General features: G+C 34.7%; 5 protein-coding genes and 1 pseudogene across 10 annotated transcripts; 2 read left to right on the top strand and 4 right to left on the bottom strand.

Annotated features, from left to right (window-relative positions):
* Positions 1–11,285: 11,285 nt before the first annotated feature.
* LOC147401020 (pescadillo-like protein) lies at positions 11,286–19,697 on the top strand. Its single transcript, XM_086442116.1, has 13 exons — positions 11,286–11,493; positions 11,608–11,693; positions 11,848–12,096; positions 13,738–13,863; positions 13,995–14,079; positions 14,187–14,297; positions 14,730–14,823; positions 14,978–15,243; positions 15,590–15,697; positions 16,709–16,830; positions 17,488–17,707; positions 18,579–18,800; positions 19,430–19,697. Exons 1-13 carry the CDS (start codon positions 11,470–11,472, stop codon positions 19,511–19,513), a joined length of 1,797 nt encoding a protein of 598 aa, XP_086298242.1. The 5' UTR covers positions 11,286–11,469; the 3' UTR covers positions 19,514–19,697.
* A 246-nt stretch (positions 19,698–19,943) lies between these two features.
* LOC147401019 (uncharacterized) lies at positions 19,944–24,538 on the bottom strand. 5 transcript variants are annotated; one of them, XM_086442118.1, is made up of 7 exons: positions 24,430–24,538; positions 23,088–23,498; positions 22,250–22,477; positions 21,847–22,020; positions 21,565–21,671; positions 21,107–21,447; positions 19,944–20,939 (listed from the first exon to the last, which is right to left on the bottom strand). In XM_086442118.1, exons 2-7 carry the CDS (start codon positions 23,322–23,324, stop codon positions 20,473–20,475), a joined length of 1,554 nt encoding a protein of 517 aa, XP_086298244.1. In that variant the 5' UTR covers positions 23,325–23,498; positions 24,430–24,538; the 3' UTR covers positions 19,944–20,472. The 5 variants fall into 5 exon arrangements, with proteins under 5 accessions (XP_086298244.1, XP_086298245.1, XP_086298247.1 ...); XM_086442119.1 differs by having other exon boundaries at positions 24,426–24,445; XM_086442121.1 differs by lacking the exons at positions 23,088–23,498; positions 24,430–24,538 and having other exon boundaries at positions 19,944–20,642; positions 20,721–20,939; positions 22,250–23,057.
* Positions 24,539–29,430: 4,892 nt separating this feature from the next.
* Positions 29,431–34,963, top strand: LOC147401018 (glutamate--glyoxylate aminotransferase 2-like; annotated as a pseudogene). The gene is made up of 12 exons (XR_015178295.1): positions 29,431–30,296; positions 30,947–31,012; positions 31,228–31,345; positions 31,501–31,582; positions 31,693–31,802; positions 31,918–32,079; positions 32,361–32,525; positions 32,622–32,753; positions 33,621–33,685; positions 33,951–34,042; positions 34,165–34,321; positions 34,675–34,963. The product of XR_015178295.1 is annotated as a glutamate--glyoxylate aminotransferase 2-like (transcript).
* A 483-nt stretch (positions 34,964–35,446) lies between these two features.
* On the bottom strand, positions 35,447–37,738 carry LOC147401017 (S-adenosyl-L-methionine-dependent methyltransferases superfamily protein). The gene is made up of 2 exons (XM_086442115.1): positions 36,674–37,738; positions 35,447–36,002 (listed from the first exon to the last, which is right to left on the bottom strand). The coding sequence occupies exons 1-2, from the start codon at positions 37,587–37,589 to the stop codon at positions 35,938–35,940; spliced, it is 981 nt and encodes a 326-aa protein (XP_086298241.1). The 5' UTR covers positions 37,590–37,738; the 3' UTR covers positions 35,447–35,937.
* A 1,386-nt stretch (positions 37,739–39,124) lies between these two features.
* Positions 39,125–55,419, bottom strand: LOC147401016 (A-kinase anchor-like protein). Its single transcript, XM_086441643.1, has 33 exons — positions 55,014–55,419; positions 54,636–54,730; positions 53,571–54,527; positions 53,049–53,412; positions 52,691–52,932; positions 52,381–52,545; positions 51,327–52,277; positions 50,396–51,232; positions 50,126–50,284; positions 49,686–49,850; positions 49,386–49,550; positions 49,004–49,168; positions 48,696–48,917; positions 48,429–48,593; positions 47,989–48,153; positions 47,730–47,894; positions 47,370–47,534; positions 47,089–47,220; positions 46,814–46,945; positions 46,546–46,695; positions 45,510–46,445; positions 44,533–44,823; positions 44,389–44,457; positions 43,725–44,315; positions 43,323–43,589; positions 42,971–43,216; positions 42,640–42,867; positions 41,990–42,496; positions 41,557–41,898; positions 41,180–41,458; positions 40,845–41,072; positions 40,195–40,698; positions 39,125–40,099 (listed from the first exon to the last, which is right to left on the bottom strand). The coding sequence occupies exons 1-33, from the start codon at positions 55,417–55,419 to the stop codon at positions 39,389–39,391; spliced, it is 11,166 nt and encodes a 3,721-aa protein (XP_086297769.1). The 3' UTR covers positions 39,125–39,388.
* On the bottom strand, positions 55,271–59,280 carry LOC147401015 (uncharacterized). Its single transcript, XM_086442114.1, has 3 exons — positions 59,138–59,280; positions 55,562–56,928; positions 55,271–55,410 (listed from the first exon to the last, which is right to left on the bottom strand). Exons 1-2 carry the CDS (start codon positions 59,177–59,179, stop codon positions 55,585–55,587), a joined length of 1,386 nt encoding a protein of 461 aa, XP_086298240.1. The 5' UTR covers positions 59,180–59,280; the 3' UTR covers positions 55,271–55,410; positions 55,562–55,584.
* Positions 59,281–70,845: the final 11,565 nt, after the last annotated feature.

The following is a 70,845-nucleotide window of genomic DNA, read 5'->3' as shown; positions in this document are numbered from 1 at the left end:
TTTGCTTTTATATTAATGATTCTTTGCTTTTAAAAAAAAGACATGGAATAGTTTTCTATTGATTTAATGACTTACCACCATTATTTTTTCTTAGAAGCAAATTCTAACTTTTCCAAATACCAAGGGGAGCACTCTTTGGGTGCACTTCCTAATTAAGTTAGAGTTGGACGAATTAACAAGAAAGAATCAACGTGATTGTTGATATATATAGGTCCAACAAGGGATGGCCAGACATTCCTAGATGGGCAAAAGTATTAAAGATACAAAGTAAGTTTAACTAATAAATAAAGTATTAGAGATCTGATGCATTATAACAGAGTGTACATTATGTTTAGTATTCATATTCATTTTATAAAGAATGGCGTCAGGTTTCGGCTCAATTTATAGTTTATGTCGTAGGCTACATGAATAACAACCATTATTTAACAACTTTATAGGGAGTTTTACAAAAATGACTGGGTATTTTGTAAAAAATTATTGAATCAGCTGGCACATGATCATTTTCATAAGAATAAGCTTGGGTTAGAACCATAGATTCTTTCCTCAGAATACACAATTGCACATATTTACAATTGTGTATCCCAAGGGAAAAATCTAAGGTTCTAGCCCATGCCACATCAGGGCATGTGTTAGCAGGAGCGTCAAAAAAGCACCACTCTTTTCAAAAATATAAAAGAACATGGTTGATTCAATCAATAGTTGTTTTAATAATTTCTACATTTTCATAAGTGAACTCTTTCCTTATTTGACTAGATCCAAGATTTTTTAAATGGATGGCTACTGAATTTCCACATAACTTGCAAACCTAAAAATGAAATTTAATGGTGAAAAATAAGTAGGTGTTTGGATAGGACTCCTTGACTACTTCTGACTCTTGCGGGGAGCTAGAAGTCGCTTGGCTACTGTTTGGATAATGAACTCCTCTCAAGAGTTACTCCGCACAAGAACAATATTTGCTCCTTAAGAAGAAGTCTGAAAATACTATTTTTCAAATAGATCTTGTGGGAAGTCAATTTACACGGTAAATATACTGTAGATTTTCAAAAATGCCCTTGACCTTTTAATATTTTTCTATGAGGATATCCCTCGTATTTCGATTTGTGCTTCACAAACTCTCAAATCTTACTTTCTTCTTTTTGCTTTCAATGTTCCATCAACGACTATCTAAATAATTGAATATTCGCTTAGCGAATATGCTTAGAATCGGATACAAATTATAGAGACCCAGAGACCTGAAACTTACAAGTTTTTGGGGGATTTGATACTCTTAAGTTCTTGAAGAAGATGTTTGAGTGTGAGTGTTTTTATTAGAACAAACTCTTTGATCCTTTTTCAGCCGAGCCAATGTCTTTTTCGCTATCATCTTCACTCCCACAATGGCCAGAAGGTATAAATTTAAAAAGAAAAGTTACGTTTTTTGATTATTTTTTAAGTCTATTTTGAAATTTTCTATTTATGAGTGTTTCTAGGTCTTTTTGATCATGTTTCCTTTGCAATTTGTAAGAAATGTGCTAATGGGTTTTTTCCTTTTTTTCAAATTTTTTATGGGTAGATGGGGGTTTTTAAATTGATTATTTTTTGTCGATATTTTTGCAATCTTGGAAAAAATAACCTAAAAGTGAAAATGGACTGTGGGTTTGGATCAATTTTTTGTGGCCCTTATTTATTTCTATATGATTGATGGATAAATGGGTGTTTTTGAATAATTGAGTTCTTAAAATCTCTTAAATTGTTTGCTTTTGTGGTGTAGTTTTTCAATTTGGTGCGATGATGTCATGTGTTGAGCTCATACAATTACTTATTTGGAGAATTAATCAAGCTGCAAATCCCCCCCTAAGGTAATGTACACTGTAAATATAGCTCGTCGGTCCATTAAAGATGGCCTTTGATCAGAAATTTATCTTGTCCAATACATGGATTTTTCAGATCATTATACTTTATATTTTCTATTTTGATCAAATTTAAGCTCTCACAACAAAAAGTGGAAATGGTTCCAAGAGGAGTGGATCATTGCATCATATATTCTTCTAAAAGGCCACCAAAGGGCAAGAGACTTGATGCTATATGTTTCATCACCATCACCATTATCATAAATTCATAATGGTGATTTATGTATTTTGATTTTTCATGTATTTGACTTTAAATATTTACGTTTTGTTATAAATCTTTAAATGTAGTTTTGATAGGTGACAACATCCAATTTTTAAGAGAGTTGTTGTCATTTTTATTATTATTTAAATTTTTATTATACTTGAATTTGAATACAATTATATTAATATTTATAGTTAAAATGTCAAAAACAGTATAGATTGAAGACATATTATGACACTAACAAACAAAAAACAGTAACAAGTAGAATATAAGGGTATTTTAGTCTTTTTTTAGAAATCATGAGAAATCAGTATGGTTCCCAAACAAATTTTCAACACAAAAGTACTTTTGTTAGTACTTCACAGAGTTGATTCCCAAGCATCCTTTCAACACAGAAATATTTCTCTAGTTCCTTTAGGGAGTACTTTAGCTCTTGCTCTTTGGCGGAGTACTTCTGCTTTTGTATCCAAACATGCCCTAACTTTTTATTTTATTTTATTCAAAAATCATTGAATTTCATCCTCCACAACGTCGAAGCATCATATCATGTTTTTGGATGCCAAGAGGAGGGACTCTTAGTAAGAGTGAAATCCTTAGTAACTTAGTACTTCCATGGGACTCATTTCATAAATGTTCTAATTTTTTTTGATAAAAAATAAATGTTTTCAAAGAAATAAATGCCATTTATTATTTACAAATAGTAATGATTATTTATCATTACTATATAAGTCGAAATTAAACTAAAATATATTTAATATTATATCCATTGGTAGGCTACCTTTATACTTCATTATGTCATTCTCTCATTTAAATGTTTGTATCATCATATTTAAAATGTTTCCAATAAGAATAATGATGAATGCACATGGTTGGGTACGCGGGTGATGTGGCAAGGGCACAAAATAACACATGTTTTCCTGTGTATCCAGATGAAAAAGATCTATGGTTCTGTGCCCTTGACACATCAGCCGCATGCATTCATCATGACTCTTCCAATAAATCCATTTGTAGCACACTTGTATTGATTGTAGATTGCAAGTACAATGCCTTCGGCATACTCATGGGTACTGCTGCCATTTCTACTGTGATATTTATCAAGTAATAATATTAATTCATATAAGAATGCTTCTGGTTGAGTCTAATGAATTTTAAAATTAATAAAATCAAACAAATGGAAAATAAGTTGAATATATCATTTTCATAAGAAAAATTGCTTAAGCAACCCATAATCACCTTTATCAAAGCCTTGTACGTCCCGACAATTTGGGATCACTAAGACAAATTATTATATATTATTATTTGAGTAATGATTTTCTAACTACCCTATGTGGCATACTCAAAATACTCTCCTGAAATGGCATGTCTTAGAACCATAGATTTTTTTACTTCTCGAGATACACAACAACACATATTTATGGGGACATGCAGATGTGCATCCCAAGGTATAAAATCTATGGTTCTAGCTCATGCCGTGTTAGGAGAGTATTTTGAGTATGCCATGTGTGGGAGTCATATTATCACGCCTCTTATCCTTTTAATAAGCAAGTGAGACTAGTAATTAGAATGTGAAGGTGGATTTTGAACCTAGCTAGGTCGTCGTAACTTAGCGAACTAACACCTTACTTTGACTAAGGAAATGACGAAGCCACCCCTGTCATGCCTAAAGAGAGATAATTGGGTGAAAAGAAGTTTCAATTAAATTTAAATGTTAACAAAGAAATTAAATTTATTCAAGGGACGTTTGAAAAACAACTAATTGTGATGAAGGGGGCAAATCTAACTTTCCAGATAAGAAGGTGAGTTTGGTAGAATTATAGCTTAATAAAAAAAAGAGCGAAAAATATTATTTGGATATTAAAGGACACATGCTATGAAGGAATTGTTAGGGTAAAGACTCCTCAAAATTGTGAGTTCCTATTAATGCATATTTTGTTATTATTAGTTAAGAGAATTTCAAAAGATCAAAGTATTGCTTTATTGTATATTATTACACATAAATTATTTCAAATACTTTAATAGAGCTATCCAAAACTGTTTATATATTTTAAATAATACTTATTTAATGGGAATTTCTATCAACAATACTCAGCAACTCTCATTATAATAGTAATATATACATAAATTATTATTGCATATTAAAATAAAACTAGTTCATGTGCTTTTTCTTTTTTTGAGTCGTCATAATCTGATGCCCCCATCAAAGAATCATAGATCATTTGCATGGGGATACATAAGAAAAGGTTTATGGTTCTATGAATCTTGAGGCAAATGATTTACAGTTCTGTGATTGGGCATATGTTGGGGGGGCAGGGGGTAAACTTGGGGTAAAATATTCATTTTCTCTTATAAAATACTTGATAATGAATTTCATTTTGGATCAAATAAACATTACACCTTACAAATATAATACCAATACCCATATCTATGATTACACATCTCCTTCGCATACTAGGTAGCTTTCAGCTACTAAGACATTCTTTATGAGTGCTTTTATTTTTCTTTATTTCAGCCTCTCAGCTAAAGTGACTACCATCCCTGCATGTCTGCCGAAATACTATACACATTCAACGTGGGCGAGATTGCTGTGGGTAGTCCAGAAAATTAGAATTAACAGATGAAGCTGATTAAGATGAAGGAAGTTTGGGGTAAAATATTCATTTTCTCTTATGAAATACTTGATAATGAATTTCATTTTTGGATCAAATAAACAATACACCTTACAAATTTAATAGCTATACCCATATCTATGATTACATATCTCCTTCACATACTAGGTAGCGATTACATATCTCCTTCACATACTAGGTAGCTTTCAGCTACTAAGACGTTCTTTATGAGTGCTTTTATTTTTCTTTATTAATTTCAGCCTCTCAGCTAACGGGACTATCATCCCTGCACGCCTGTTGAAATACTTTACACATTCAGCGTGGGTGAGATTGTTGTGGGTAGTCCAGAAAATTAGAATTGACAGATGAAGCTGATTAAGATAAAGGAATTTTGGCCTCAATGATTAGAGATGTGCTATTGGAAGATCTTACCTTCGGACTTCCATTAAAATCTTATTTTGATAAGTCATACATTGAAACACCCACCAGGGGTAGTTGAGATGGCAAGATTGATTGGTTTGCTCCCCAAGTCATGACTTCGAATTTTTATATTTCCCTTCACAAAAATATGATTATTTATATTTTATACACATGTCAGGTAGGATTATACGTGCAACCTGCCAAAGAAAAAAAACAAACAAACATAGAGACAACAAAATACTAACGCATTTGATCATTAGATTTAGGAAAATACTTCCCTCCTATCCTCCATCAAATGAAGATTGATCTACTTGAAATGTGAGGACATTCCCAAGTGATCAAATGGAACTCTAGGGAATAAATATGTACTAATCCCTTGGAAACCTATGTTTTTCCCCTCATTCGTTTGTTACATGTTGAATTAAAATTCATTTGATTTGATCAGTCCATGTTAATTATGATTCAAATCACTATCACAAAATTCAGTTAATTTATGTAACAAATCAGAGAACTTCAAATAGAAGACTAGTTGATTAAATTAGCAAAGAATTCCCAATTAATCAACACCCTTATCTGCAAGATTCTAACTTCTTCAACATTTTTATAATCGCCCCTACTGCCACCACCCCCACCCCTCCTACCACCACCCCCACCCCTCCTACCACCAAAAATAAATAAATAAATCGATATTTTCCCAAACCTTTTCTAGAGTTATCAGAACTAAACCAAACCAAACCAACACCTCCCAAATCTGAATTTGCATGGTTACAATAATCCTAATTGAGTTTTAGAGTTGAAGATGTATAGTAAAAATGTTATTCTCATGAAACTTAGGATGCCGTAAATCTACACTGCAGGAAATTAAGGGCATGTTTGGATACCAGGAGCAGAACTACTCTTCCAAAGAACAGGAATTGAAGTACTCTATGGAGGAGCTGGAAAAGTAATTCTGTGCAGAAAGGGCGTTTGGCAATCAACTCTGTGAAGTACTGGCAGAAGTACTTTTGTGCTGGAAGTCTGTTTGGGAACCATACTGACTTCTCATGACTTCTAGAAAAAAGACCAGAATACCCTTATATTATACTAGTTACTGTTTTTTATCTTTTAGTGTCATAATATGCCTTCAAGCTATACTGTTTTTGACATTTTAATTATAAATATTAATATAATATAATATAATATTTTAATATTAAATATTAATATAATATGTTTAAATCTATTATACTCAAAATTTTAAAAAAAAAATTGACAGACTGTCTTTTAGTGTCATAATATGCCTTCAAACTATACTGTTTTTGACATTTTAACTATAAATATTAATATAATATAATATAATAAATATTAATATAATATAATATAATATTTTAAATATTAAATATTAATAAAATATTTTAAATATTAAATATTAATATAATGTGTTTAAATCTATTATACTCAAAATTTAAAAAAAAAATTGACTGACTGTCTTTTAGTGTCATAATATGCCTTCAAACTATACTGTTTTTGACATTTTAACTATAAATATTAATATAATATAATATAATATTTTAAATATTAAATATTAATATAATGTGTTTAAATCCATTATACTTAAAATTTAAAAAAAAAATTGACTGACTGTCTTTTAGTGTCATAATATGCCTTCAAACTATATTGTTTTTGACATTTTAACTATAAATATTAATATAATATTTTAAATATTAAATATTAATATAATGTGTTTAAATCCATTATACTCAAAATAAAAAATAAAAAATAATATTAATAAATGTTTCTTTCATTTGATTTAAGGGCAAATGAATTAGGAATACTTTCATAGAAAATTAATAAAGTTAAGAGTATTTTGGTAAAACGAACCATTAAATTTTGACTCCCCGCAAGATGAGTTTTAAGAAATAGGTTTTCTCGACTTCTTCACAAAGAGTAATTTCTTGCTCTTGCGCGGAGTAACTCTTCGAAGGAGTTGTTTATCCAAACGTATCCAAACGACTTCTAACTCCCCGCAAGAGTCAGAAGTAGCCAAGTAGTCTTATCCAAACGCCTACTAATTTTCTTGAAACAACAATTATGTCCACATAGTAGATGAATAATGCGGCAAGAGCCAAGCATATTTGTGATTTTGTTCATATAGTTTAAATGTGTAAGAGGTTCATATTTAAAGACTCATTATCATTTCAACTTTCAAGAATATTTAATAAGCTGTATTATTCTTATTTGCTTTCAACATATATATATACCTCACTTGCTTGCATGGTAAAAAAAAAAAAAAAATCTAGATGCTAATAGCCATTAGAAACCTTAGGAAAAGGGTTTATTTTAATGAACAAGAAAAAATGTGAACTTGGGGGAATCCTAAAACCCTAAACAGTTGGGATGCCAAAAGAAAAACTATTCATGTACGATATTGGACTCATATGGTAGTATCATGAGAATTCCTTTACTTGTGGTTGATAATATCTTATTTAATAAATACAAACTTATAAAAAAAAATCTTATTTAAGACAAATAATATATAGGTCATCAATGTGAAAGTGAGGCTTTGCTCGGGCATAGACCCGTACCTCAGTTAGTTTCACACCTTGCAAAACTACTTTAAGGTCGTGCGTTCAAGTCCAATTTGTTTACCCATAAAAAAAAAAGGTGAGGCTTGTGGGTCTGAAGGCGTTAAGGACTTAATCTTTGGGATCTTTTAGGGTTTGCATGCAAGTGAAAGATTGTGAAAAACAATTTAAATTTCATTGGCTATCTAATTGATGCAAGATTCTAATGCATAAAAAAATATTATCAGATTCATGAAAGTGATATTCTTTATATTACCAAAGCTTCCCCCTTAGCCAGTGCTTGCCACCACCACCACTGCCGCTTCCATGAACTTGAGTCTGCTTATCGTCCCAACCCTTCTCATCTTATGTGCATTGCAAGCAATGGCAATGGCAGCCATGAACCCGCTTGATTGGAAACATCTTTATTTCAACTTCTACAAGCATACATGTCCTCAAGCAAAGGAAATTGTGTCTAAGGTTGTCACCAATGCCATTCCCATGCATGTAAATATGGGCAATGCTGCTGGCCTTATTCGGTTGCATTTTCATGACTGTTTTGTAAACATAAGTGCACTTTCCGTCTTCAATTTACAAGATTAGTGTTACATTTCCGCAACTCAAAAGCACTAATAATTTGATGCATTTTAAACCAGAAAACAAATCTTTATCTCTTCTGTAAAATAAGTTAAAAATGCTTGAGATTAGTTGGTTAGGATCATGATCGATAATGCATTAATGGTTAGGGCTCTCAATGGACCGATCCAGCCCAATAAAAATGTCACTGTCCCACTGTGGCCCACATGAATTTGGGCCCATTTGCATGCTGGGCTGGCATGCAAATTTCAGGACATCTATCCCAATAGAGGTGCTCATGTTATCTTCAAGAAAAAGAAAGAATCGTGATAATCTGACTACCCCACGTGGCAAACTCAATCAACTATCCTGATGTGACAAGTTCGGGAACTGTAGATCTGTGCTCCTTGGGATACATGGCTGCACTTCCCCATAAAAATGTGTATCTTGAGGGAAATGTGTGTCCCAAGGAGTGCAAATCTACATTCCTGAACTTGTCACATCAGGTAGTTGATTGAGTTTGCCATGTGGGATTTTCAGATTATCACGACTCAAAAAGAAATCATTAAAACTAATTACTAAGCCGTTTGATCTTATTTGAGTTCTTGACTAGTGATTGATGTTGAATGACAAAGGGAGTGGTTTTTACTGATAGACACTCCGACGCGTGCCACGTCAAGCATAGCAATGGTCAACACAAGCTATTGACCCAGGTGACCTCCCCTCACCCTTCTACTCTGTCAACTAACTCACTCAAATCTTCACCAAGAAAGGGCCCAAATCTTTAACATCTTGATTTCAAACATTCCTAAGACCCTAGCCTTGATCCAATCTACACTTCGTGCCTAAAGGCAATGTGCCCAATGCCTCTACAACTAAGTGAGCCTAGAGTGCCGCTGTTGTGTGCTTATATGGGAGAAAAGTGAGTAGGGTAGTTTAAGGTGCTTCTATTGTATAGGATCATAACCCTTTGTCAGTGGGAGGTTGAGAGTATTTGGGTGTGTTATAGGGTAGTTCTTTAAATCAGTATGAGTGGGTACTTTAGAGTAGTTAGTTTAAGATTGGGAAAATCGGTTAATGGGTAATTTTATTTTCTCTTATATTTAAATTCATTTTAATCTTAATGAAAATAGGTAGAGAATTATTATTATTAAAAGTCCTTTGGGATTTGGAGACTAACTATCTTGAATTGATTAACTTGGAGGCCGATCTTTCTCAAATGAGATTAATTTTTAATCTTTCTTCATTTATATTATTTTTGTGATTCGATCAAAATAGGTTCGTATTAGGCACTTGACCCGATTACCCTTCAAACCCTTGACAATTAATATTATGTGGGGCTAATGGTAGGGAGGGGGTTGTTGTCGTCAGATCAGGGCTTAATGGACGATGCCAATACAAGGACGAAGGTGAAGTCGATGGACTCCAATCCATTGAAATGGTTTACGAAGTTCGGAAGAGCCATGGTTTGTTTGGGAAGGTTAGATGTGCTTACTGGAGAAGAAGGTGAAATTAGACACCATCATTGGTCGATTAACTAATGAGCCTCACACATTTTGGGTTCATTAGGTTTGTCACTTAGCACATCAAGCAAAAAAGAAAAAAAGAAAAAAAGAAAAAAAGAAAAAAAAAGGCCAACAACAAGCAGCCTTGACATGGAGTCATGCACAACACTGATGGTTTGCAGAAATATTGTTATTATAACATCTGATCGACCCCAATAATTGCAAACAAAATTGAGCAAAAAAAGGTTTTTTTTATTGTGAATTTAAACAAAATAATGATTTATCGTTTTATTATTATTTGTGGGGGTATAGATGGTTGGTAAGTCTTTCAATTCACTTAGAACTTCTAGAGTGAAACTGAAGCTCCATATACCTTAGCTGTTAATAAAGCTAAGGCTTGCATTGCTTAATAGAATGTCAATGGGACTAATTTAAAAAAAAAAATTCAATGCTCAAGTAAACTACAAGCCCTAGCGCACAAGTCATAAACTACTTGAATGCTTATTAATATGAGTCTAAATTGCATGTCGCTTCTTGTCACATGGTCGCATAAAAAGAAAGAAAGAAAGAAAGAAATCATGGTTGCACAACAATTGTTGCCAAAGATTCTTCTATTTTAGGTATTCTTACAATCTTTAGCAAAAAAAAAAAAATCTAAGGATTTTCTACAATACATCAAAAATAATAGACTGAAGATGAGGTTAAATAAATTAAAAATTGTTCGTGCTAGAGGTTAACAACTTGAAAATAACATTTTCTAAGAAAGAATTAAAGGAATTTTGGCTTCATGAGGTTGAAGACAAATGAAAACAAAGGCATTTAAGTCATTTTCTACTAGGCTCTTGGACAAAACCTAGGTTTGGGCACATGTCATCACTCATCAATTTGAAAACGCAGAGGGGTATTTATAATATTAATCTAAAGCTTGATTGTAATTGAACATTTTCACTAAAATACTGCATTAACCAGTGAGAGATTCTATTGCCACACCAACTTTAACTTTAATATTAGCACACCAATTCATATGACGCCATGAAAGAATTAGTGCATTATAGGTAGAAAAATAAAGGGTTTCTACGAGACATTGAAGGTCACGGGTTGAAGACGAGGTTGGTTAAGTAAAAAAAATGATTTAATGTAGAGATTAACAACTTAAAGAAGAAATATTTTTAGAACCATCATCAACCTTAAGCTTCTATCTTCTTCACACTTCACACTTTAAGAACACAATAGGATTTCTCAAGGAGAAAGATTGATTTTTTTGGTTAGAAAAATCAAAGATTTTTCTTCTACACATTGAAAGTGATAAATAAAAAATTAAGGCTGAACAGGTTAGAAATAGTCAATCCTAGATATCAATAGCTTGAAAATGGCTGGTTTTGGAGGGAGAGATTGAATAAGGGTATTTAAGACATTTTACATTAGTCTCAATTACAAAACCTAGATCCCATGCGTAAGAAAACAAAGGGGTTTCTTTAATATTGACTAAAATGTAGAGGGGTACTTCTAAATTACCCTTTAATATTTTTAGGGTTTTGTGTTCTCCACTTCTGCTTGAGCTTTAAAACTTTAAACACAGAGCCATCGGAAGCTCTCTCATCGGCTCTCCTCTCTTCCCACCATAGTTTCGCTTCTAATAGGCAGAGAAAGATCGAAATTACAAAACCCAATCTACACAGGATCGAAATCTGTACTGCCCACACTGAGTTGTAAAACTCCAACTCTCCAAAGATGCCGAAACACTACAGACCTCCCGTAAGCTCTCGTCTCCAACTCCATCTTCTTCGATTTCACGATTAATCTCTAATTTGAGTCCTAAATTTCAATCGAATTTATGATATTTTTCTTATTGTTTTAATGAATTTTCAGGGTAAGAAAAAGGAAGGAAATGCAGCGAAATTCACCACGAGAACAAAAGCACTTAGATATTTACAGGTTTCTCTACCCTATTTCAGGTATTTATCTCATTTCAAGATGCCATTTTTATGATTAGGTTTTTTTTTTATCGGTAGGGTTTAGGGTTTAGGGTTTTTGCCCTTATTATACCAGTTTACGTTCTTTGCAAACTTTTCAGTAATTTTCTTGATCGATTTTTTTTTTTTTTAACAGGAAATTATCCATTCTCAAGGGAATTTTCCCCCGAGTACCGAATAAGCAGTTTGCAGGAACCCACAAGACTTACTATCACAATAAGGATATCGCGTTTCTTGCGCACGAACCGTTACTCGAGAAGTTGAGAGATATAAGGGCCTATGACAAGAAGGTTAAGAAAGCTTTGGCTAAGAAGAACAAGGACCTGGCCGAACGTTTATTGTCTCGCAAGCCAACTTACACCCTCGATAGGCTTATTCGAGAAAGGTGCGCACATTTTTTTTAATGTAAAAATACATTTTTTAAATAGTATAATGTGAAATTTTATTAAATAAAAAGAAAATTATGGGCAATGGTTGAAGTAAGCATCGCTACGAAAGTGGGTCAACTAAACATGTAATCTACACATCTAATCCCGTCAAAATAAGAAATGTTCGAATAGACCTTAAGTTCCACACACAATTTTCCCCAAAAGAATAACAAATCCAAAATGCTAATTATGACATATTGGAAGACAAGCAATATGATGAAATAGAGACAAGAAATGGGACCATACATACCATGAAAACTTGCAATGAGTTACAACGTGGTTGACTAACTGTCTAGAAAAATTACCCATTGAACATAGGTTGGTTGATATGATCTCTCTAGCCATAATGTTATCGAGGGTTAGAATCTTATTTTGAATGGCAATCCATATAAAAAAGCCATTTTTTTATGGGTAAGTTGAACTCGAACCCCACGACCTCGAAGTTGTTTTGTAATGTGTCAAACCAACTGAGCTATGAGTCTAAACCCAATAAAAAAGAAGAAGAGAAAAAGCCACTTTGGAAGCAATTTTTGTACTCTTGATGACTGACGAAGGAAACGTGGGTCAATAAGGCTCATACACTTGAGATTTGTATGAATGTTTGATCGAGAAGGCCTTATGTCCTAGTGATGTCCCAAAGCCTCTAGCCCACTTCCAGGTTGTATATGGTTACAATGGCCATTTGATCTGTAAGACCTGCTACAAGTGGTATTTCACAGTCATTTATGTTTCTTCTAAACCCAAAATCCCTAGAAATCTCATTTCAGCTTTGCACCAAGAATCTGTCAATTTCCAAAAGTGGTGATCGCCACAAAATTTATATTTATAAACTGAGTAACTTTCCGTGTAAGTGGCGAATTTGTTTTCCTATAATATAATTTGCCCATTTAGTCATAGACTAAATTTGGAAATTGGCATCCATGTTATTCATGTCCAAAACGATTCCCATTAATTAAATTTTAACATGATAGTTTGATTAAGTAATTATTTAGTACAATTATAATTTGAGATTCATGAACACATTTTCCACTTTATCACTCATTTTGGAATAGAATATCTGAGTTTACAATGACCACTTGTATTTGATCAACGCGTTTAACTATTGGTGGACATCTCATAAGACTCATTGATCAAATATTGCCTATCATTCAATTGCTAGGATTCTACTTGATCATTCCTCGACAATAATATTCCATGTGTTTCCATATTCATGTAGGGTTCTTTTTTTTTTTTTTTGAAAGGTCCGGGTTCTTGGCCGTCTATAGTTGGTCCGTTAGACATTTCCTCATATTATATATCTCAATCACACTTATCAGGATGGATCAATTCTATCGGCAAGTCTCATGGTCGTATTACCAGCACTCGATGTATGCCATGCTATCATTCTTGGCAGTTGGCCAGTTTGATGTTTTTGATTATTCAATCTCCGAGAGAAATATAGGTCCATCTGGTTGGTGATTTGATAGACGATGTTAGGCACAGTAGATTAATGTCAAAATAAGAATCTGACAGACCAAACAGATAGACATAAAATTCCCAACAGTTTGTTCTTTTGTACCTATTATGGCTTCTAAATGATGTTTCTGTTTTGGGTTTAGGTACCCGAAGTTCATTGACGCGCTCAGGGATTTGGATGATTGTCTCACGATGGTGCACTTGTTCGCAGCATTGCCTGCTGTTGAGAGTGAACGCATTGAAGTTAAGCGTATCCACAATTGTCGAAGGTAGTTTTCTTTTTTATTACTTTGTAATGAAATTACATGTTCTGGGTAGAATTTCAACTTCTATGGAGTTAAATTTTGCATCTTACCACCTTTTATATGTTCTCACGAGGTGCTTTCTGGGTTTTAATCAGGTTGAGTCATGAATGGCTTGCTTACATTTCTCGAACTCATAGCCTTCGGAAGACTTTTATATCTGTGAAAGGCATATATTACCAGGTAATATGCTATGCCATGTTTGTTCAACCATATATTTTTATGTTCATAAAATCTGTAGATATGAGGTGTTTTATTGAGTAACATTGTGGTTGTTATTCATTTTATAGGCCGAGGTTGAGGGGCAAAAGATCACATGGCTAACACCACACCAGATGCAGCAAGTCTTGACTGATGATGTCGACTTTAATGTCATGCTAACCTTTTTGGAATTTTACGAGGTTATACTTACTGTGCTTTTTGATTTCTTCATCTTGTTTGTTCTGTTTGATTTCTTGGAGCATGCAACAAACATTGCTTGGTTTCAAGGGCTAATTTCATCATAAGGCCCTTATGTTGGGGGGGGGGGGGGGGGGGGTGTATAACTTGTTATCGGCAATTTTTATGAAAGTTGTTGTTCATCATTGTTGGCACGATTCATGCTTTTTCAATGCGAAATATAAAAAAATAAATGCATGCGCCCCAGTGCAGCTTAGGAATTTCAAAGGAAATTAGGTAAAACATATAAAATCAATTGGAAATAAAGCACTTCTGATTTAAAAATAAAAAAATAAAAATCTGCCAAGAATTCAACACCTCAAAGCACACTCTTCATTTTGCTTTCTTGCATCATCCATTTGTCTTAATCTTCTTAGTGTTCCTATGATTTGCAGTCTCTTCTTGCTTTTGTCAACTTTAAGCTTTATCATTCAATAAATGTGAAGTATCCTCCTATTCTTGATCCTCGATTGGAAGCTTTAGCAGCAGGTACGGTTTGCTCACTCCCATAGAATAAATTTTTCAGATTTTTGTGTTTTTTTTTTCCCTCAACTTTATTCTATTACTTGATTTTAATGTCTGTTTTTATTTGCTACGGTCCATCATCCATAAAGTTTGTTGTTTCATGAACTTTCTGGCACAGATCTTTATGCATTGTCTCGGTACTTAGCTTCTAGTTCAAGAGCCTCTGCAGTATCTGAGCCAGAGAAGGCTAAGGTTGGGAATAAGGGGACACAAAGTAATGAGTCTGAACTAAGACTGGCTCAACTTCAACATCAACTTCCTTCCAATGAACCTGGCACTTTGATGCAGCTTGTTGAAGAGGCTGCTAGTGAGGATAATGATAATGAGGAAACCAGAGAATGTAAAAATCTCTTTAAAAATTTGAAGTTCTTCTTAAGTCGTGAGGTGGGTTGATCAACCTATAGTAAAAGCTACTCTTTGATTATTGCTTGCATCTTTGGATAAGGTGGTCTAGTAGATCCCTTTAAGGGATTTACCTTGCTTTTGTAGGCCTGTGTTCATTATCAACACTCTGTACTCTTGAAGATATTAATAAGATTTTTTTAGCGTTATGTTTATAATACCCACCACTAATCTATCAATATTCTTGTATTTAATGGATGATGCATGTAAGTTGGTGTAAAATCTGTGTAAGTTGTGTTGTAGAAACTGTTTCCTTTTACTTCGTTTTATATCTGTAGGATTTCTTTCTTTAGTTCGTTTTTATGGTAACTGTTGTATTTTTCATTAGGTCCCCAGAGAATCCTTGCTTTTTGTCCTTCCAGCTTTTGGAGGTGTAGTTTCTTGGGAAGGAGAAGGTGCTCCATTTAAAGAAACTGACGAGGGCATTACTCATCAGGTATATTCCCTTCATTGTATTTACATGTGAATATGAATAGACATACACCCTACCTATGATCACACGTACATATAGAAATGTTATTCAGAAATCATAAGAGCATGGCGTTTCTAGCAATTAAAGTCTCCCTTTCAACTTGGTGCACTACACCGAATTATGTTTAGTGCTTAGAAAATCTTAAATTTGATGCTTAGTGCAGTAACATAATAATTTGCAAGTAGTTAATTTTTTTATAATTTAATATATACTAGAATTTCCTTTGTGTATTATACTGGTAAGATGAATAACTGGCTCTTATTATATGCATGCATCTATGTATGTATGTATCTATCTATATACACACATGGTATTAGAGCTGCAACTTGGGTGTGCCAAACCCTAACCTGATGGGTTCAACCTGACCTTTGGTCGGGTTTGGGCATAGTTAGCTAGGGTTCGTGCAAAAAAAATTTTTTTTTGACCGAACCAAATCGGGTTGGGTTCAGTTATAGACATTGGGTTGCCCGAACCTGAACTTAATATGGTTATAATTTAAAATATTTTTAAACATCGTTGTTTCTTTCTCATTCAAAATACACATTTCAAACTTTAGTTAATTATCGTCATATTTTTCTTAACAAATGCTTAAAATTCCATGTATGTGAACTTTGAAATTTATTTTTAGGACAAATAATTGTAAATTTTATAATATTTTACATAGTATTTATTTTTATATAAGGTATTACCATTACTAAATTATCTAATATTAAATGAGGAATGTGCTCTTGTGTAGACATGGTATGGTACTACTGTAAACAATGTCTTTAGGAGAGCTCATTCTAACTAATTGGACATGTGGTCAGAATTTTCATTTTGTATCATGCTGTGTTGTTCAGTGAAGATGTTCTCCCACTTTAGGTTGTTTTTATTCAATTTCTTCTTGCTATTTTTTGGTTACTGCTTTCCTATGATCACTGTGATCGACATTATGCCTCAAGGATCATTCCTTTGATTGGTTACTTATTTTTGCAGATTGTTGATAGGCCATCCCAGGGTCATATCTTTCTTTCCAGGGAATATGTTCAACCACAGTGGATTTATGATTGCATAAATGCGCGAATCATTTTACCAACAGACGGTTACTTGGTGGGAAGGTATTTACCAAAACATGTATTTCCACCTTAAGATACAAGCGCGGGGGGGGCGGGGGGGGGGGGGGGGGGGGGAGGAATATGCACCCACTTGTCATGTGAAGGTTTGAAGACAAGAATTATTTTTCTAAGAGATAAAATCAGATAATTTATGGGCCATTTGATTGAATTGCCTTGTGAATTCTTACTCTATATGGGTCATGTAAGGGATGATCTTTGAACCTTACTATGTGGGTAACTACACTGAGCACACGTGAGTATTGGATTATCAAGTGCTGGAATCCACGAGATGACTTTATAATGGTGCCTCTAACTCATCTCTCATGCACAGTAACTTTGGTAAAATTCAAGTATTAGATATTTATAAAGTATTTCATTATTGGTTGACTGCAACTCAGATTTCATCTCTTTTCCTTACTTTATTATATGTTAAATGGGGTTTTGTCCTTGTTCTCTGTTTAGCTTCCGCGCTCTGTTTTTTCCTTCTTTTCTTTGTGCTTTCTAGATATTTTTTCTTGAATAGAATTCTATCTACTCATTAAAAATAGCCAAGCACCATTGTGTTGAATGTGTTGAAAGATTTGTGACTTGAGAGATCTTTTTGGATCATCGTGTTGAGAATGTTTTTTTATTTTTTAACTTGCTTTGATGATTCAATAGGGTTCCTCCGCCACACTTGTCACCTTTTGTTGACAATGAAGCAGAAGGTTATGTTCCTGAGTATGCGGAGACCATCAAACGCTTGAAAGCTGCAGCAAGAAAAGAACTTATGCCAATGCCAGGTGTAGATAAACATGATTTGGAAGATCCTCAGAATCTATTGGTTGAAGGTATAATCAGTCGAACAGAAGCTAACGAAGCTGCTGAGAGGACGAGGAAGGTAATTCTCTTTTAGTAGAAGTCAGGTTTTGTAGTAGTGGTCTAACTCAGAATTTGATTTTTCACTCCAAATGCTATTTCTTTTAAGGGGTTCAAGTAAAGGGAAAAACATCATTAGAAGTAAAACTGCAATATTTAGAAACCATGAATGATCTCTATTGATCTTCTGTGTGAGAAACCTTGGATTTTAGCAAAAATGCAACACCTTTTCTATTCAGAATCGATTTCTTTGAATTTCGCGCTGCTAGTCTGACCTTGGTGTTTGGCTTTTTCACTTGTTTCCATTTTAGAAAAAAGATTTATAAAGGAAAAGAAAGAGAAAACCTTCTTCCATTCTAGGACTGCAAATTGGGGGTTGGAGCCCAACACTAGTTTCAACGTGGCAAACCTAAGCCCAAGCCCAATCTGGCCTTGGTCCTGGGGTTCCTAGTCTGACCTAACCTGTGGTCTTGTTTATTCAACCCAAGCCTGGCTTGGATTGGAATGTACTTATCTTCATTTTAAAGGATACCCTCTTCCCTATGATGATACGATGAAATGGCTAAAAGTGGTGATTCAGTGAAACATTGTATTTCACAAGTAGATCCAAATTTAAGTATTAACAATTGCATACGTGTAAATGTGTTCCTATATTCATGCTTGCTTGTGTGTGTGCATGAAGGCTTGTGGATGGACTACAGGCTCAGATTTAAATTTGGATCTTCTGTTAATTGAGACCCAATGTGCTAAATCCGTACCGATTTCCTTTGTCATATCTTACTTTTCTTCTAGTATGTTTTGGAATTCTTTTCTGCTTAACAAAGAGAATTCACAGAAAAGAATTTATAGTTTGTATCCATTAGTTGAGGTTCTCAGTAGTGGTGTTATATCAGATGGCTCTCCTTGAGAAGCAGTACCATGATGAATTGAAAATGGAATTCCAAGGGATTCCACATGCTGACTCGGCAACTGACAAGATCATACCGAGCCCTGTTGAGGATACTGAGGCTAGGGATGAGTCTCTCCCAGATCCAGATCAAGAAATTAAGGACGCTGCCAGTATGTCCCAGGTTGTGATGTCACGTAAAAAGAGGAGGCTTTACGAAGCAATGCAGGTAACTTCCTTTTCTTCCCCCACTTCGTACTCAGTATCTATCCTATTTTAGTTGTGTTTTGTTTCATAAACATTGGATGTCAAATGTCTGACATGGTACCTTAGAGAAGCCCATATGTGCAACTGTATAATAATTTAATATCTTAGCCATATCTAACTCATGACTTTTTTTTCTAAATAAAATTTAACAAAAAAATAATAATATGAAAACTTTAAAAAAAAAAAAAAGGCTATATACATTTATACTTTAATAAAAAATAGATTTCCAATCTCAAACTGTGGTTGTATTTGACAACTTGTTAAATTAGTAAATGGAGGATGGAGTGGTATTGTCATTTTTAAATATCAAGTCCTGGTTTGATGACTGCTGTAACATGTTGATGTCTTTTGTCTTCTAGTTGTCATGCATCTCTTTGGTGTCGTATACTGCAAAATTTTCTGAAAATTTCCTTCTTTTAGAGTTTTCGAGACATTAACTGACTTAGTTTTAACAAGCACAGTTATATAATAGTCTGATTTAAAATAAAAATCCTTACATTTGAAATCATTTCAACCTACCTGTGTTATCTTGCAAAAGGAATCAATGTTTTCGGGATTTGTGGAAATTTATGAATCTGATCTATGTTTCAGATTGGCAAAGAACGAAAGCGGGCAAACATTAATCTTCTCAAGGAAAGGAAGAAGAAAGCTGAAGCTACCAAGAAATCTGCATGACGAAAACATTGTAATTAATTACTTGGCTCTTCTTATTCACGATGTCATCAGCCTAATTAGTTTATGTTCTCCAATGTATTGTTTTAGATGTACTTGTCTTAATCATGATCATATTTTGAGTTAAACAATGTCAGTTTGGATTTTAATTGACTAAATTTTGCTCAAGAATATAAGTGTTTCCTAATTTTACATGTCTCATGTTTAAGCTGCTTTACTAGCTGTATTGATCTCTCATCTGTTTTTAATCTAGGCAACATATTGGGGATGTGTTCCAAATATATTTGTATAAGAAGGGTTCCCTATGTTCATCATTGGTGGTAATGAGCTCTACCAAGGAATAGTGAGGTTCATGAAAGGCAGAGAACTTCTTCGGACCAAGTGAAGAAAATTGGGGTCAACATTGTTGGCTATTTAAAGAAATAACATGATCGAACATCCCTACAGTTTTCTTGTTTATATAACGTAATTAAGCTCAGACTTTGAGTACTTGGCTTAAGATTTTTTTACAATAACAAGAACACATCAATGGGCAATTTACACAAATGTTAAAAGAAAATACAACAGAATATCTGTAGGTGGCACGGGTAGAAAAGAAGAGAACAATCCCATCTTTGGGATTTCAACTTCTTTTGTTGATGATTATATGCAGGGAACAGTTAATCTCGGACAGCTAGTAATAATGACAGGACCTTTTAAAATCCCCCACTCTGCCAACTGCCAATATATGTGATATGTGGCAGATTGTTGAGATATAGAATATTACCCAAATATTTAATTTGTTGTTGCTCCAAAATGCATCAAACTTGATAATTCTAATCATCCAAACAGATGGAGATATTACTCATGATTGAGATCGAGGTTCTTGTTCTCTCTTCCATTGTAACTATGAAAGACTTATGAAGAAAAGTAGAGGGGAAAAGGAGCACCTACATGGGTGTTAGATACCCAATAACATGCATTTACGTCCACTCGAAAACCTCACTGACATTGGTCTCAGAAATATATGCCAATAATTCATCACAATTGTCATGAATTTCCTCCTGTAGATTACTGCTTCTCTCTCCAAAACATGAAAATCCATCGAAATAATTATCAATCTCACTTTTGAGACCAATGCCTTTGGATGAACCTACGAGATTATGATCAGTTTCAATGCCCAAAATCCAGCAATTTGATTCAAGATCAAAGGTGGAGCTAGTGTTCTCACTTGAATTTAGTTTCCCTTGGTGAAGTTCTGCTCCACCAACATTGTTTCCTAGCAGTTCTGCTTTTACTTCTTCTATCCTCTCTTTAAAATGGCAATAACTTTCTCTCTTTTCGGGTGTGTCCAAATTTGGTACGGATGGTGGTAATGAGTCCAATACACCTGGAAACATGTTTACGGGTGAGCTTGACATTTCATGACCCAGATAAGCGCCGCTGGCTCCTGCAAACAATGGTGACAGACATCTGAAAAATTCAATGTCTCGGCAGAAACTAGAATTTTTTGCCAAAATATTTTGAAACAGAACAAAACTTTGAACCATGAATCCTTCTTTACAGCTAAGATATCAGTGAAGGTTATTACAAGTAATGTCTGGTAGAAAATAGTACCTGAGCTGGAGGAACTAATTTCATCATAAGCGGTGGTACTGTGGTCTAGATTTGTATATTTCTGAGGAATGGTTGTTCTAGAGAGGGTGAGGCAGTGGAGCTGATCCGAATATTCATCACTAGTCACTGATTCAATCATCTGCTTTACAATTGTTGAACACCCCTCGAATCCAAACAAATTATCATTTTGATTTTGACATTCTACGTTGTCTAAACCGAAAAATGGAGAATCTAACGAGGGGTAAGGCTTCTTGCTGAGCAAAGCGAGTCCGTCGTCTAAATGCAAAAGTTTCTCATAGTGCTTCTGCAAAGTTCCTTGAGGGAATTGCAACAAGTGTCTCCTATTAACAAAAAAGGAGAGAAGTAGTTGACAACATGGATTCCACATGAACAAAAATATATATAAATAAATGTTAGAATGTTGAAATGGAGGCATTGTTGTCGATGGTGATTCTTACCTGAAAATTGATGCCTGTCCGCCAGTAAAATCCACAGTAGTTCTCCACAAAGTATGCTTTCTTGGTTGTGGATTGGTTTCCCGGAAGAAAAGAGGCCGCTTCAACAACTGGATATATTTTCAAGACGAGTCACGGTGGTGGCACGTAGTACGAAACATATTGAATGGTTGTCGGCTTAATTGTGGAAATAGTTATCATCATCAAAGGCTTGTTCCCAATTTTAACTCGTCAGTTTTTAACATTCCAGTTAGAATCAAGTGTCTGAACTTTGAAGGAAATTACCTCAATTTCGAGTGTTTGGGTGGAATTATCATTGCAAGTTGCTTTAATTGAAGCTATATCGGACCACGGCACTTCCATTTTGTTCTTCAGCCCACCATCCAGTATCTCCCATACAAGTTTTCTCTTTGCAAAATAAAACTTTGCCACCAACTCCCCATCATATCTTGAGACTCGCTGCAAGTAAAACACATCCAAACCAACAACCGTTAAAACGAGTTTTAAGTTCTAACCATTATAAGCACAACATAGGATATCTTGAAAAGGCCAACTCAATTGGACCCAAGATTGAAGCATCGGAGAACATCATTTGTGAACTATGCCTCAAAGAACCTCGACATTGTATTCTAAGCTTCATACAATAACATAAATGCAGTAAACAAAGACAGACAATCGATCTGATTACCTCCCATGAACCGATTTGCAAGAGTGAACACGAGAAATTAGAAGCTTTTGTCTTCCCATTAATTTGTTGAGAATCATCTTCATCATCAGTGCTCTTTCTTTTCCTAGGCATCGAAAATGAAGCATTCGAACAAGACAGTTGGGTTTCCACAAGATCTAAAAAGGATGGAGTTTTCCTCAATGTTAATCCCAAGGGACTCAAGTTTTCTGGTACACTCAGATAAATACACTGAGAGTAAACAAAATTATCGTTAGAGACTAAAAAATAACAATCTTCAAGAAGAAACAAAATTATTTTCAAATCATAAAGACCCATAAAGAATATAAGAAGAAAAATGACAACCAATACTGTCAAGGTACGCCAAAATTCGAAGATGGGACCATTTTTGTTATATATATAAAAAAAAGAGAATAAAAATCGCACACCACACAAGAATTTACGCTGTTCGGCAGTGTACCTACGTCCACAGATCAAATCAAGAACAATTACTATGTTCATTCCTTGGATTTACAGCCCTAGAAATCTTTATTTATAAAACTGGGAGTTTCTAAATGCATCTATCTCCTCAAAAAATAGAACCCCCCAAAGTAGAAAAAAACTTTAAGAAAATCTAACAAAATTGTCTTTTTAGTAACCCTAAAAAGTTTGTTCCAAGGGTGGGGGACCCCTAGGAAGGGGGCGCTGCCCCTTCACCCCTGCTCACTGACTGGGCAGTGGGACTCGCACGGCGGGGCGTTACCCCCTGCAACTCAACGTACTGCCAACAAAATACAAGACATTTACACAACAATTTTAGATTACCAGTTTTGCATCAGAAAACAAGATATTTCATCCAAACCTGCTGAGTTGGGGCCATTAATTTGAATTGCTTGCATCTCATATCGTTTTCGTCTTCCATCTCCAATTTGATGGGTACGATGCTTCTTCCTTGTGCACCCGAAAACACTCTAGAGGATATATCGTACGTGTTTGATGGAACTTCCGTGACTTCCAAGTCAGTAACGAGAGTACAATCAAACTCCGAAACAAAGAGGGCGCCACTTATGTTATCGTGATTATGGTTCTTAGAATCCATGGATTGAATCAACTACCTTAAAAAATGTATCACTTTTTCATGGCGACAGCATCGGAAAATCCTTGTCTTTTTGCATCAAAGTTTGCAGATAGAAACATTAGATCTTCGAAACAGAGAATTTTCTTCCTAATCTCTTGTGTAGTTGCGATTTTCATTTAGTTTCCAGCTTTTTCCCTGATAACAACACCCATTACAACTGTTTAGATTCTTAAATTTCTCTCCCAACTTTTAACCTAAATTTCTTTGAATCAACGTCTGAGTATGGGTATTTTAGCCATGAAAAGGATTTTGCCCTTTTGTTCAAGGCAAAGTTAAAATCAAATTGGATTGAAAGTACTCACCACAAAATAAGGGATTTCCTTTTATGAGTTTTGACACAACTTCTAATAATAAAAAAAAACTCCAATTTCAACTGATTTTAAACTTAAATCATAAAAACTAAATCATATTTTAGAGATCAAAATCAAATTAGACGAAACGACTGTGTTTCTTTAATCAAACATAGTTATTGCTCCTTCAACATAAACTGAGACTAATTTTTTTTTTCAAAGAGAGTAAAACATAGAGAAACGACGCAAATCGAATGATCAAATACAATAAATTAAAGAAATTTCTTAGTATTTTTTATGATTGCTCAACTCTTGATCATATAATTCGATATGAAGAGCAAGAAATATAGTTCTTATAAACCAAAAATACACCAAGACATTACAATTAAGATTATTATTATTTTTTTTTTCATCTAAGAGAAAACCATAAATAAATAAAAATAAAAAAAATGAAAATTTGAGGTATACTTGCCATTAGAGCTCTGGTCATAAACTGAGACTAATTTTTTTTTTTTCAAAGAGAGTAAAACATAGAGAAACGACGCAAATCAAATGATAAAATACAATAAATTAAAGAAATTTCTTAGTGTTTTTTTATGATTGCTCAACTCTTGATCATATAATTCGATATGAAGAACAAGAAATACAGTTCTTATAAACCAAAAATACACCAAGACCTTACAATTAAGATTTTTTTTTTTTTCATCTAAGAGAAAACCATAAATATAAAAAAATAAAAAAAAAATATAAAAAATGAAAATTTGAGGTATACTTGCCATTAGAGCTCTGGTTTTGAAGCTTCCTTGGAACCAAGTTGAAACAGAGAATAAGAAGAGACCTTTATAAGGAAAAAAAAAAAAACGGTTAACTCTTCCCCGCCTTTTACTAAAATGACAAAAATAGCCTTACTTCTGTAAAGAAATTTCGTGACTGTTTGTAGGTTTATTGAGGGTAATTTCGTCTTTTAGGAGAAAAATAAGTTTGGGATGACGTAATTGCCCTTGCGTAAGCAACGACCTTTTCGTTGGACGCTTGACCAGTCTTGACCACTACTTTAATGAAGGCGGGCCAATCGGACGGCTAAGAACATTCGATAGTCGGTGAAACCTTTCGGTTGTTGACTTGAAGTGCAGGAGGTAGGGAATGATTGGTTATATGGATCATCTGGATTGGTCTTCGAGTTTAGCTGAAAGTCGGTGCAGCATAAAGTGTGGTGGAACATGAAATACAGTATCAATGTTTGATTCTCTATTCATCCCACTTCACTCTTCGCGAATCGCGTGCCTTTCACGTCTCCATCTTTTTTGTCCCTTTAGAATCCCCTCAACGTGTCTACCTTTGTGTTTACTCAATGGGCCGGGCTATATAATGGGCTTTAAGCCCATGTAGTATCCTTTTAAGGATTTGGACTGTAACTAGATAAATAGAAAGGATGGATCTAACCCTAGAGAATTAATCTTCGGTTTGGGCGTGTAAAAGGTCAGTTTGAAGTTGAGTTTAGTGAAATTATCTTGGATTGGGCATTTTTTGTATGTATAAAATAGTGCCTGTTTTTAATGAGATCAATAATTCGGAGATGGTAGGAACTGAACTCAGGGTAGTAAGAGCAATGCCAACCTTAAGCCCCCTAACCCAACTTTTGAACACTTATTAACATAATTAAATGAATAATGATTTTCTGATGCCCCCCTCTGACATAAGCCCCATCACAGAACCATAGATCATTTGCCTTTGGATACCCAAAATCATAAATCTTTTTCTTGTGTATCCTGAGGCAAGTGATCTACGGTTCTGTGATGGGGTGCAGGGTGGCATTAGATTATCATGACTCTAATTAAATTAGAGAATTTTTATTGCCACCGACTCTTTTTCTAATAACTCACCAAATAATCCAATTATATATAATAATTCAAATACTAATATAGACATGGTTAAAAAAAATGATATAGACACACCAAAATACTTATGAAATAAAAGGAAAAAAGAAAAGAAAATGAGAAAGAATAGAATAGCAACAATGACAATCCAACAACTACCAACCTTTGATTTTTTTTTTTTTTCCTCAATCACTCTCTAATTCTCATAACTTGTTTATTAGAGTCACTGGAAAAGAAGCCCAAATCAAAGAACTTTTTTTTTTTTTTACATTTTTGGGAAGAAATAAAAAAAAGATGTGATCAGTAGAAAAATAGAATGACTATTCACACCCCAAACATCATGTTTAATCTAGGGATTTTTTTTTTTCAAAGCGTGCGCAACTTATGTCCAAACTCTAGTTTCAGTACACTGTTCATTTTTATTCCCAAAACATTCTTTTCCAGTGAATTCGTCACTTTTATAGTCAACGAATTCGCTAATAAATTACCAGCGAGATTGTTGATTAGGTAAAATCGTTGATATTTTATCAATGAATTCGTAGACTATATAGGTGACAAATTCACTTTAAAAGCATATTTTGAGAATTAAAATAAATAATGTATCAAAATTGGAATTTCATCGTATTCAGCGCATGAAATGGAGATTCATCATTTTATTTATTTGTTTTGGTGTGTCATGAAAGAGTTGGTGTGGAAATGTTAGCTCTTAAAAGTTAATGGAGGTCGCTATTTAAGGATCTTCTATCTAGTTTCTTTATATTTCTTGACTTAGAGTCTTGACCTGGCTAGCTATACATAGATATGCCAGACATTGTGATTCTTTTTTCACTCTACTTGCCCAATGCAAAGGGTACCTGAAAAAGGATGATGGTAGGGAAATTGGAATTCCCACCCAACTTAAAATGCTTAGATTTGGGATAAGCTTTAGAATATAAACTGATATTCTTGATTAACAGTTTGATTGCTTTTGGTATATTTACAATAGGAAGGAATAACAATTATTTAACCTTTTAACACGATTAGCAACATCTATCGATACCATGCACATATCCGTATGTGGGCATGTGTGACTACCCGTTATTGTTATTTGAAACCATAAAGCCAATTTTAATGAATTAAACTTGATAATATGCCAACCCACTAGTCATAAGTTTAAGACTAATGATTTTTTGACGCCCCTCTCTGACATACTCCCCATCACAGAACCGTAGATCATTTGCCTTGGGATACGCAGAATCATAAATCTTTTTCTTGTGTATCCCAAGACATATGATCTACGGTTCTATGGTGGGGGTGCATGTCAAAGGTGGGCATCGGATTATAACTACTCGAATTTTAAGCGGTAATGATTCTAAACCCTAGACACGATACAAAACCCGGAAGACCAGTTCTTATGATACTACTTAAATAAGGAGCTTTATTAGTTTATGCATCGTGGAATAATTCAACAATAATTATCCACTTTAGTTTGTAGATTAACTTTCATATAAACCATTAAATATTAATGGAATCCAATGACATTGTGAGGGGTTTGGTTGTCAACAAATGAGTATTTTAATCTTGTTTTATTAGGTTTGTATAAGCTTGTTAGTTGTCAACCAATCACCTTAATTTTGTTTAACCAATATTCCATCTTTCTATCTAATTATTAAGCTACATTCCAAAGACCATCTAGATTTTAAATTAAACATTATATTTCTAAATTTGAGTAGTTGGTCCTTCTCAAGATCCTCATTAAGAAACTCCATGGAATGCCTATATATCTAACAGTCAGAATAAGTTTGAGTTAGTCCATTAAATCAATATGGCTTTTACAACTCTCAAAAGTCAGGTCAACCTGTGACACACAAATTTTTTTTTCTTTTTTTTGGAGAAGATAGGGAGGGAAGAAATAGAATTTTTGGTGGAGCTAATCATAATCATGAGTAGGACAACATTCTTAAATATTTATTTTATTTTGAATTTTTGTAAAAGAAAATGTCTTTTGTAAGTCATCTAGGCCATTTGTTTTAAGCTCATATTATGTTATTTAAGTCATATTATTCGATTAAAAGGATTTATTCTTTCATTTTCAAGTTTTTCTTCCTGGCTTCATCAATTGAATCTCCATCGACGAAGTTTACATTGGGTGAATCATGTAAATTTTTGTGATATTGGCCCTGTTTCTTTGCACCTCAAATACAAAATTTTGTGTTTGCAGAGATTTATGTTTACTAAATTTTATGTAGTTTTATGATTGTAGTATTTGGTTGTGTCCAATGTAAAATTTTACGTTTATTTGATTATCCTACAAAAGTCAAAAAAAAAAAAAAAAAAAAATCCTTAAAATCTGTTTTAAAATTAAATAATAATTGACATATGATTCTATATCATTTTAAAACAAATCGAAAGATAAATTAAATCATTTTAAATAAAAATCTCATTCAACTCATGGAATTGTTCAAAATTCATTAAATTAATGATAATTTATGATGGGACCCTCTTATTAAAAAACAACCAAGCAAACATATTACGCAAAGTTTGGAAAACAATTTTGTTTATGGTCCTTTACAAGTTAGTTTTCTTTCCTTCTTTTAAATACTTGTGTACCCATTCTTAATTTCGTGCACGCAACCCGGTGTGTTTGAACTCTAATAAAAAGGTAACACGTAAACACCTAACATTATTATAGGAATGAAACATTGTTCTAGATCACGACTTTTTATATTAAAGAAAATTGATGATAAACCACTTTGGCAATTATCGTCAAACAAGATGGGAGAATGTATTGATCTTTAGGAAACCTATATTTTTCCTGTCATCTTAATCAAATATTTGATGATGAAAATAAAACATATATAATTTGAGGTTAGAAAAGTTTTCATGTTAAAGCTCTAGCCTTTTTGAGCAATCCAAACCCTGGATCATTCCTTTAGATCATAATATAAGTCATTTTATTATATATAAATTAAGAAAAACTACATGTCACACTCAAAATTATCCTCTTAAGGTCTTTAAAATGATGTACCCTCCATTTGGATAGATTTTTATCAAACTTAAGTCTTCTCTAATATACTAATATTATATGGGGCAATTTAGGTATACCTCTCAAGTTTTGATAAATATTTGAGATACCCTTGCATTTTCAAACTGATGACATACACCTCCTAAACCATGGTCTTCTATAATAGACTAATAGAAAATGACTACAATAACCTATAATAAGGATACACTTATACCCAATAAAATGTATAGCCAAGTCCATCACAACATTAGGGCCTTTAATGTAAGGCTTGAACAGATTTTAGCCCATTCCATCCCCTAACTCATCTTGCACACATAAAACTCTAATCAAACATCATCTAATGATACATCAGATAAATGACCAAAATATGCTTTATGACTATGTGTATGAATGACACAAATTTCATTATCTGACTAGAGTTGAACTGAAGCTACACCACACTTCTTTGAACTTTATCTATTCCCCTCAATTTAGGAATCTTGTTAATTCTTCTATATTTTTAGTGATTGTGGTCCCAATCCCACACTCACCTCCACATCTATTCAAGATTGTATCCATCTCTCTATTTTGCTTGGCATATTTTCAAACAATCATCAATAATAAAATAAGAAAAAAAAAAAAACAGATCAGCAGAACTTTATTTCTGTCACCATTTCACTTGCGTGTCTCTCTTTGCTTCTTCGCATGTTGGTCTATTGAAGTTCCAAGGTAGCCTTTTAGTAAGAAAATAATTAAAATAAATAAATTGTGAAATAGGAAACTTAAATCGAAAATAGATGTGGGTATCCTTAATTTCTTCTTAATGTTTGTTATTAAAGTTTTATAGTTGGGATTAATTAATGATGGGTTGTTGGCGAAATTGGATATTGTTTAAATTTGTGATTGAAATGGTAATTTTGTTGATTAAGACAATTGGGTTACCTTTATTTTAATTTTAATTTTTCAGATTCTAAATGGGTTGTGTTGCAATTCATGATGGGATTACTTATCTGTTACAGACATTTGATAATATTTATGTTCTAGACTCTAGAGTGATTTCTTTATGTGCTGTTGTATCTGGCTTTGTTTTATTTCAGTGATTTATGGCAAAAGAACACTTGTTTTGGAAGTTTGTTGGGTTTTGTCTCTTGTAGATGGAGCTTCCCTTGTAGACACAGTATTTTGCAATTCATAATGTCTTATTTGATCCCAATTTTCCCTTTATTCTGAATTTCTTTGGTTTAGTATTACATGTATGAATTACTGATCTTTTCTTTTTCTACATTTTATTATTTACATATTTTAATGAGTTCTTTAAGTTTGTATTTTGACCTTTGTTTGTTTATTTACTTTATTTTTCATCTTATAATACTATTTTCAGTCAATTTGGTTTCCTGATCACTAAGTGTGGGATTGGTCCTTCTGTATTGAGAGGCCATTATTTGAATGTGGGCATTGTTCTATTATGCCATGCATTTCTGCTTAGTTTTCAATGATTTAGATTGAATAAAGTGAATCGAAGGAAAAATATAAATTCAAACCAATATAAGACTTATAGTTTACATTCACTTTAGTTTTTTTCTTTGCCATATTCTTAAGCTCATTTAATTTCCCTGGAAGTTTTCAGGTTATAACTCTACATTTGTAATATATTAACTACTCAATCATGTCACCAAAGGCATTAGACTATGAGACATTGAACGAGAACGTGAAGAAAGTTCAATGTGCTGTAAGAGGTGAGCTGTATCTACGAGCTTCCAAGCTTCAGAAGGAAGGGAAAAAGGTGTATATATTTTCAGATTTCCCTTATGGGTTCATCATACGTTTACTTAAATGTGGTTGTGTGACTTCATGAGTTGTGGAAAATGGGTTGGCCTTGTATGTAGTTTCTGGAGATACAGGGATTTCAAACCAGAAATTTTTTCTAATATGAGACAGAGACGTGACTCTTCTTTCGTTTTTATTCTTTGAACACAATTTCTCATAACCCATAAGCAATAATTATTAGAAGGCATCGTTCGTTCATAATAAGGAGCACTTATACTGAACACTTGACCTTGTTTGCTCTTTATCATTTTATTTTTGTTAGTATTGTCAGCTTGAAGTTTCTAAGTGATACTAATTATGAATAATCTTTAGAGAAAATGAGTTATTTTACTATATTTTTGTTCCTTTAATTTCTTAAATTAGATATTGTTACTAATAATTTTTCTATTGATATATCACCATTTCAATTCATGCAACCAAGGACTGAAATCTATGTGTCAGATCCTGAACAGTTTTAGGGGTTAGTATACATGCATGCATGTAAGTCAAGTCTGAGAACTTACATAACAATTTACCGGATGATCTATATTATGTGGAACGTTTATTTGTATTTCTTGTCCGATATACATCCTCATTATCTCACAGTTTCGACTTATTCATCTGCAGATTATTTTTACAAACGTTGGAAATCCTCATGCTTTAGGACAGAAGCCACTGACCTTCCCTCGCCAGGTTCATCATTTTAAGAAATATACTGGTTGCTTACTTAGCAAGTTTTTTGTGTGTGAAGATATGCTTGTTACATCTTATGAAACCTATATAGGGAAATTAAATAAGGAAAGGGTTTCGTGTATTTCCTTCTCTTTTTTTGCTTGGAGGTGTTTTATATTAGTGCTCATCCTTTACTTTAAGTTAGGGTTGATGCAAAAAACAATGCTTAATTACAGGTGGTGGCTCTATGCCAAGCTCCATTTCTACTAGATGATCCTAATGTGGGACTTGTCTTCCCAGCAGACACCATTGCAAGAGCTAAGCATTATCTTTCATTGACATCGGGTGGCCTAGGTATGCACTTTGAGTAATCATAAAAGAGCTTGTTATTTGAAATCATTCCATGTCTAAGTATAGCTTGTAAAGTAGTTTTTTTTTTTTTTTTTTTTTACTGTAAATGTGGGTAACCCCATATGACAAACGCTAAATTGAATAGTTCGAAAAATTAGGTGCGTACAGTGATTCCCGAGGTCTTCTTGGAATAAGGAAGGAAGTGGCAGAGTTCATTGAAAAGCAGTATGGGTATCCGAGGTAATAAAATATCAAAGCTGATTTAAAAGGCTGAATTTTTTCCCTGAATATTGGAGTTTGATGAGTGTTGGTTCCTAAAATGGAAGGTGATTTCTTTTATGACATTGTAGTGACCCAGAACTCATACTTCACCAATGGTGCTAGCAAAGGAGTAATGCAGATTTTGAGTACTATTATTCGTGGTGAACGAGATGGGTAATAATTATTGCCAAATGACAGAGTAAAGATGTTTGTTATACCTTGACATTTGGACTTTTTTCTTATAATCCTTTTTTTTCTCCTTGTATTATTTTTTTTCTATTTACATTGGGGAATTTTTGTGCTTGTGTTGCTAGATCTTAGTTCCCGTTCCACAATACCCGCTATACTTGGCTGCAATATCCTTATATGGTGGTTCTCTTGTTCCATATTACTAGGAAGAGACAGTGAATTGGGATCTTGACATCAATAACATTCGCCAGTCAGTTGCACAGGCCCGTTCTAGAGGCAAAGTGTACGTGTCCACTTAGTTATGCTTGTTACATATGCAGAATTGTTTAGAAACCAATGTGACATTTGAGAATTTATCGATTTAGTGTACTTGATGAATACTCGCCACCAAACTCCCCATCCATTTCCATTTTGAAATTATACTAATTTCTTCGACTTGTATATGATAATATGGAATCTAATATATAATTTATTCTTCTAAATACCCAATTGTCATACTACAATGAAATTACTTTTTATATAATGTAATTTAATTGTTTCATTTCTCATGCATTGAGGATGTGCTCAGGTCAGAGCCATGGTTATTATAAACCCTACGGGTCAGTGTATGAGCAAAGCTAGTCTAAAGGAACTTCTACGATTTTGTTTCTATGAGAACTCAGTTCTTCTTGCGGACGAAGTTTATCAGCAGAACGCATACCAGGATGAACTCCCCTTTTTAAGCGCAAGAAAGGTATAATAAGTACACACTATGTGGTTTTAATTTCAGTTAAGTGTTTGTTGGGAACTTGGCTTAAGTAAAAACCAATTACACCTCAAACATTGGAAGATTTTGCTGGACATGGGCCCACCCATAAGCAAGGAGGTTCAACTTGTGTCTTTCCACACTGTGTCTAAAGGTTATTGGGGAGAATGTGGACAGCGGGGAGGATACTTTGAGATGACCAATATTCCTCAGCAGGTTTGTTTCTTTCTATGACGGCATTTCTCATTTTACCTCTTTAATTATGTGCCAATCATTACTGTTTCCTATAATGTTTTCTTATTTAAGTTTTGGAAACGAACCCACTCTTTAAAATTGCAAAAAATAAAATAAAATTGTCACTCAATCATAAATGATAAAACTACGGAAAAGAATGTCTGGTAGGGTAAAAGTTTCATCCAACATTTCATATCAGCATTTCATGTCGTTTATATGTGAACAAAAATAATGCATTTAAACCAACCAAACATTTGAAAAAAAGTTGATTTTAGTGTGGCAATTCGTATGGCATTAGTAGACTGTGTGTCCTTCAAAAAGACGGAAGCTATGTAATAACTGAAAAGTCAAGAAACAGACACATTAATTGGTTTCATATGAGGTCACAAAGTATTAGACAACCATAAGAAACCTAATTCCAACAGAACCCTATGTTCAATTTGATAGCTATATAAAAATTGCATTATTTTATATGGATAGTTCATTGAAACATAAACAATTTAGAGAAAAAATCTCGACTGTTTTCATGCTCGTTTGTGCTTTTTGAAAATGAGTCCCAAAGAATTCTTTCTATCAAGTAGTCAAGTTATTTGACTATATATTATAATTTTTGGACAGACGTTGACTAGCTTGGTCGGTAAAATATTTAGGTGATGACAGGTTCGATTCCCACCAACAATACGATAATAACCTCATCGGGGTTATCAAGGCTTGGCTTGCCACTAGGCCAACCCCTTGGGGTTACAACTTTCCATGCTTGGTTGTTCTGTTAATTATATGTATTTGGTGCTTCTAACTTCCCTGATTGGATCCATTAAGTGTGACCTTGAAATAAATTTTTTTTTTCAGCAAGGGCTGATGGTCAACTCCCCAAAGCCAGGAGACATCTCATACCTGAAGTTTGTTCAGGAGAGGTATGGATGACTGAGATTCAACTCCATATATGTCACCTTTTACCCTTTTCTTATATAATACATGACTTCTTTTTTAATAGAATTGAACTAATTAACCTCATTTCTGCATTTTTTTTTGTTCTGAGACCTTTACATGACTACTGTATGCGCAAGCTGATCCGACCTTGTTTCTGTTGCCACGTCATCATGTCATAGGGTGAAATTTTACCTCCCACAGTATATATATATATATATATAAAATATTTACCAATCATGAAGTATGCAGCAAAGCAGTCCTTGAATCACTAAGGAGGAGGGCTCACATAATGACCAATGGATTCAGCAGTTGTAGAAATGTAGTTTGTAACTTCACAGAAGGTAAGTAGTAGTTCATCTTACAATGAAATTCTGTTTCATGTGTATTGTTTGTACTTCCTTACAATTTTGAAATAGTTTCTTAATCTTGATTAGTTGACTACTTATGATAAAACTTCTTTTAGGAGCCATGTATTCTTTTGCACAAATTCGCTTACCGCAAAAAGCAATTGAAGCTGCCAAAAAAGCCAGAAAGGTCCCTGACGTTTTCTATTGTCTCAAGCTATTGGAAGCCACAGGCATCTCGACCGTTCCTGGTTCAGTTTTCAGTCAGAAAGAATGGTAATTATCAACTCCATTTATATTTGAGAGATTCTATTGCCACACCAACTTTTGCAAACAGCGCCCCAATTCATATGTAAATCAGTCACCAAAGAATTAACACACATTTGGGTGCTGTTAGTAACAGTTGGTGTGGCAATAGAAGCTCTCTTTATATTTTTGAGAAATATTTTGTCGAGAAAAATTTACACAAGGCTGCTATCATCTTTCTCTTCTATTTTTCCTTTTGTTGATATCAAACTTTTACCGAGTGGTACTTACAGTCTTCTTTGAGAATTTCTTGGCATAAAAATGGTATCTTTTCTTGAAACAATTTCAATGGAAGTATGGGTAATGGATTACTTCTTTAACAGAGTCTTTCACTTGAGGACAACCATCTTACCAGCTGAAGAAGACATGCCTGCTATCAGGGAAAATTTCAAGAAGTTCAATGATGAGTTCATGGATTAATATGAGGACTACAGAGGCTATTCAAGGATTTAAGGGAGCCTTAAAGAAATCCTAATTTGTATTAATTTCTACAGCTTTATCAATCAGTTTGTGTACTCTCATTTCTATTTACAAAATTATCTCTATTCTCATTAAAAATGGTGTAAATGTTTTATCTATTGAACCTTAATCCTGCTATCTACCTTATATTTACATTGGGCTGATCTGTCTATCATCTTCAAGTTTCTGTTAATCGATCGAAGTGTCTGTAATTTTCGATGGGTTTGTCTGGTGCGAGTCTCGGGGATCACGGGATGTTGATTTTGCGTGTAAAATCCTAAATCAGGGAAAACCCACGGAGCAACACTGATTTCACTATGCTCAAGAGGTCAAAAGAAAATTACAGTTCTTTCTCTCGCAGAAAATCGACAAGAATATCCAAAGCGAATTATGGTGAACATATTATCATCAAATGCTCAACCTGCACTGTAGACTAATACCGTCACTCTGTCAGGCTTTAACGAAGTTGAGGTCACAAGGAACAATGTAGAACTGAAAAATGAAAGAGATCCTCATAATCGAACAACTCGCATCAGTTCAGGAAGGTTCAAGCTTCCTTTGGAGTTGAAGTTTGTCCTTTTTTATTTTGGTATAAATGATGATTTAATTGTATAATTGAAAAAATAAATAAAAGAACAAGTAATATAAGCAGCGTAAACAAATTCTGGAAAAAGGGAAATATTTATGCAAAAATATAAAAAAGAACCAACAGTCGATACCTCAGCTTGCCACTAGACCAACCCCTTGGGGTTACAAATATATATACATACCTTCAACCGTATCACTAATTTCTACTCCAGTAGACTCGAGTTTTTGAAACCCATTGAACCCAAAAAAGCTACTTCATGTATAGATCTTCTTGTTCCTGAAAATTACCCATCTCAACATTTGCAAGAGCTGCAAGGCAGGCTCTCTCGGCAATGGGACAAGCATTGGAGCCAGCGGCAGAGGCCACAAACTAAGCCTAGATGCATTCACGCAAGATGAGCTCAGCCAAAAAGACATTCAGGAAAGCTCGAAAGGAAAAAGAGCATATACAATGCTACTTGCTTTCTTCCATGTCTTAACTTTGTCCAGTCAAGCTGGTTCATCCTGATTGACTCAAGAAGTGGTTGAGCTTGCTGGACTCAACAATGGCTATGCGATGAAAGAGGCATAAGAGATGGATAAGATCTGATGAGAAAATGATCACCTGTGAAGCATGTATGAATTCAAGAACTTTGTAAAATCCTGAAATTTTGTAATCAATGGACCCTTTTGGTAAATATCTACTATAATTTTATTATCAAATGTTCAGATACATTCATTTTCGTTTCATAATTAACTCAACTTATTTTCTTTAGATCAATTAACCCAACTTGAAGTTCAGAATGGACAAGTTGTATTTCCAATTCAAATGGAATACTCATACCCATTTAAATTGGGTGTTAATACCCATTTAGTTATTTAAATTTAGAACCTTGAATTTAAAGGGCAAGAACAAGATTGCAATCTAACCCATAATTTGATTATTGCTCCATGAGAAATCCAGAAGAACAAGAAAAAGATAAAAGAATCCAAACCACACTCATACATTCTTCTTAAAAAAGGATCACAATTCAGAATTTCATGAACTATATCATAAATGATTCAATCTAACCATGGAAACAAGAATTACAAACAAACAAGAATAATACCATTAAAGAAAACTAATTCCAATTCACCCATTTTTGGATAGTTCATTTTTGATGTACTAAAACTCCATAAAACCATTACTAGAAGTACAAAAAAGGGACTACCCATGAAAAGGAGTCCACATATTTACATAACATCTCAATGAGAATGGCAACAGTTGTTTCCATGCATCAAGATCAGGCAAATCACCTGTTAGAGCAATAGAGCTATCCTCCTTTCTGGATCCAAGATTCAGAACAAACACTTGGTCTGCAAAAACCAAATTCATTGCTTTAAGAGTCTCTTTCATGATCAATTTCCCATCTCTTCCTTCATCCTCGGCTTCGACACAACTTCCTCCTACATTCACCATAATTCTTCCTCCCTTTCTCAAACTCTTCTTCAATTTCTGCCATGTTCGCGGATCCTGAAGTTCGGGAATTAAACTACCTTCACAGAATAAATCAACCAATATCCCTGCAAATCCTTCTCTAACACTAGCTTTCAATGCATCTCCTATATATATAAAAAGCCTATCTTGGTTCTTTTTTTCGAGCTTTGAAAGGCCGAAATACTCTCGACCCACTGAAATTACCGATGGGTCGAGCTCCCATCCATAGATTTTGATTTGTGGGAACAGTTCTAAGATCAGACGAGCAGCGGAACCAGCGCCAAAACCGAGAATTCCCAACGGTCCTGGTGGCAAAATTGGAGGGAAAGTTGCGAAGACGTCGAAGTAAGTGTTTGTAAATGATTTGAAGAGGAAAGATATGCTGTGAATGTTTCCAGGTTTGTCTAGTAAGAGAAGTCTGGATCCTGCAAATGGGTGATCCGCTTTTCGAGAAACTTCAACAACTCTAATGTAGTTATGTCTAGAATTGAATTTTACGAGGATTTTGACATGAGCGGAAGGAATGCCATCATCTGTAGTCTTGTTTTGAGCGTTGGTGAGATGGGTTTCTTGGGATTTGGCTGTTAATGCTGGAAACCCAGTTGGACTTGGAGTGATTTTGTGAGGAAATTTGAGGTTTTGAGGGTAGATTGAGGGAGGATGGCGGGAAATTTGAAATGGGCACACGCCCAACGGTTGAATTTGGTGGGAAATCGAGTGGGAAACGAATGTCATCGTTAGTGAGAAAGAATCTACTTAGCATCACCAACTCGTCTTCTGTAGCTTATACAGCATCAAAAACTACTCAGGCCGGACCATATCATCCTCTATTACATTGGCCAAAAAGACAATTTTACCCTCCATTTCATGATAGAGACAAAGGACGCCTTCTCTCTCTCTCCCTCTCTCTCTCTCAAATGCTTTATAAGCAAAAAAGCTGAAATGGGTCTTGAATGGTCTCATTGTTGTTGCAGAGAAAAACGGGAGAAATGGGTATTACATTACTGAACTTTATTGAGATTTTTCTTTCGTTAATTGAAGTTTTTGAGTTTTTTTTCAACCACTTTTACGTAATGGAGTTCAAGCTCAAATTCCTTCTTTTTCATCCTCTCAGCTTCTGTTAATGAGTATTTAATCAACATGTTTTATTCATGGATTCAATAGTTTTCGTTTCTGTCAAAAACTTATTATTATTTCTTCTGTTGAACTTGAAGCATACTTGGTAGTCGGTGAAAAGCCTAGGATGCATTTGAAAGCTGTTTTTTTATCCTTATCATGGGTATCCCCGCCCTTCGGGTGTGACTAATCCCACGGTCACAAGCACCACCCCCTTGGAAAGTCCTACGTGCGACTGGTTGAGTCGAGGGTCAACCGGACCATGAGGGTGGCCCCAAGGAATTCACTGCTTCGTGGGGTATCGAACACTTGACCTACCCTTCTTGAGGAGCTCATCAAGGCTTGACTTGTCCCTAGGCCAACCCCTTGGGGTTGTTACCTGACAACAGAATATAGAAAGAAAAATAGCTATTAGGTTAAGCCTCTTGTTGCGTGTATATTTTTCTTGATATCTTCTAATTTTTTTTTTTGGCATTATTTAAGGTGCATGGTTAATTTTATCTGTGCATGATGTTTTCGTGTGAGAGAGTTCTATCAAAGTGTACAATGTTCTTCTCCTCCAACAAAATGGGGATGACATCTATTTCGAAGTATCCAAGTAATATGTATGGTTAATTACCATTTCGTGAGCTGAATGTGACGAAATTCCCATTCCAGCTAACTGTTCATTTTAATTACCAAAACGTGAATGTGCGAGATTGCAGGTCTAAAGTGACAATCTCACTAGGTTTTTTCCCCCAAAGTGACAATCTCCCTACTTTTAGCGAACATGCTAGATTGTCACTTTAAACCTGTGAAATTGTCACGTTAAAACCTTTGAGATTGTTACCATTCATGTTTTGGGAATTAAAATGAACAGCGAGCCGGGATCATAATTTCGCCAAAAGTTGATCACGTTTTCATAAATTTCTCTAATATGTATATATTTTGTCTTCCCATCTTATTTTATTTTTTTGGTTATTCAAGGATCCAAATGTTCATTCTAATCTTTGTATGTCTATAAATGATCACAAGTTTTATTAGAGAAGAAAATGCTTTTCAATTAAAAACCTCAACATCTACTTCAATGTAACAAATACTCTTTACAATCATCTAACTTTATACAAAAAGGAATTTGATATTCCCACTGCACCAATTACACACCAAACTCAAACTTGGCACAATCAAGAAAAACATCAATCTAATAACAAATTGCTCCAAATAGATCCTATCTCAAACTCTTCTGTACTGAACATCATCAATATGGTTATATTGACAATGTAACAAATACTCTTCTACAATCAAATAACTTTATACAAATAAGGAATTTGATATTCACACTGCACAAATACACACCACACTCAAACTTGGTACAATCAAGAAAACATCAATCTAATAACAAATCCCTCCAAATAGATCCTATTTTAAAATTTGCTTTCTTATTTTGGTGAATGTGGTTTATGATGGGATGACTTCCCAGTGATGGCTTTCTTCACCTTTGCAATTGAGTGCTTAACCTTTGATCCCACACCTGATAATATGTTGTGGGATTTCTTATGTGCTGGTTTCACGTCAATATCTCTAGACGCTTCCACCATGACTGGAGCATCGGAGCCTGAGTCTGTCTTTTTGTGTTCATCTTCTTCTTCTTCTTCTTCACCTTCTTCATCTTTCTCTTCTTCATCTTTTTTTTCTTCTTCCACTTGAATGCTTGGTGTCTCTTTATTTTCTAATTTTTCTTTGTTGGTGTCTAGGTTTCTCTCCTCAGTAGATGCTCCAACAATCTTCGAGGTTTCTTTTGTGGACTTCTCTAGGAGATCACATAATGAAACCTTACCCGAGTCTGATGGTTTGGGTTCATTATCTACTCCTTTCACTTCTGACTGAATTCCTGAAGCTTCTCCAGATTTCTGATCTTCTACTCCAGTTGGGACCTCTGTCATAGATTGAATGCTTTCAGTCGAAAACTTTGTCTCTGTGTTCTCAGTAGAACCCATTTGGCTAGAGGTCTGCTCTTCAATGTTGCAAGGAGTTTCTTCTTGTTTTGGTATTTGGGTTTCTCCATCCTCATTTCCACATATTTTATCTTGAATATTGGCCTCATTTTGCTTCTCCTCAACTTCCTTCTGTAAGATTTCTTCTACTAAAGCCTGCAAGATAGATGAAGTGTCAATGCTTGTCTGTGAGTATTCCTCATCTTTTTTTTTTAATATATATTTTGAACTTGTATGATTTTAAAACTTACCTCATTCTTAATGTTGTCTCCTCTTTGTTCTGTTGGTAGGCTGACCTCAGTTGTTGCTTGATTGACAAACACAAACTCATGCTTCTCCTCATCCTCTCTAATTTCTCTCTCCTTCTCTTTAACTTCTGCTTGTGAAGGTTCCGTAAGAGATGAGGTTTCAAGCTTATCAGTGGGAACCTTTTCTTTGATATCCAAGTCTTCTGTAATACCAATTGTACTACTAGATTCCAATTCAGAAGATGTGTTCTTAAATTTCTCAACTTCAATGAGGCCTTCCGGAGCACTTCTATCTTTGGTTGTGCTTTCCATCTTCTCCGCATTTTTTGTGATGGTTTCAGTAATTAGTTCTTCTACCACAAGAGCTGAGACTTCCTTTGTTGCCGGTGGAGCATTAAAGTCCGTACTTGGGCCATCCTCATCCTTACTAGTTACGATTTCTCCCTTTTCACTGAAACATGTCGTTTCCAATTCCCTCTTCGCCAATACTTGATCGGAGCTTTTAATCTGTTAAACAGATAACAGTTTTTTGATGATTAGAGAAGAGGAGAAACGGATGAAAAATTAAAGAAATACTTCTATGGACAAATATGACAATAAAACAAGAAGAGGTGAGGAAATAAATAAAGCTTCATTTCTTTTACTCTATCAACCTCTTCATTTACAATTTCCTTTTCAATGGTCTCGTTTGGTTTCCCATCCAGATGTTCTTCACACTCCAATTCAGGACTCAGTTCTTTAGGCTCCAATTCTAGTGCTTCCTTGGCTTTCTCTTGTACAGTTTCTTCTCCAACAGACACTAAGTATGCCTCTTTGACAGATCCCTCTTCCAATGTGATCTGCTTTTCGATATTCTCACTTGCACCGGTGTTCTCAAGAACCTATATACCAGATAAAGCATCAATTAAACAAACAAAATAAAATGTGCAAAAAATGAAAGAGAAGGAAAGGAAATACATAAAACTTCAGATGTGATATGCCATCTGACCTCTTCAATTGAAATTTCATTCTTTTTATCCTCCTGAGCTTCATTTGTTATCTTTCTTTGAACTTCTTCGATCTCCGGTTCATGAATATGTTCTTCAGGTTCCAATTTAGTCGCTTCCTCCTCGACTTCCTCTCCTTTCATTTCATCTTCTTCATGGATCTCTTTGACTGTATTTTGGCCGACAGATATTTGGTTTGGGTCCTTGACAGCTTCCTCTTCACCTGAGATTTGTTTTTCAGTATTCTCACTTGCACTAGCTTTCTCAAGTCCCACATAGACCTGCATAACATATAAACGGTTAATTTAACACACAAAACAATTACCCAAAAACAATAGAAGGAAAGGAAATAAGCTTCCATTTTGTTACTACATATGACCTCTTCTGGTACAATTTCCTTCTCTGTGGGCTCATTTGCTTCATTTTTTTTCACACTCTGATTTTCTTCACCCTCCAATCCAGAAAAAGACTCGAGAGACCTTGATTGAATATCTATGCTTTCAGTTGAAAACTTTGTCTCTGTGCTCTCAGTAGAATCTGTTTCTCTAGAGGACTGCTCTTCAGCTGTTGCATCAGAGGTTTTCGTGAGCTTTTCAATGTTCTGAGGGGTTTCATCTTGTATTTGGGTTTCTCCATCCTCATTTCCACATGTTTTATCTTGAATATTGGCCTCATTTAGCTTCTCTTTGCTTTCCATCTCTAAGGTTTTTTCTACTGGAGCCTGCAGGATAGATGAAGTGTCAATGCTTGTCTGTGTGTAGTATTTCTTATCTTTTGGATATAATTTGAATTTCTATGATTTTATAACTTACCTCATTCTTAATGTTCTCTCCTTCGCTTTCTTCGGTAGGTGGGCTCACTTCAGCAGTTGCTTGATTGACAAGCACGAACTCATACTTCTCCTCGCCCTCTGTAATTTTTCTCTCTTTCTCTTGCACTTCTGCTTGTGAATCTTCCGTAACAGATGATGCTTCAAGGGTATCGGTGGGAACCTCTTCTTTGATATGCAAGTCTTCTGTAATACCAATTGTACTACTAGATTCCAATTCAGAAGATGTGTTCTTAAGTTTCTCAACTTCAATGAGTCCTTCCGGAGCACTCGTATCTTCGGTCACACTTTCCATCTTCTCTGCATTTTCTGTGACGGTGTCAGGAATCGGTTCTTCTACCACAATGGCTGAGACTTCCTTTGCTGCCGGTGGAGCAGTAAAGTCTGTACTTGGGCCTTCCTCATCCTTAATAGTTACAATTTCTGCCTTTTCACTGAAACACGCCGTTTCCAATTTGCTTTCCACCAACACTTGATTGGAGCTTTTAATCTGTTTTAACAGATACAGTTTTTTGATGATTAGAGAAGAGGAAAAAGGGATGAAAACTTAAAGAAATTCTTCTATCGACAAAAATAACACTAAAACAAGAGGTGAGGAAATGAATAAAGCGTCATTTTTTTTACTCTATCAACCTCTTCATTTACAATTTCCTTTTCTATGGTCTCATTTGTTTTCCCGTCTGGATGTTCTTCACACTCCAATTCAGGACTCAGTTCTTCAGTCTCCAATTCTAGTGCTTCCTTGGCTGTCCCTTGAGCTGTTTCTTCTCCAACACACACTAAGTATGTCTCCTTGTCAGATACCTCTTCCCATGTGACCTGTTTTTCAATATTCTCACTTGCACCGGTGTTCTCAAGAACCTGTATAGAAGATAAGGCATCAACTAGACAAATAAAAGCAAATGTGAAAAGACAAAAAGAGAAGGAAATACATAAAACTTCTGTTTCTATACATCATCCTGACCTCTTCATTTAAAATTTCATTCTTTGTATCCTCCTTCGCTTCATGTGTTATCTCTCTTTGAACTTCTTCAGTCTCTAGTTCATGAATCTGTTCTTCGGGTTCCAATTTAATTGCTTCCTCCTCGACTTTCTCTCCTTTCATTTCATCTTCTTCATGGCTCTCTTTAACGGTATTTTCATCCTCTTCACATGAGATTTGTTTTTCAATATTCTCACTTGCACTAGCTTTCTCAAGTCCCACGGAGACCTGCATAACATCTACCTGTTTAATTCAACACATGAAACAATTACCCAAAAACAACAGAAGGAAAGGAAAAAAAATAAAAAGCTTCTGTTTTGTTACTCCATATGACCTCTTCAGGTACAATATCATTCTCTGAGGTCTCATTTGCTTCATCTGTTTTCACACTCTGATTTTCTTCACCCTCCAACTCAGCAAAAGATTCGAGAGACCTTTCAAGTTTCTCAGAATAGGAGGCTTCTTCACACTTTCCTCCTACTTCGTGGACTAGAGGCTCTTTAATCAATGAGTCCTTAATGGGTGAATCATCAGTATTCTTTTCTGGGCTTTCTACATCAGCGGTTTCAATATGCTCACTCACGTTAACTGCTTCAGCATTCTGTTCAACATATCAGATCAGTATAAGAATTCAACCATTATGAAAAAGAAAAAAATAAGGTGGGGGAATAGTTCAAAGTTCAATTTCCTTATTTAAAGAGAGACATTTGAAATTTGATTTAATGATTGATCTAACCTCTTCTTTTTCGGTGGTATCATGTAAAGGTTCAATTTCGTCAGGAATCTTAACAGGTTCATCTTTCTCTAGATTATCCTTCTCCGTATCTTCCATTGCACAACTTGTTTCAGCATTATCTGCATCGAGCTTTCCCACTGTTACAATCTCTTGATCTCTTTTCTCATTTTCAATGATGGGAAGTTGAGAAACCAGATTAGAAGTTTCTCCAATGTTCACGCTTTCGACTTCATCACCCTTTATGCTAGTCTCAATTGTTTCAACAATTGCTGAACTATCCTCTTTAGAAACAATCCCAGAGGCCTCTACAATCTTCTCAACTTCAGGTTTGGCTTCCAGTGAGCTGGTCTCTTCCAAGATCTCCTCCTTGATGTTGCCTTCAGAAACTTCGGATACTGATTTGGAGACCTCTGCAAGTTCTTCACAGAATTCTTCCTTCTTTATTATTTCTTCTCTTGATTCTTCTGTATCAGGAGAACCATTGGGCTTCACATTCAGGTCTTCCTCCGTTAACATCTCCATTTCTTTATTCTCGTCGAAGTCTGTGGCTTCGAAAGTTTTCTCAGTGTACACAAAATCAGAGTCCTTCGCCTGTTTAAGAGATAAATTTCATGTTAAAAATCAAATAGAAGAGATTATGCCTCATTTGTAAGTTCAAGCTGACCTCTTTAACTATTTCATCACCCACCGATATGTTCTCACTTTCATCAGCTCTCTCAACTCTCCGAGGAACCTGTAACAACAAATAGAGATTCAACATAATGTACAGCATATGAAGAGGAAAATAAACATAAGTTTTATATCTGACCTCTTCATCTAAAATGCTATTGTCTGACAGTTCATCTGCACATTTTATTTTGTCACTTTGATCTTCAGCCTCCAATTTGGGTTTTGCTTCTTCAAGGTTCTTGCTTGCCTTTTCCTCTTCTTGAGAGCCTTGGCCAACCATTTGATCTTCAACAGTTAGTGTATCATGAACCTTAATGGTTTCTTCGACTTCCTCAGTTTTGATCTTTTCAGTTTTGGGACGTGTATCTTGAGCCACTGATTCAGAAGAGCTTTTGATCTCCTCACCTTGATCAACTGTTTCAAGGTTCTGCTGTACAGATACTAGTTTAGTAAAACTTCAACATGAATTAAAGGAAAATTTGAAACATTCAAGAAATCAATATAATGATGAAAAGTGTTTTTTTCAAAGGTTAATGATGAAAAGTATTTGAAAATATTGAAAGCATTGAGTCGATCATGATGAAGACAGGATCTAGTATATTCACTGATGAAACATGATCTCTAGCGAAAGTCTCTTTCGGTAGATCTTGCTGTATCATGTACAGTTAGGCTTGTCACCATTTTTTTCCTTCAATAAAGATCTTACTGTGAGATGTCTAGTATCCTTATTGGGCTTGGACTTCAAGAGTCAAGACAGTATCAAAAAGGACCTTTTCCAAAGCAGAGTGGGCTTGGGAGCAGCGCCCCTGAGGCGACTTTTTTGGGTATATATGTATTTTCAGGTAGGGTTTCTTCATGTTTTTGCTCTGTGAGATTTCTTCTGGTTGAGAGAGTTGTAGAGGACAGAGAGTGTGTAATCTTTATCGTTGATAGTGGATTTTTCTCCCTCTCTTCCGTGGACGTAGGCAATTTGCTGAACCACGTAGATCTGTATTCTTTGTGTATTCGTTATTTGTTTTCTCTTGTTATGCTTCCGCACAACTGGTCTGCTTTTAATGATTAGAAAAATAAATAAATAAATAAATAAAAATTCAGTGTGTGTCATGTTGCTCTTACCTGCGCAAGAGACCTGTTCTCATCATTAGCCTCTGGTTCAACTAGCACATCCTTAACCTCTGAGTGTTCCTTTCTACTTTCGTCGTAGCCTTGGTCAAGGTTCTTAATAGGGTCCTCTAATTGCTCTAGAATATCCTTTTCAGTGTCGGCACATGCACTGGTTGTTTCAAGTTCCTTAGATGGAACATCAATTTGCTTCTCTCCTTCTAACTTGTCATTCTCTGAGCCTGGCACTGAAGTCACTGTTTCGCTCTCATCAATGAATTCTCTCTCTAAAATTGCGTCAGAATCTTTTGATTCACAGAGATGTTCTTCAGTGTCTAGTTCAGGAATCGGACTCTCCTTCCCAATATCTTCAGACCCCATCTCAGTGGCTTCCTCAAGCTTCCCGGGCTCTTCTTTTAGCATGGCTATCTCTTCTATTTTCTCTACAACTAAAGGAGTTTCCAAGTTCTCATCTTGGATTTCATCTTTATTTGGAGTCTCATCTTTAATCTTCTCGTCTGCTTCTATTGACTCAAGCTCCTGTTTCTTGGGTTCCAATGTAGAAGATTCATGTAGCTTCTCTTCTGATTTGTCATCCAACTGAGGCTTACTATTTGTTATCGTTGTCTCAGTAATTGGTTTAATTTCCCGATCTACTGATTCTGGTACTGTAACAGAAGTTCCCATTGGAATTTCATACTCCTTTTCTTGTTCAGCTTCATCCGCATTTGGGTTTTCTGCTGCTAGAATCTCCTTGTCTGAATTATCATCCAAATTGGTGATTTCCTCAAGCTTCACATCTTCAACGTCTATACCCTTTAAGCTAGCCCCACTAGCTTCAAATGGTGCAGTTTCATCCATGTCATTAGTGTTCTCCACTGTTTCTGTTTCTTCTGTGGAATCCACTGCTTCAATTTCCCGCTCTATTGATATTAAATTAGATTCTTTAACCTGTTTTAATAGTGAAGTTTTTATTTAAGCATTTAAAATGGAGAACGTAAATGGGAAAGTAAAACAAAACTTAAGCCTAAAATTTCACATTCAAGCTGACCTCTTCTTCGTGCTTCTTTGCCTCCTTTTCATCTTCATGGGAGCTCTCTTTGGTTCTTTCTTCTTCTTCTTCGACTGATACCGTAGAGATGTCTGTCCCAATTCCATCCTCTATAATCTGATTTCCATCACCCTCTCCTGACTCGCACACCTGTATAACAGATGGAGTTTCAAATTAACATGCTAGAACTAAGTGGGGTAAAGTTTTAAATTTTGAAAGAAAAGGTCCGGCATTAAGGTTCAATTATCAATTGTCATAATCAAATGACCTCGTCGTCAAGAGAGCGCTCTTTAACTATTTCTCCTACAGATACTGTATGGAGTTCGGTAGCAGTGACTTCCTCTATGATCTGTCTTTCACCAGCGTCATCTTTACCGGTTACCTCAAGTCTCTCATGCACCTGTATTACAGATGAAGCTTGAACTTAAAGAACCAGAATGGAATAAATAAATAAATTATAAAACAAGCAGAAAAAATCGTGCTATGTTTTTGTAGGAAAGAAAAAGTTGGATACTAATCGTCAAATTTCATATTCATGCCGACCTCCTCTTCTTCTTCTCGAGAGGTGGTTTTAACTGCTGCTTCTTCAATGGATGTTGTAAAGGGATCTGTATCCTTTATGATCCGCTTTCCACTGTTCTCACCTAAACTAGCTGTATCAAGTTCTTCAAACACCTGGATAACGTAACAGGTTTTAACTTCACAGCCATAAAAAGTAGAGAATATTTTTTGGAAATCTACCAGATTTTCAGTGCAATTGTTGGATAAAGAGAGCAGGAAAGAAAATGATGGAATTTGGTTGAAAAGTTCATATTTAAGCCGACCTCTCCTTTGGGCTCTTTTGCATCCTTTGCATCATCTTGAGGACTCTCTGGTACTAATTCCTCTTGGATTGGTATTGTACAGTGTGCCTGAATAGCATTTTCATCCTCGATGATCCGTTTTTCAGTGACCTCACTTGCACTGGTTGTCTCAAGTGTTTCACAAACCTGTATAATAAATGTAGTTTTAACTTGAATTAACCTTACAAAAATGATTGAAGGGACTGTAAGGAATCTTAGGAAAATATTCCTCCCTCAAAAGTATTTCTTAAAATTTCTGTTTAAGGAAAAAAAAAAAAACGACGGTGGAAAATTTCTAGGCTTCCTTGCAGGGCCTAAGTGCCAATTAAAATCCTTACTGACCTCTTCTTCGAGCTTGTTTGCCTTCTGTTCATCTCCCTGACAGGTTGGTTTAACTGCTTCTTCTCCAGAGGATATCATATTGTGGTCCTTAGCAATGTCATTTTCGTCTATGATCTTTTCTTCATTGTTCTTGCTTGCACCGACCACCTCAAGGCCTTCAGACACCTGTATACAAGAAGTTTCAAGCAAATGACAAGAATTAAAGAGAAAATAATTCAGATATTTGAGTTTATAAATTTTGTTCAAAATTTAAGCTGGCCTCTGCTTCGTGCTTATTTTCCACCTTTTCGTCTTCGGGAGAACTTTCTCTAATTGTTTCTTCTCCAACAGGTACAGTGGAATGCTCCTTAACAGCTTCATCTTCTTGTGAGATCTGTTTATCAATGTATTCATCTACACTGACTGTCTCAAGTCCCTCACACTCCTATATAATTAGATGAATTTTCAATTTATCAAACAAGAAATGAAAAATTAAATGAGAAGGAAAAGGTTAGATGGTAAGAATCAAATTTATATGCAAGCTATGTATCATTTTTTTATATGGAATAATCTTGTTAGAGAGTAGTTTTTCTCTCTTATGGTCACTATATAGTGACTTTTTTGTGTTGGGTAGTCTTCTTGTATTCTTTCTATCTGTTTCTATTGCAATAAAATGACATTTTAATGATAAAAAAAATACAAACTTATGTTCAAGCTGACCTTTTGTTCGGGCTTCTCTGCCTCTTTCTTATCTTCTTCACAGCTATCTTTAACTGTTTCCTCTCCCCTGAATGATTCGAAGAGGTCTTTAACTGTGAATTCTTCCTCTTTTCTCTGTTTTTCTTCATCCTCACCTAGATCAGCTTTATTTGGTCCCTCACATACCTGTACAATAGGTGAAACTATAATCTCAAGTACAAGAATGGAAATTAAAGAAAGTATATGAAAAAAATTGATAAAGATTCAATTTTTTAACTCTGATCTGACCTCCTCATTTAGGATTCCTTTCATTGTACCGTCATCAGCCCCATTTGTTTCATAAATCTGTTCTTCACTTATCAGTTCAGGTTCTGGTTCCGGAATAGTCTTTTTCTCAATATCAACTTCTCGACAGCTCTGGCCAACTGTTTCATCTCCAGGAATCACAAAATCACGGTCCTTAATGGCAACAACTTCTTCTATGATACCCTCTTCAATATCCTCACTCACCTGTATAACAGATTAAGTTTCAAATTAACATGCGAGCAGGAAAGAAAATGATGGAATTAAGTTTAAAATTTCTTATTCAAGCCGACCTCTCCTTCGGGCTTCTTAGTGTCCTTTGCATCTTCTTGAGGGCTCTCTGAAACTAATTCTGCTTGGACAGATTCTGTACAGTGGGCCTGAACAGCATTATCATCCTCAATGATATGTCTTTCAGTGTCCTGACTTGCATCAATTGTCTCAACTTCTTCACAAACCTGTATAACGGATGAAGCTTTAACTTGAATTAAGAAAATGATTGAAGTAGAGAAATTAAATTTTAGCGTTTAAGGGCCTGTCTCGAAGCTTAGAAAATTTTGCTCCCTCAAAAGAATTTCCTTAAAATGAAAATTCCAGAATGGTAGAAGTTTCTTTTTAAGAAAAAAAAAATGGTTTACTTGCAGGGCCTAAGTTCAAATTAATATTCTCACTGACCTCTTCTTTGGGCTCGTTCACCTTCGGTTCATCTCCCTGACAGCTTGGTTTAATTGCTTTTACTTCAGAGGATATTGTATTGTGGTCCTTAGCAATGTCATTTTCATCTATGACTTTTTCTTCAGTGTTCTTGCTTGCACTGGTCACGTCAACACCTTCAGACACCTGTATGCAAGATGAAGTTTCAAACTTATGACAAGAATTAAAGAGAAAAGAAACAAGGAAAGAAATGCGATTTTTGAGTTTATAGATGTAAGACTAGGAAAGAAAAGGTCTGAACAAATTTGTATTTAAGCTGACCTCTTCTTCGTGCTCATCTTCCACCTTTTCATCTTCATGAGAACTTTCTCTAATTGTTTCTTCTCGGATAGGTACAATGGAGTGCTCCTTAACAGCTTCATCTTCTTGTGTGATCTGTTTTTCGATACATTCATCTACACCGAGTGTCTCAAGTGCCTCACACTCCTATATAATAAGATGAAGTTTTAACTTATCAAACAAGAATAAATGAAAAATTAAATGAGAAGGAAAAGGAAAGAAAAGGTTATATAGTAATCATCAAATTTCTATTCAAGTTATATAGGATCTTTTTGTATGGAATAATCTAGTTTTTCTCACTTATGGTTGCTATATAGCACCTTGTTTGTGCTGGGTAGTCTTCTTGTATTTTTCTATCTGTTTATGTTTCAATAAAATGACATTGTACCGATAAAATAAGACAAACTTATGTTCAAGCTGACCTTTTGTTTGGGCTTCTCTTCCTCTATCTTGTCTTCTTCACAGCTAACTATAACTGTTTCCTCCTCATTGAATGATTTAGAGAGGTCCTTAACTGTGAAATCTTCCTCTTTTCTCTGTTTTTCTTCATCCTCGCCTAGCTCATTGGGTCCCTCACATACCTGTACAATAGGTGAAGCTATAATCTGAACTAAAAGAATGGAAACTCAAAAAAAAAAAAAAAAGATAGGATATATTTGATAAAGATTCAATTTCTTTTACTCTGATCTGACCTTTTCATTTGGGATTCGTCCCATTGTACTGTCATCAGCCTCTTTCATCTCATAAATCTGATCTTCACCTATCAGTTCAAGGTCTGGTTCCTGAATGGTCTTTTGCTCAATTTCAACTTCTCTACAGCTCTGGACAGTTATTTCATCTCCAGGAGTTACAGCATTGTGGTCCTTAATGGTAACATCTTCCTCTACAATACCCTCTTCAATAGTGGAAGTTAGATCCTTGTTTTCTGTCTCCTTTTCTCTTTTCTCGTCGGAATGAATGTCTAATTTCTTTGTTGAAACCAATTCACGAGTTTCTTCGATTTTCATGCACTCCATTGCATTTCCATCTGTAGGTTTCTCTTGCTCTAAAATTGCAGTTTCTGTGCTTTTGCTCACTTCAAATGTTTCTACATTATGCTCTTTCTCATCTGGATGAGCTCCGTGTTCTTCATGAATGTCTCCTTGTGCTTTAACACCGGAGACTTCCTCATACTTTTCGCTTACTTCTTGCACAATTTTTTCAACTAATGGATGGGTAATGGAGACTTCCTCTTGCTCTAAAATTGCAGTTTCTGTGCTTTTGCTCACTTCAAATGTTTCTACAATATGCTCTTTCTCTTCTGGATGAGCTCCGTGTTCTTCATGAATGTCTTCTCGTGCTTTAACACCGGAGACTTCCTCATGCTTTTCGCTTACTTCTTGCACAATTTTTTCAACTAATGGATGGTTAGTGGATAAATCATCAGCATCCTTGTTTGGACTCTCTTCCGCCAAACCTTCAATCTTCTCACCCAAATCAATTGGTTTGAGATTCTGCTCCATAGATGCTTGATCAGTAAAAGCTACAACCTATATTAAAGAGGGAATGAAATTGAGAAAATAAAAATATCTGAACTACTCAAAATGTGAATATTAAAAGATTTTAGATTGTATTTTTTCTTACCTCATCTCTTTGAGTTTCATTCTCTCTAGTGTCGTCAATATGTTCCATTTCTCTTCCCTTTATTTCTTCCTTGAAACTTTTCTCGAGGTTCTTCAGTGGCCCCTGCTCTCCTTCACACATACTTTTTTCAACATTTTCACTTGAGGCAGCAGTTTCATGTCCCTCGAACACCGTGTCTTTAGGTCTGACAATTTTCTCTTCTGATTCACCTTCCTGTGAGCAATGCACTAAGACTTCCTCATCTCTAGCCTCAATTACTTCGATATTCTGTAGATTTTCTCCTTTCTGGACTTCTTCGGTCGGATTCTCTTTCCCAATATCTTCAGACCCCATCTCAAAGTCTTCTTCAAGCTTCGCGGGCTCTTCTTCTGTCTCTAAAACTAAAGGAGTTTCCGGGTTATCATTATTTGTTTCTTCTTCCATTGGAGTGTCATCTTTTTCCTTCTCATTCACTTCAACTGACTTGAGCTCCTCTTCTTTGGACACCAATTTAGAGGATTCCTGTGGTTTCTCTTCTAATTCCTCATCCAAGGGAGTCTCACTAGCAGTTATCCCTGACTCGGTAGTTGTTACAATTTCCCGATCTTCGGATTCAAGTACAGTAACCGGCACTCCCATTGGTGTATCGTACTTTAGTTCTGCAGCTTCATTTGCATTCTCATCTAACTTGGAGGTTTCCTCAAGCTTCACACCTTCAGCATCAAGACCTTGTATGCTAGTCTCACTTGATTCAATTACTGCTGGAATTGTATCTTCAGAAGCAAAATGTGAAGCATCAACATGTAAGCTAGCTTTCTGTGTTGTTTCTTCTTCAGATGATTCTGTAACACAAGAAGCATTAGGTTTATTATGTTGATCTTCCTCATCCTCCAAGGTCACTGCTTGTGTATCTTCTGTGGAGTCAGTTTCTTCTAAGTTCATTTCCATGGATGTTAAATTAGACTCCTCAACCTGTTTCAACAAATAAAATTTCAAATTAACTATTGAAAACTCAGAATCTAAATGGGGAAGTAAAGCTCAGAGGTTAAGCTTCAAGTTTCTTATTCAAGTTAACCTGTCCTCCATGCTCCTTTGCTTCCTTTTTGTCTTCAAGAGAGCTCTCTTTAGTTGTTTCTTCTCTAACTGATATCGTAGAAAGCTCTGAAACAACTCCATCTTTCTCTATATTCTCCTTTTCAGTGTTCTCGTCCGCATCGGTTGTCTCAAGTGCTTCACACACCTGTATAACCGATGGAGCTTCAGGTTAAACAACAAGAATTGAAAGAAGAGGAAAAGAAAAAGGATAGTATTTCACATTTTAATAAACAAATTCAAGTGGAGAGTAAAGTTCAGGCATTAATCCTATTTTTCATATTGAAGTTGACCTCATCTTCCTGAGAGTTCTTTTCGGCTACTTTTTCTTCTTCAGATATTGTAGAGAAATCTGTAATAGTTACGTCCTCTGCAAGACTTCTCTGTATCAATTCAGGTGCTGGTTCCACTATAGTTTTTTTCTCAATTTCATCTTCTTGACTGCTTTGGTCAGCTGTTTCATCTCTGGGAGTTACAGCGTTCTGGTCCTTAACGGCAACATCTCTCTCTACGATGCCTTCTTCAATATCCTCACCTGCACCATATGTTTCAAGTGTATCAGACAACTGAGCTTGAGGCATTTTCTTCCCTTTCTTTTAAGAGTTCTATAAAAAGGGAAAAAAATGTTGGAGTGAGCATAGAAATACTAACATTCTAATTCATTTTTATCCAAGTTTGTATTGGAAGTTTCCTCCTTGTTTTCTGTCTCCTTTTCTCCGTTCTCCTTGGCATCAATGTCTAATTTCTCTGTGGAGTCTGATTCACAAGTTTCTTCGACTTTCATGCACTCTGTTGCACTTGTTTGTATTAATTCCGGTGTTTCTGTCCCATATGTAGTCTTCTCATGCTCTAAAATTGCAGTTTCTGTGCTTTTGCTCCCTTCAAAGGTTTCTACAATATGCTCTTCTTTTTCTAGACAAGCTCCATTTTCGTCATGAATGTCGTCTTCTGGTTTAACATCAGAGACTTCCTCATTCTTCTGCTCCATAGACACTAGATCGGTAAAAGCTACAACCTATATTAAACAGGAAATTATTGATCCAAAAAAAAATAAAAAATTAGAGGGAATGAAATCGAGAAAATACAAATATCTTACTACTTAATTTAGTGTTGGAAGGAAAAAGAAAAGAAAAATGTGAATGTTAAAAGATTCAAGATTGTATTTGTTCTTACCTCATCTCTTTGAGTTTCATTCGCTCTGGTGTCATCAATATGTTCTGTTTTGCTTCCCCTTATTTCTTCCTTGAAGCTTTCCTCAAGGTTCTTCAGTGACCCCTCCTCTTCTTCACATGTAATTTTTTCAGCACCTTCACTTGAAGCAGCAGTTTCATGTACTTCAGACACCATGTCTTTGAGTCTTATATTTTTCTCTTCTGATTCAACTTCTTGTGGGCTATGCTCTAGAAATTCCTCATCTCTAGCCTCAACTACTTCAGTATTCTGTAGATTTTCTTCGGTCAGATCCTCTTTCCCAATAGCTTCAGACCCCTTCTCATAGGCTTCCTCAAGTTTTGAGGGCTCTTCGTCTTGCATGGAAATCTTTTCTTTTGTCTTTACTACTAAAGGAGCTACCGGGTTCTCATCATTGGCTTCTTCTTCCATTGGAGTTTCGTCTTTTGTCTCCTCATTCACGTCAACTGACTTGAGCTCCTCTTCTTTGGGCACCAGAGTCGAGGATTCCTGTAATTTCTCTTCTGATGTCTCATCCAAGGGAATCTTACTAGCTGTTATCGCTGACTCGGTAGTTGTTTCAATTTCCCGTTCTTCAGATTCAAGTACTGTTATATCGTACTTCAGTTCTGCAGCTTCATCTGGATCTGATTTTTCTGTTGTGAGAATCTCCACATTTGCACTCTCATCTAAATTGGAGGGTTCCTCAAGCTTCACATCTTCACCATTGTGACCTAGTAAGCTAGTCTCACTTACATCAACTTCTGTGGGAATTGTCTCCTCAGAAGCAATATCTGAAACATCGACCAGCTTCTCACCTTCTGGTCTTGCTTCATGTAAGTTTGTCGTTTCTGTTACCGTTGCAACAGATGCAGTGTCAAGCTTGTCGTGGGTGCTTTCTGCTTTCTCATGTACACTTAATGTCTCACCTGCATCAGCTATCTCTGGTCCCCCACTTACCTGTGCAACAGATGAATCTGCAACTTAAAGTACAAGAATGAAAGAAAGAAGGAAAAGAAAAAAGAAAAGAAAAATAATAAAGCTTCAAGTCTTTTGTTCTGATCAGACCTCTTCCGTTAGGACTTCTCTTTTGCTCTCGTCAGCATCATTTGTTTGGTAAATCTGATTGTCGTCCTTAACTTTCTCCACGATTGTGTCATCACCTGCACCATATGTCTCAAGTCCATCAGACTACTTGTAAGCCATTTCCTTCTATTTTGTTTCCTCATTTGTTTTACTTTTCTATGGTAAGAAACTTTTGGGGGCTTTTATATTCTATGGGAAAATATTTAATATGTGCTACATAGCTTCCATTTATAAGTGAATATCAGTTAATGGGCATAGATATAGAGCTTTGGGACATAGACATAGTTTTGGTTTATAGTTCTACTGACATTAATTGTATAAAGGAAAAAAGAAGGTAAAAGAGACTTTTGAGATACTAACATTCAATTTCATTTCTATGCAAGTATGTATCAGAGGTTTCCTCCTTGTTGGTTGTATCCTCTTCTGTTTTCTCCGTGGCATTGATGTTCTGTAATTTCTCTTCAATGTCCAATTCACCAGTTTTATCGAGTTTCACATACTCCATTTCCCTTGTTTGTATCATTTCCGATTTTGCTGCCTCATCTGTAGTTTTCTCCTGCTCTAAAATCGCAGGGTCTGTGCCTTTGGCCACTTCAAATGTTTCTACATTATGCTCTTCATCTTTTGGAGGAGCTCCATTTCCTTCATGAATTTCTTCTTCAACCAATGGATGGGTAATGGATAAATCATCGGCTTGCTTGTTTGGAATCTCTACATCTTTACTTTCTGTCTCCCCCAATTCAACTGGTTTAGGATTCTGCCACATAGATGATTGATTAGTAAAAGTTTCAACCTTGCATTAAAAAGTAGACTAAATTGAGAAAGCAAACACGTCATTTATTTTGGTTATGGAAATGAAAAAGAAAAATGAGAACATTGAAAGCCTCAAGAAAGTATTTTGTTCTGACCTTATCTTTTTCAACTCCACCCCCTAAGGTTTCGTCGTTGTTGTCTGTTTCTCCCTCAAAGCTTTTCTCAGGTTCTTCACAGGCTCCTCTGGCACTACGTCCATGGGTCTTTCCTGCTTCTTCACTTCTGTTTCATCTTTCTGTGAGCTCTGTTCAGGAACTTTCACATCATCATCTTCCTTTGTATTCTCATCTTTCTGTTCCATTATTGTTGCAACAGATGGTGTATCAATCTTGCAATTAGTACTCTCCTCATTCTCTAAGATCACCGCTTCACCATTTTCATTTGTTGCACTCATTCTAGCCATTGAGATACTAAGGCTATCTTGTGAGTTTTCATCTCCATGATTTTTCTCATTGTCTCTCTCTTCATTTCCTCTGATTGTTTTGGCATATTTCTCCATACCTCCTAAGTCAGATGACTCCTCTTCGTCTTTGCATTCCAATTCTTCTTCCTGAGAGCTAATCTCTTTGACCTCCTTGATGGGTATCTCGTCGGTATCCAAGTTTTTGTCTTTGCTTTCCTCTTTTTTGCAGCTTTGCTTGATCAAATCTTGCGTAGGCGACAATGTTTCATGAATGTGACCAAGGGTTGCCTCGGTTCTTTCAACAATCTCTTCTCCAAAACTCTTGCCTTCTATCTCATCCTCATGTGAGGTAGTCACTGCTTTGTCCTCTTTGATACTCTTACTTTCACATATTTCTTCCAATGAGTGCTCTTCAGACTTTTCAACAATGTGGTGGTGCAAAATTCCACCTTCCTGTTGGTATTCTTGGATGGAAGCCTGTTTATTGTCAGAGATATTTTCATTTATTTGTGTCTTCTCCTCCATGAGGTCACCTTCCCCAGTGGTTTTCCCTTCTTGTAGGTTCGGGTCAACTGGGGAAGACATCATGGGTAAAGAAGAAATCTCCTTTACCATGCATTCTTCGATATTCTTCTCTTCTGACGATAATTTGGAGGATTTTACAAGCTCCTCATCTTCTGCTCTTGCATTCTCGAAGCTCATGTCTGTTGAGACTTGTTTACCAAAAGCATCAACCGTGGAACCTTTTACAATATCATCTACCACCACTTCCATGGACTTATTTATTTCATTTTTCAGCAATTGAGTTGCATTCTCTGTTTCCATTTGGGTTTGAATCACTTTTTCTTTGTCCTCACAATCTTCAGAAGATTGAGAGGTTTCTTCCAAAGCAATCTTGGCAAGTGAAGGTGATTCCAAAAAACTTCCACCATCAGAGATACCAACTTTGCCTTCAATAACTGGGTTCATAATGACATTTTTAATCTCTTGAGCTACTACCGAGTTATCGACAGCTGTGTCAAACTGGCTGCATCGTAACTCATGGGCCTCTTCTATTTTCTGCACAAAAGAAAGAAGATTTATAGACAGACCAAAGAAACCGGAGGCATGTACTTCATTACTTCTACTCCTTTAAGAACCAAACATGACTTCATTTGTGAATTAGATACATAACATATTGTTCTTATTACTGTCACTTTAAGTCGCTTCATGAGCATGAATAAAGTAACTTCATTGGATTTTTCTATTGCTATATTTTCTTCTACATTTATTTTTGAAACTTGTTAATTTTTTTTGTTTTTTCTGTATTTAGAACGACAAGTGAATTTGGTTTTCTCCACTTACAACCATGAATCGCCAACTTTCCAAGTCAACTTATTTTATCAGCCCGCATAGTCTGGACTCACATGCTTGCTGAGTTGATCAATGACTCAGGTTCCAAGGACTTGGCTACTATTGGTGGGGTTAAAAGGAATCTTGAGAGCACTAAAACACGCTGGAAACAATGGTACGTGGGATTTTAAGTTTACAATTTTATTTCAAGTTTTTTGCATTTTCTTTTTGACATAGGAAAAAAAGGTAAAATTAAATTTTCTCCCAAATGCACACCTCACACAACACACGATCTCATTAGTTTCTTAGGGAATATTCCCAACTTTTATTGGTCAACATTCATTGTACACATACAAGCAATGTTTCCAAAGGCTCGGGGGATTACACCTTGAGGCTTGGTTAATGCCACACACAGCCTACTTCATGAATATTTGTCCCACCCCTTGATGAACCCATGTGCCAAAGTTCGGTAATTCCTTACTATTGGATTTGAGTTTTCTTTCATTCTGGGTTTTGTGAACATGTCCAACAGAGTGTATTGGGGCAAAGCACAAGGTACTAGCCAATGGTGAAAAAAATTCTCACATTCAGTTGCTAGGACTCATCAATTCAGCTGATCTTTTCGTGTGGGTTCACCAATGAATGGGCAATACCTTCACAGGGTCGTAGTCCCAAACATGTGCCACTTGGTGCCATACCATGTCGGACATACTCAAATCAACCATTAGAATTATCAACCTATGAAATATCAATTAAGTAACACATTCAAGGGGACAGACTACAATTTGGTGGAACCCAACATGGGGATCCTTGATGGAAAAAGTTATGTTTCATTTTTTTGGACAGAAAGAAGTCTAGAGAACATATGGTTATTTTCCTAGGTTGAATCCATCATATGTTAGGTCCATCATGCATGTATCGTATGGTGTTGCTTGACCATTCTAGTAGTCCACTTTGTCGGTACCTTTGAGTGCTTAGATTATAAAATATTTTGCATGAGCATGTTATCTGATTTTAATCTAATTAAACCATTACAGAACAAATTATAGAACTTCACATCATCTCAATGGTAAAGGAAACAATAAGCTTACTATTAATATTTTCTCTAAAGCTAAACTTAAGAAACTATATTTTTAATAATCGTAACTACCAGAAAAAGAACTGCAACATACATGATCCGATAGAAACAAATGAACTAAGATCTGTCTTTCAAAATAAGATTCAAAAAGTGAAGAAATTCAAAATTATTAAGTCAGCAAATAAAGCTGGAAAAAGAAAAAAAAAAAAAGCAACTTTTCTCTTTCTTTCTCTCCTTTTTTTCTTTTTGTTGCAAATAGAAAAAGTTCAAGCAAGAAATACTAAAAGATATAAATGAAGATTCTGGTTTTGTAACTATGATTAGAGAATATTATATTTATTCAGATAATTGCTCAAGATTTCTGAAAATAAGTTAGTAACACAAAACTATTAAAACACAACAGAGTTACTCAAATCTCTTCTTGTTGTTGACAATTCAGAATTTGATCAAACCTGGAAATGGAATCTGATCTTCAAATTTCAATAGCGAAGCAAGTGTTATTCTATCCTCACATCACTTGATCAAACAAACCCATTAAGATTCTCACTTATATTATTACTATAAGGTTTCTCATGATCACAGTTGTTGATCTAACAAAACAGAATTAATCAAATCTCTCTATGTTGATAATTCAGAATTTGATCAAACCAGAAACTGAAATCTGATCTTCACATCTCTTTAAATCAAAATCAAACAAACCCATTAATATTATCATCTATATCTCATGATCCAAGTAACCAAAAAAAAAAAAAATCTTCATGTTTGTATTTGTAGAACCTCTTTTCCATGTGATCATAGTAACCAAATCACAAATAACATAAACCATGGAATCCAAAGAAGAGAGGTGATCTTACTTACCACTATAGAGATGGGTTCTGGTGTTTCAGCCTCAGTTGCCATTGCTCATCCAGGTGAGCAGGATTGGTTTCAAGATCAAGATGAAGTTTTTTTTTTTTTTTTTTTTTTTAGAAGACTTCCTCTTTATAATGAACTCTCAAAATAATTTTAATCTCTATTCCATTTCCTTTTTGTTTCTGTTTAAGATGAAAATCTTTTAGCCATAATTGGAGAGATTTAAGTGTTAATTGGTGTCCGTAATATTGTTAAAGTAAGCATGAAGTGACAATATGCCACTTGTTTTGCTGTTTTTCTTGGGTATTGGCCAGATATTATTGGTCCCATTGGTTGCTCTGTCAGATCTTCTTATATATTTGTCTAAAGTTTTAGTTGAAATTATAGATTTATTTTCAAATGTAGAAACAATTTTTCTTAGAGGTTAAAATCACTCCTACAGCCTTTCCTTTTTGACATAATGCAATGTAAGACGTATTGTGGGGGCAAGGAGTCCATTTCAAAAAAGAGTAGTAGAGTTCTATGTTAAATGACCATATTACCCTTGAATATTTGAATGATGCCCAACATAAAATTGGCATATTTCTCTCATACAACCCAACAGAAGAGAGCTTACTTTTACCCATAGTGATAGATGTAGTGAAGCACCAATGGATTATTGAACCAACCATGGGACGAAAAAAAAAAAAAACAATGATATTTTTAGTATTATTTTAATTTTTGTGTGAGGGGTATTTATGTCATTTTACTACGATATTTAAACTACAATGGCCCTAAGCACCCATTTTTTGTTGGTGGAAAATCAGAATTAGACATCAAATCAAGATTAATATTTTGACATTAAGGTGGTGTTGTTACATCTAAGTTTTTTTTTTTTTTTTTTGATAAGTTGTTACATCTAAGTTTTTTTGATAAGTTTGGTTAGCTTAAAATAAATCCAAAGTTCGAATTCTCCCATGACAATGAGATGATGATGATGATGGTGGTAATGATAATGATGTTTAAAGGCTTCAAAGTTAAGCACCTATAAATATATCACTCAGGGGAGAATATTAGTCAAAAATGGCCACTGGAAATGGTCCCATCACTTAAGAGTCCCAAAAATCCTTGCTACCATATTATATCATGTTGGCCCTCATTTTATTATAGCTTGATGGCTAAATTTGATTAATATCTAAAAATAACAAAAGGCCGAACAAATTTTTTTTTAAATAGTGTGTAGGGGATAGAGATTACTTAAAATCAACCATTTAGGTTATAATCATCAATATGTTAATAGATTGAATGTAACATAGATGAGGATTTTAAGATAGAAAGTAGGGACAACCCCTATTAGATGTGATAAACTAAGAGAGATCCGGTTGAGATAAAATGATCATAAGCACCAAAGGTTGATTATAATTCTAGAAGAAAAATTAAGATTAGCATGAATGGAGATTGATGTAGTGGAAATATAAACCCACAATATAATTCTGGATAGAATTATATTGAAAAACTTGATTCGTTCAGTCGAGATACCAAATCTCTGATTAAAGACTTCATGATGGTAATGATTTTGTAAGGCACTAGAATTATAGATAACCGTCCTCAAAAAACATGTATTGTTCATTTATTATAATTATCAAATGATTTAGTGTGCATTTGGTAATACTTCTGAAGTCTGAATGGCGGTGGCATACTTTTAAAATTCAAACAACAGAAATTGTATTTTTTTTTTTTTTATAATTTCAGATTTCAGACTTCAAAATCGAAATTCAAAATTTTTGAATCAATGATGAAGAGGCGTTGGATGAAACTTTTGAAGTGTGATTTCTAATTTATAGACTTCAAACTTTGAAAGTGTTACCAAACGTAGTCTTAGTTTTCATTTCAATGGTTATAGAAAAAAACATTATATATTAAATGATGTTAACAGTATATGTGTGAATTTTAAATATTAGAATAGAACAAAAAGAACCATCTAAATCATCGGAACCAAACAAAACGTTCTTGTTTCGCTTTGCCGCCCCCTTACGTGGATGGATACCCTACTGCAAGTGGGCTTTGATTGATTGATATATTTATATATTTTTAAAATGAGACTAATCAGCTTTTCGTTGGGCTGAAAACATATTCTGCCATAGCTTCATTATTCTTTGACTAACACTTTTAATGACTAAAATGCCCACATGTAATGTTTGGAAATCTATAAGATACCCCCACTAGATTTCAATACAAAGCCTTGTCCTAAGGATTTGAGTCAACTTTTTCTTGAATTTCATGATTGTGCATGCAAGGTGGGTGGCGAAATGATTTTCTCAAAAAAATACGATTTTAAATGTTGATTTTAAATTTTACATGGTATTTTTTTATATAACTGAGCATCCTTGTACATAGTAGACCAAGCCTATATGTGGGATTTTTCCCAGTTCATAGACCATGGTCTTGTCCAAAGACTAGTCTCGGAGTATGTGCAACGTCCGTACATCACACACACACCAGGTAAGTGAGGATGCGCCCTTGCAGGTGGCCCATGAGAAATGAATGCTCATAAATCGTTTATCGATTTGAAATAATCATTGAGCCACCCCATGGGGTTAATTTTACATGGTATTCATTTCCCATCCAAAGTGAGTTTTCACCTCAGGAGAGGAAACCTTATCTCTCATCCTAAAAAAATGGATTTTTTTTATTCTTAATTTAATTCTCTCATGTTGTGCAATCAAGAGATGGATTTCACTTTTCCATAACATTTATTTTCTCATTATCATTTTTTTAATAACTTATATTTCCTTGAAAGAAAATGAATTCCCTTCAATCATACAGACCTTTAGTTTATCTTTAATGGGAACGACTGATTTCAAACCTTTCTCCAAAAGGACATGTGGGTCACTCTCATATTGGGAAAGGGTATTCTTGTAATTGTAGAAGTGATGATAGAAAAGTGCCCAAAAGGAATTGGTACAAAAAGCGGTTTGTATAAAGAAATAGAAAGGCATGTGGGGAAGGGACTGAGGGGCTGGGTTTTGAGATCAATGTGTATGTGTTGTCTTTGGGTGTGCACATTGAAATGTTGGACCCATGTGAAAAGACAACCACATAATCCAAAGATTTATATGTTATTATTCCTCATGATCTACGTGGCATCTCATCATCTATGGTGTCATCGCCTCTCATAATGTGCTAAGCATGGGATCCGCAAACATTGTCTCTCTCATGCTACTAATATGGTAAACCACCCTAGGGATCCTAAGAATGCCCTAACCCTTGTACACACATATAAGAGAATACTCACGTGCACTTGTACATGTCTTGGAAGTTTTACTCTCTCCAAGTTTACGATTGACATGTTGTATGATTCAAAATATGGTTGATTCTTAGGAAAAAGTTGTTATTTTTTTTTTGTTTTTTATTTTTTTAATAATCGGATATCCCTATAGACAACTGACAGAGTACGTATTTAGGCTTTGCCCAATCCATAAATTATGGTCTTGTCTAAAGACTAGTTCTAAGATACGTGCAACACCCGCACATCACATGAACTAAGTAAGTGAGAGTGCACCCTCACAGATGACTCCCGAGAAATGTGAAAAAAATCACAATAGTAAAAATAATACAATCGTACAAAACACAAGGATTTACGTGGTTTAACAATATGTTTACTTTCACGGAATAGAATAAGAATAATCACTATTTTCTCCTTCTTCTTTTTTCTTTTTTTTAAAGTTTTACAGTCCTAGAGATCTTTATTTATATAATTGAGAGTTACCAAAATAAGTAAAACTCAAAAAAAAAAAAAAAAAAAAACACTTAAAAAAATATTACACGATTGTCCTTTTCATATTTAAAAAAAAATTCAGAGTATCTAACTCCCATAGTTCTGCCTAGCGCAACAAAATACAAGACATTTACATTACAAGGAATTAATGTCCGTACTAGGTATTGAACTCATGACTTACGGGCATTAACCGCTTATCAGTCTGAAATTGTCATTGAGCCAACTCCTTGGGGTGGTTGTTGCTCTCTTTCTTAGAATCAACTGTGATTCTTGCTATATTTTTTGGGTTTGACCCATGCTTGTAAGATCCACAATATTTAAAATCTTTATTGAGACGAGTGGAGGGTTAATTCTTTGTGAGAATGATATTTTTACTAAAAATCAAAATCATCTTATTTCAATATTTCCAAACCTCATACTGGAAAAAGTGATTTACAAGTTGAACAAAATATTAAACAAAAATTGAATACCACTTTTGATAATTTTAAGAAAGATTTAATTATTGTGAAACTAATCATCCTCTATATAAAATAAAATAAAAAGAAGAAGAAGAAGCCCTAACTCATCTTTACATGGGTCCTAGAAAGATTCGTTGAATACTAAAGATGTTGGCCAGACCATCATCCTAACTCTCTTCAATATATTAAGAGAAGATGGTTGATGTCCTAACACTTGTCGGCCCTTTTGTATTGATTATCTGAATAAAACCAAACCATCCAATTAGATGCTAGCTGTTGATGGCTACATCTCAAAGGGACCCCATATCCCCCCCCCTCAAACAAAAAAAAAAAGAAAAAAAGAAAAAGAAAAGTACAGCTATTGGATGATCCTAACCTTCCAATCAGTTTTTTTTTTTTTTAATGATGTTTAAAATCACAGAGATGGAAGGAAAGTATATGGTTTATGGAAAGTGAAACATTTTCCTTACTAACATAGTAAGATTTTGATCCTTATTTTAGTTTTAAAAAATTTCAGAATGAAGTAACTATTTCGCAGGTTTAAAGTGAAATTATCAATTTAAACCTGTTAAATAATCACTTTTAAAAACCTCTGCATTCGTTATCGTTCACGTTTTGATAATTAAAATGAATAGTGAGCTGGAATTATAAATTCATCAAAAGTTGATCACTTTTTTATTAATATTTCTAGAAAAAAAATCTTTAGGCTATGTTTGGATTGGGAGAAGTGGAGAAAAGAGAAACTCATTAACGGTGTGTTTGGATTGAAAGAAATGGAGAGAAGAGAAGAGAAAATAAATGAGTCTCCCCATTTCTCCTATTTGGATTGTTAAGTGGAGGAGAGAAGTAAAGAGAAAAAAATGTGACTCTTTTTTTTATTCTCTCTAAAACTTTTAAAATATTTTATAATTCCAACTCTACCCTAGATCTCTTTTAAGACATTTTAAAATTCCTAAGCTATCCCAATTTCTCTCCTGTCAATCCAAACATGGTGGAGAGAAATTGAGTTTCTCGTCTCTTAACGAGTTTCCCTTCTCTCCACTTCTCTCAATCAAAAAATAGGATCGTTTTACTTAAATGGATTACCACATCAGAAATCCAACACCACAGCCCTTTAAGTTTCATCGAAAAACTCATATCCAAAATAAATAAATTTCAAAATACAATTTTTTTTAACCAGACCCAGAACTTCCACACGACTCCTAAACTTAAAAAAAATAAAATAAAATAGTGAAAAATAACTTCTTTGTTTTTTCAAAATTCGTAGATCACGCTTTTGGATGCCAAGAGGTGAGCCAAAGGACCCTTGGTAAGGGTGAAATCCCTACTTAGTAAGGCTCGGGAACTCTCTGGACAATGGTAGTATAGATTGATTAGTGTAATTAAATGACGAACGTGTCCTTCTAAAATACAATTTTATGTAATTCTGCATTCAATTTTGTGAACATTACACTAGCAATGGAACGGTATCATATAAATATATAAAAGATGAGAGCCTATGAAATGAATAATGGACAACATATTTGGGCCAAAAATAAAAAGTCAAGTTTTTTCTACAGACCACTGTCAGCAAGTTTCATGGGCAGCTCCCCCAGGCCTTCATTGACTGCATGATCGGCCCGGATTTCAAAAACCAGGCTCAGCCCGACCCATTAACAATAAGAGTATCAATGCGTACCAATTTGACTAATAGCTTATAAAAATTAAGAATTGAAATCATTTAAATTTTTTTTTTTTTTTTTTTTGACAATTCCGATTCTGATTCCACCCATTTGAGAATAGGAATTGAAAATGATAAGTATGGGGATCGAGAAAATTTAATGATTCTGATTCTGATTTCTTTAGGAACCGAACTAGAACCTACCCATTGACACCATTGTGGTTGGAAAAAGTAGTTTTTCTTAGAAGATAATGTCATGGGTTGTTCGACAAGACGGTAAGTGTGTCTATGGGTACTCATTTAATTGGAGATGAAATCAAAAATTCTGATTCTTGATCCAATTTTGTTGGAACCATTTAGAATTAGGTCTCTTGGAGCCAAACCGGTTAAGAACCACAAAACAATAAAATCGGATAAGAAACAACAACCAAAATTCTGTAAGTACAATTTTTTATGATTATGATTGTATTAATTTAAGAATTGGAATCAAACCCAAACCCATAAAATTTAGGGAAAATTATTTAAAAGTCCTTGCTAGAGGAATTTTTTTCTAAATAGTTCCTAACTTTTTGGGCATCTCTTAATAGTCCATTTAGTAAAAAATTTCTTTCTAATTAGCCTTGAACCTCACTTTTCACATTTCCCAAGATTGAAATACCAAATGTGCCCTAACCATTCATACTCATTATTTTCATCCAAGAAATTAGATTTTAGGAATCCCAATCGAGTTTAGGACACTTCATTCTAACGTTAAGGATGTGAAGATGAAGAAGAAACAATTTTCAAGCATTTTGAAGACGAATGTAGAAAATTGGGATTTTTTAATTTCAATTTTTTTGCTTCGTTTTTTGATGAAAATTGATCAAAGATGGTTCTTTTGGTTTGAAATCATCTATACAAGTCGTTATGTCAAGTTTTTAGTTGAACTTTTCATGTATTTTAGTTGAAAAATCTATAATAAATAAAAAAATGAAAACGGGTGGGTTTTACAACGTCGAGTTCAACATAATTCCCTCGAGATACATTTTTTTATGGGAAAGTGCAGCTGTGTATCCCAAGGAGTGCAGATCTACGATTCTTGAACTTGTCACGTCGGGGAAGTCGATTGAGTTTGCCACTTGGGGTAGTCAGATTATCACGATTCATCTTTCTTTACTCTAAATATTATGTGTTAATTTACATTTGCTAAAGCCTACTTAAATCCTACTAAAGGTCATGAGCTCACATCTTGGCACCCGAAAACATGATCCGATGTTGCAAACTTATAGAGAATGAAATTCTAAGAATTTTGAAATATATATATATTATTTTTCACCGTTAAATTTTAATTTTACGTTTTAAGAGTTTGGTAACCATCCATTTTCAACACTTTGTATCAAGCTCAAATTTTTTATTTTTTTATTTTAAATAAAATAAAATTTGGATGAGTTTTTCCAGGAAATCTAACAAGATGTGTCAGAAAATTTGGATAATCCATGTGAGCCCAACAATCCTTAGTTAAGATTTGAAATCTTACTAAGTTAGTAAGAAAAGTGTTTTTTGATTTTTAATATTAAAATAATTATTTTTGGAGACTCTCTACATATAAAGGGTGGAACTCAACTCTTTATTTTAACATTTACTTCTAAAAAGTCTCTTGGAATCAGTTTCTTCACCTTTCACCTTTTAAAATAATTTTAAAATAAATAGACAACTAATTTTAAAGAGTTTGTCGTAGATGCTCTAAAGGAGTTTTTGTAATAAAAATGCAACAGTTAGGTATGCCAAGTAAATCACTCTTATTTTTTTCGGAATCTGTTAGAGTTGGGTTTCTTGGAATCAAAGCAATTGAGAACTAAGACCAACCCCTAATAATTGATAATATAAAATTGAGAATTGAAATCATTTAAGGAGAATGTTTTTGACAATTCTGACTCCTATTCCACCCATTTGAAAATAGGAATCGAAAATGATAGATACTGGCATTGGGAAAATTTAATGATTCCGATTTCTTTAAGAACTGAACAAAAACTGACCCATTGACACCATTGTGGTTGGAGAAAGCAGTTTTTGTCTTGGGATGTTGAACTAAATAGTAAGGATGTCAATGGATACTTATTTAACCAGAATAAAAATTGGAAAGTCTGATTCTGTAGCCCATTTTACCTCTTGGAGCCAAACCGGTTAATAACTAAAAAACAATAAAATCCGATAAGAACCAAGAACCAAAATTGTTGAAGTACAAATTTTGACAATTATGATTCTATTAATTTAAGAATTGGAATCAAGCCGAAACCCATAAAATTTAATTGTTCCGATATGGATTATTTTAATGAACCGAATAGGTTCACCCCAATAAAAGAATATTATCTACAATTTTTAAGTTTATTTCGAATTTGAAGTCCGAACCCTAGTCTAATTAAAAGGAAGCGAAGTTTATTTCTATAATATAACATGGTTTCCTAATAATTCACTATTCTTTTTTGGTTACTTCTATAAAACTCCCTTAACATTGACTCTCAAGTCTCAATATTCAAACTTCAAGACCCGCCACCTTTTCTCTCTCTCTCTCTCTCTCTCTCCAAAATCCATATTTCTTCTTAGTTTGGGTTTGTTGAGTTCTTGTTGTTCTTTTGTGTTTCGTTCATACTTCCACTGTTTCTTGGTCGTTTTCAAGTCCGAAAGAGTGTTATTTGTTTGACTTTTAAAAGGTGGGTTTTTCTGAGAAGTCAACAGTTGATAGAGGACTAGAAGAAGAGAAGAAAGAGTTTACTATGATATCTCCACCAAAACCAATAAATACTAATAAGATGGATGTTGACATCAAAGAAGAAGAAGAAGAAGAAGAGGAAGGCATGAGGACACCAACATCAGAAGAATCAAAGATACCAAAGATGTTGACATGTCCACCGGCTCCAAGGAAGCGTAGAACTTCTTCTTCCAACACGCGGCCTCTGCGGCTGCGAAGAAAGCGTATTTATCTTTCTTCCCAATTTCGCTACAATATTTGCGAGAGATGGAGTTCTTTGATACCCGTCAAGAGTTCGAGTTATGTGTTACTCAAACGTTGGAGTTCTATAAGAGAAGTAGGTCGTGAGAATTCTTTTGTGAATTGGTCTCCTCAATTAGTGATTTGTTGGTCGAATCGACCAGTATACATGAGTTTTTTTTTTTTGGGTACTTTTTAATATATTTAATATAAATATAATTGATTTTTAAGATTTTAAATATCTAAATAAGTTTTTGAGATATATAAATACCAACTGTTAGAAAATTGGAGGTCATGGATCGTCCATTTTCAAATCCTTCATCGGATTTAAAGAATTCTATTTTTTTTTCAAAAAATATAAATTCAAATCTGATATACACCATGATTGATACAAGGCTGGGTTGTCTGATTTTGTTTTCAAGATGTCAATCTCTACGATTAAAAGACGCCACAGGGAATACACTTTGGAAATTGAATTATGTACCAACAATGCCTTTAAAAAACTACTTTTTATCAAAATATCCTCAGACTCCAATTTCTTAAGTGTATTTATTAATTAAGGGCACATGTTAACAAAATTCTTATTTATAAAGAGCCATGATAATCTGATTACCCCACGTGGCGTACCCTTAAATTATTTATCACACCCCAATTAAAGATTAAAACACACCATTCAAACATTAAAAGGGTTTGGCTCAAATTATTATCTCAACATTTAAAAACATTTTAACACTCGTTCAAACAATTTCAGTAGTTGTTTATAATTTTGATTAGGTTCATATATTACTTAATAAAATAAAATATAAAATGAGAAAGATCTTCTATTGGCACCCCAACTTTTACTTAATTTCAATCATTTACTTATTTTCTTTACTAGTAATTGAGACGTGATAAGTAAAAGTTGAGGTGCCAATAGCAGTTCTTTTTTTTTTCAAAAAGAATCTCTAAAAGTGTGATTCTCAAAGTGTTGATGTGGTAGCCATAGATTATTTCCTCGAGATATGATTGAAAAGCATCTACGGTTATGTTCGCACCTCTACTTCAGAAATGTGAGAATGGCAGTAATTCCAATGTCACCCTAGCATTACTCAAAATTTTTAAATGGGATACCCGCTTTAAAGTTTTTTCCCTCTCAGTAATTCCAATTAAGAAGTGTCAATATAAATCCTTGATATCTAAAAGTATAAAATTCACAACTAACATGTTTCCTCCACCTAATTAGTTCCTTATAATATTTTTGTGTGAAGAAAGTTACTAAAACAATGATTTTATGAAGGGTTCAGTTTTTTTTTTTTCTTTCAAAAGTTGAATGGATGCACAAGATTTATTCAGCCGACCTCGACTTATTAGGATAGTGCTTATGATGATGAAACCTAATTAGGCAACCAAACCATCCTTATAACAAATTGATTGATCCTATATCAATGAACCAGGTTGACAATACTAGTGGACCACATCACCATCATATATTGTCAATCCTTATCTCAAAAATCTAGGGTGGACTGATTATGATTCATGTTCCTCCATTCAATTCTATATGAAGTCATATCTTCTGATATTGCAAGTGTGCTCGTAAGCAATTAGTGAACTAGTAAACTAATTAAATTATTGAACCAAGCTTAGTCTTCTATTATTCGAAGTGTATTCATATTGCTAATTAGCCATATCTTCTATTATTGCTAGAGAGATTTATATCCCAAGATAGTTTGAGACTATTTTATGCCAATGTCCTTTACATGGCTATGATATTTCCATTACTTGAATCCTAAACCCATTCTTCTTGCTAAGATACACTTTGAATGACCTTACTTCATTTGGGTCATTATGTCACTAAATAAGTTGCATTGAACTTCTTTGTTTGTTGCATTTTGTTTTTCTTTTTCGTTCTTGCATTATAAATTATAATGTTTATTTTAGGTTGAAAATGTCAGGGCATGAAGTTAACTCTCAGTCAACCTCAGTTGGTAGCTCACAACCATCAACACGGGTTGATGATTTTTCAACTCTACCCTCAAATCAAATTGATGTAGATGATGATGAAGGTGTATCCATTTCTAATACAGGAAAAAAGAAATTGACTAGTGTTGTATGTAACGATTTTATGGATGTATAGATGAGCCGTGTGTGGTAAAATGTGTTTTTATTTACTATTGTAGTTAAACAAATATGAGGATTGTTGAAATTTTAATATTTAGGTTGGGTATTTTTCTTTTGTTAATTAGTTTTTTTAATTGTTTCATTTGACAGGCATAACATTGAGCTTCCAATTTATACCCTTTCATTCATTTCTTTTGTTTTGCTCTTTTGTATTCAGGGACTTATACATTGATCTTGCACAATGTGGGTAGCCCACATGTTTAACAATATGGAGCTATCTAATCAACTTATCTTTGATGCACGCATATAGCCGCCGGGATAGGGGTTCAATGATGGAGGGCCATTGACAGAAAGGAATAGCCGTCATGCCCAACCCGGCTAAGAAATTGTAGTCTTTTTTTTTGCCGGGGAAACGGAACAAATACCGGAATTGTCATAAATCTTGTGCATCACTTTATCAGGGTGGGTTGTTGCACTACGTGAAAACTGGAAAATTTTACAGAAAAAATTGACGGGCCAAGGCCCACGAATTTTAGAAATCAAATTTTGATGGTCTAGGACCGTTGAAATTCTTGATGTTCTCAGATTTGACGGCTTAGAGCTGTCAAATTTCTCTCATCCTTCATTAATTTGACAAATTTGACCCGTCGAAAAAAAAAATTTGACGCCAATTTGACCTTTTGGTCCGTCGAATTTTATGAAATTTGAAGGCCCAAGGCCATCAAATTTGGGCTTTTGTCACATTGTGTTGGGTGTTTGTACTTTTGGGTTTAT

This window comes from Akebia trifoliata, chromosome 5, assembly GCF_017979445.1.
Source record: "Akebia trifoliata isolate Shusen 1 chromosome 5, ASM1797944v1, whole genome shotgun sequence".
Taxonomy (NCBI): domain Eukaryota; kingdom Viridiplantae; phylum Streptophyta; class Magnoliopsida; order Ranunculales; family Lardizabalaceae; genus Akebia; species Akebia trifoliata.
The sequence above is the reverse complement of the archived record's forward strand: the minus strand, read 5'-3'. Positions and strand labels throughout refer to the sequence as shown.

Coding starts and splice junctions, on each gene's coding strand:
- LOC147401020 (XM_086442116.1), top strand. CDS start 11,470: ATGCCGAAACACTACAGACCTCCC. Junction 15,698..16,708: donor ACGAGGGCATTACTCATCAG/GTATATTCCCTT, acceptor TTATTTTTGCAG/ATTGTTGATAGGCCATCCCA. Junction 16,831..17,487: donor GACGGTTACTTGGTGGGAAG/GTATTTACCAAA, acceptor ATGATTCAATAG/GGTTCCTCCGCCACACTTGT.
- LOC147401016 (XM_086441643.1), bottom strand. CDS start 55,419: ATGTGGCAGAATCCTAAACCAGTTGAATTGGGGGAGACAGAAAGTAAA. Junction 54,731..55,013: donor GCATAGAAATGAAATTGAAT/GTTAGTATCTCA, acceptor CATATGGTGCAG/GTGATGACACAATCGTGGAG. Junction 48,918..49,003: donor CTAAGAAGCCCGAAGGAGAG/GTCGGCTTGAAT, acceptor TCTGTTATACAG/GTGAGTGAGGATATTGAAGA.
- LOC147401017 (XM_086442115.1), bottom strand. CDS start 37,589: ATGACATTCGTTTCCCACTCGATTTCCCACCAAATTCAACCGTTGGGC. Junction 36,003..36,673: donor TAGCTCTATTGCTCTAACAG/GTGATTTGCCTG, acceptor CATGCTTCACAG/GTGATCATTTTCTCATCAGA.
- LOC147401015 (XM_086442114.1), bottom strand. CDS start 59,179: ATGGCAACTGAGGCTGAAACACCAGAACCCATCTCTATAGTG. Junction 56,929..59,137: donor CAGAACCCATCTCTATAGTG/GTAAGTAAGATC, acceptor TCTTTTGTGCAG/AAAATAGAAGAGGCCCATGA.
- LOC147401019 (XM_086442117.1), bottom strand. CDS start 22,747: ATGAACATAGTAATTGTTCTTGATTTGATCTGTGGACGTAGGTACACT. Junction 21,672..21,846: donor CCCAAACACTCGAAATTGAG/GTAATTTCCTTC, acceptor AAATATATCCAG/TTGTTGAAGCGGCCTCTTTT. Junction 21,448..21,564: donor GGACAGGCATCAATTTTCAG/GTAAGAATCACC, acceptor TTTTGTTAATAG/GAGACACTTGTTGCAATTCC.